General features: G+C 43.0%; 1 protein-coding gene across 2 annotated transcripts; it reads right to left on the bottom strand.

The window, feature by feature from the left end:
* Positions 1-7,279: 7,279 nt before the first annotated feature.
* Positions 7,280-45,833, bottom strand: SYNGR1 (synaptogyrin 1). Of its 2 annotated transcripts, none has more exons than XM_075286882.1 (4): positions 45,382-45,833; positions 18,321-18,558; positions 14,906-15,051; positions 7,280-10,851 (listed from the first exon to the last, which is right to left on the bottom strand). In XM_075286882.1, exons 1-4 carry the CDS (start codon positions 45,478-45,480, stop codon positions 10,639-10,641), a joined length of 696 nt encoding a protein of 231 aa, XP_075142983.1. In that variant the 5' UTR covers positions 45,481-45,833; the 3' UTR covers positions 7,280-10,638. The 2 variants fall into 2 exon arrangements, with proteins under 2 accessions (XP_075142983.1, XP_075142984.1); XM_075286883.1 differs by lacking the exon at positions 7,280-10,851 and adding an exon at positions 12,990-13,512.
* Positions 45,834-72,089: the final 26,256 nt, after the last annotated feature.

Below are 72,089 nucleotides of genomic sequence, written 5' to 3' on the forward strand. Positions count from 1 at the left end.
GGGGCCACTATTGGGCATAATACTGTGTGCAGGGGCCACTATGGGGCATAATACTGTGTGCAGGGGCCACTATGGGGCATAATACTGTGTGCAGGAGCCACTATGGGGTATAATACTGTGTGCAGGGGCCACTATGGGTTATAATACTGTGTGCTCAGGAATGTGTGTGTGTGTGTGTGTGTGTGTGTGTGGGGGGGGTCAGTTGGAGCCTTCGGTGGGCATCGGTCGGGAGGGGGGGGGCATATCAAAAGTTCGCCATTGGGCCCCGCCAGTTACACCACTGTCAAGAATGGCTACAAAAGGAATGGGAAATTTATATAAAGCTCTTATACTTCTAGTTTACACTCACTCCATTCCTGGCTTTGGCTCAAAAAACCACAACAAAATCTGCAACAAAAAAAGCTGCATGTCTGCATTGTGGGGCCTCAGCCTGATTGTGTTTTCTTGAGACATAAATAAATAAAGCTGCTATTTTTATGCAGTTTTTTGGGACAAAGCCAATAGTGAATCCAGCATATCCCTCCTTTACATTTCCATCTCCTGGCTCTTAAATTAAAAAAAAAAGAAAAACTGCATTTTTTTTTTTGTAAAAAAACACCTTAAGGGTGCATGCACACTGAGTAACGCCGGGCGTGTATGAGAGCCGTACACGCCGGCATTACAGCAGACTGCTGAACACTTCCCATTCACTTCAATGGGAGCGCTCGTAACAGCGGCGTTTACGAGCGCTCCCATTGAAGTGAATGAGAAGTGTTCGGCAGCCCTGCTGTAACGCCGGCGTGTACGGCTCTCATACACGCCCGGCGTTACTCAGTGTGCATGCACCCTAAGGCCAGGGCCCTATGGACCTCTATTTGCCTGCAGCGGAAATGGGCAGGCAAAAATTGCGGCGTTTTACAGTTTGTGGTTTTGGAGATCTCAGCATGTCAATTATACCTACAGAAATGCTGGAGGGTTCCCCATAGGTATAATTGTAACAGAAGGTCTGCAGAGGAAAACTGATGAACTTTCTGTCTAAAGTGCTGTGGAAAGACCCATCATGCGTTGCCGCCGCAGTTTTTCCCGCTGTGCTTTTTTGCTGCGGGATGTCCCGTGGGGCCTTGGCCTAAGAATATGTCCAGATGAAAAATACATGCAGCAAATTAACCGCTACAAACTTGCTGATTTTTTTACAGTAGTCACCTATAACAAAAAACCTGCAGCACAAATTTACCTTCGATGCACTTTTCAAGTTGCTTGAACTTTCAGGCTTTGCAGTGCTAAGCAGTGGCGTAACTACCGGGGTAGCAGGGGTAGCGGCTGCCACAGGGCCTGGGACATTAGGGGGCCCGGCGACAGCCGCTACCCCTGCACAGGGTCGGATTGTCCTCATTTTGCCAGGGGGCAAAATTGTCGGGGGCCTGATCGTACACCTAACCAATGCATTTGCCTCCACACACACGGGCCCCCATTAGCTGATGCTGAACATGGTGTCCTCCCGATATATAGGGAAAGTACATACCGGAGTACACCATGTGCAGCTTCAGCATCAGCTAATGGCTGCTTGTAATCCATTCACTTATCTGCAGCAGCTATGGCTGTTTTCCTATGAAGTCTCATCCCTGCTGCCTGGACTTCCTCCCTCCCCTCACAGTGAGTCGTCTCTCACATCGTAGTGTGTGGGGAAGACAGGAGCCGTCTGCTACGATGTTTCACTGCTGGAATATGTGAGTATATACTTTTGGTAAAATATCTCTGTTTAATATGTATATACACTCACCGGCCACTTTATTAGGTACACCTGTCCAACTGCTCGTTAACACTTAATTTCTAATCAGCCAATCACATGGCGGCAACTCAGTGCATTTAGGCATGTAGACATGGTCAAGACAATCTCCTGCAGTTCAAACCGAGCATCAGTATGGGGAAGAAAGGTGATTTGAGTGCCTTTGAACATGGCATGGTTGTTGGTGCCAGAAGGGCTGGTCTGAGTATTTCAGAAACTGCTGATCTACTGGGATTTTCACGCACAACCATCTCTAGGGTTTACAGAGAATGGTCCAAAAAAGAAAAAACATCCAGTGAGCGGCAGTTCTGTGGGCGGAAATGCGTTGTTGATGCCAGAGGTCAGAGGAGAATGGCCAGACTGGTTCGAGCTGATAGAAAGGCAACAGTGACTCAAATAGCCACCCGTTACAACCAAGGTAGCCAGAAGAGCATCTCTGAACGCACAGTACGTCGAACTTTGAGGCAGATGGGCTACAGCAGCAGAAGACCACACCGGGTGCCACTCCTTTCAGCTAAGAACAGGAAACTGAGGCTACAATTTGCACAAGCTCATCGAAATTGGACAATTGAAGATTGGAAAAACGTTGCCTGGTCTGATGAGTCTCGATTTCTGCTGCGACATTCGGATGGTAGGGTCAGAATTTGGCGTCAACAACATGAAAGCATGGATCCATCCTGCCTTGTATCAACAGTTCAGGCTGGTGGTGGTGGTGTCATGGTGTGGGGAATATTTTCTTGGCACTCTTTGGGCCCCTTGGTACCAATTGAGCATCGTTGCAACGCCAAAGCCTACCTGAGTATTGTTGCTGACCATGTCCATCCCTTTATGACCACAATGTACCCAACATCTGATGGCTACTTTCAGCAGGATAATGCGCCATGTCATAAAGCTGGAATCATCTCAGACTGGTTTCTTGAACATGACAATGAGTTCACTGTACTCCAATGGCCTCCACAGTCACCAGATCTCAATCCAATAGAGCATCTTTGGGATGTGGTGGAACGGGAGATTCGCATCATGGATGTGCAGCCGACAAATCTGCGGCAACTGTGTGATGCCATCATGTCAATATGGACCAAAATCTCTGAGGAATGCTTCCAGCACCTTGTTGAATCTATGCCACGAAGAATTGAGGCAGTTCTGAAGGCAAAAGGGGGTCCAACCCGTTACTAGCATGGTGTACCTAATAAAGTGGCCGGTGAGTGTATGTGTACATTTGTGTCTTGTATATTGTGTGAGTACTGTATGTTTGTATACAGGTATGTGTGAGAGTATATACAGTATGCTATAATAATGTGTATGTGTGAGTGTATTTATACACTCATATAGTGGCGTAACTACCAGGGTAGCAGGGGTAGCGGCTGCCACAGGGCCCGGGAAATTAGGGGGCCGGTGACAGCTGCTACCCCTGCATTTTTTATTTTTTCTTAACAGGCCATTACCGGCTGGTAACGGGTCCTATTTACTTACTGATCCTGGCAGGGGCCAGGATCAGTAAGTGATGCCGCGGACCCCACAAGAACTATTATACTTGGGGGTCTTTTCAGACCCCCAGGTATAATGATCGGAGGCTGGGCAGAGGTAAGAGAACAAAATAAACACTGTTACTTACCTCTCCACACTCTGTACAGGCATCGGGCCTAGTTGTCTGACGTCATGTGACCGGGACCTGCGTAAGTACCCTTTGAATTTCTTAATAGAAAATCATCAGAGGATAAAGCTAATTAAAAATAAATATTTCCCACCTCTAAAGATGAATTTCAAGTGGTGAAGGTTACTTTCTTAAGATTTTGACCTGATCACCTATGTTCATCTATGACTTTCTTACTGTCCATCAGTTGACTTTTATATCATATGTATAACTCTTAAAGGATCTCTGTATTCCTATTATCAGGGAAGGTGATCAGTATAATAGTGTTCTATTGTTTTGCTACAGTTACGTTAGGAAAATATTGAGGGTGCAAAAGTAAGATGAATTTCTATATTGCTCAAATGAATTTATTACATTTTCCCATGTTTCCTATATGATCTCTGTATTTGCAGTCATTCAGTTATCCACAGATTTACATAAAAAGTTCTTTTATGAGCTTTTGGTGGCCGAGACCCCGGAAACTCTTCAAAGTGGTCACTTTCTTCAACCCATAAAATTGTCTTCTTATTGCGTATTGTGTTGTCATGCTTTAGTAGAACAAATTGATAATAGCCACAGTGACTCCAAAACTGACATTTCCAGACATGAAGCAGTTGCATTGTGCGGCCATGATAATTGTGTGCTGCTCTGATAGAAATGAATAGTATTACCATCTCATATTATTTATTTTTATTCAGTGCCCTATCTGAATATAATGTTTCTTATATATATCCATATTCTGAATCTATGATGTATATTTTGTAGTACATAGCCTATATCCTGTAATAAACTCAGATTGTACCTCCATGCGCTTCCAGTCTTATAAAGAAGAGGAAAAAAAACCCTTTATTTAAAGCTAAAATTACAACTGTGCAACATGTCTACAGAAGTACACTCCTTTGTTCCTCAGGCTGGCGTTTATTTTTTTTATCAAAGATTTAGGACACAGGTCCCCAAACATTTTTCAGTATGAGAGCAACTTAAGCCAGTTGCACATGACCATGTGCTAACCACCTGCCATAAATGAAATGCAGGGGCGGTGCACGGGGATCACACGGATGTCTCCTGTGTGCCAGATGTATTTCTGTGGCCCCTTTCATTCAATGAATAGGAGCCACAGAAGCAGGGCTGCAAAATCGGACAAGAATAGGGCCTGTTCCATATTTCGCGACCTGAACTGTCGGCTCACACACGTGACCGTGTAAGTCACGGTTATGTGTATGCACCCATAGAAATTATTTGGGTCACTGAGCATTCATACAGTCATGTGCAAGGGGACTATCACTGAGTATTCAGAGCATATTGACTGCCATTACTCAGGTAATAGCTGCCATTAATACGGTCTTGAAGGAGGTGGCATAGAAGCCTCATAAGGATTATAGGATAATAGTTGGGGAACAAAGTTTAAGGGTCAGATATAGAATCTTACCAAAACAACTTTTGTTGGAACACAAGACTGCATACAGGCCTGTAATATGTCATTGCCATGTTCATGAGTCCACGTACATTTTAGGCTGAGGCCCCACGTCACGGATATGCAGCTCTTTTTGTTGCAAATTTTGCTGCATTTTTTTTTTAAGCCAAAATCAGGAGTGGATTAAGCAGAATGGAGAAGTACACTGCTCAAAAAATAAAGGGAACACTCAAATAACACATCCTAGACCTGAATGAATGAAATATTCTCATTAAATACTTTGTTCTGTACTAAGTTGAATGTAATGACAACAAAATCACATAAAAATCATCAATGGAATTAACCAATTAATCAATGGAAAATGTATTAACCAATGGAGACCTGGATTTGGAGTCACCCCAAAAATGAAAGTGGAAAAACACACTACAGGCTGATCCAACTTTGATGTAATATCCTTAAAACATGTCAAAATGAGACTGTAGTGTGTGTGGCCTCCACGTGCCTGTATGACCTCCCTACAATGCCTGGGCATGCTCCTGATGAGGTTGTGGATGGTCTCCAGAGAGATCTCCTCCCAGACCTGGACTAAAGCATATGCAAACTCCTGGACAGTCTGTGGTGTAATGTGACAATGGTGGATGGAGCGAGAAATGATGTCCCAGATGTGCGCAATCAGATTCAGGTCTGGGTAATGGGTGGGCCAGTCTATGGCTTCAATGCCTTCATCTTGCAGGAACTGCTGACACACTCCAGCCAGTCTGGAATTGTCCTACATTAGGAGGAACCCAGGGCCAACTGCACCAGCATATGGTCTCACAAGGGGTCTGAGGATCTCATCTCGGTACCTAATGGCAGTGAGGCTACCTCTGGCAAGCACATGGAGGGCTGTGCGGCCCTCCAAAGAAATGCCCTGTGGGGGCTGAACTGGAGAAGGAGGAGGATTAGAGGATATTGGAGCACAAGCAATATCTAGCCAAATGGGTGGAGAGGTTACATCGTCATCCACTAATGTCTGCAGGTGACTGATGTCCTCCTCAACGGTCTCGGAGGCAGGAGCCTGACTGCTTGCAGCACCAGATGCCACTCCACTCTCCTCATCGCTACTTGTCTGCCTACTGTAGAAAGTGGTGGATGTTTCCTACAGATCTTGGCAATACACTAGCTGCTGACTGTCCTATAGTATATCTTCCTCACTGAATAGTGGCTCTGTGCCCAAAGCATGGAGTATTTCCCTAGCGGAGGGAACAGAAAAGGACAGATGCAGGTTGAGGACACATGAAGGTACAGGGCCTGCTCCGGGGCAGTGCCAACTAAGGGTTGCGTCTGACGAACCCACTAACTCCTGGCTGGGGGTGCCTCATGTGACTTGGGATGAAGTAGATGACAGAGTCAACCAGTCTACAACCATTGGGTTGCTGGTCAAGAAACAACCACTACTTTTCACTGGGAGCTCAGGCTGCAATGTATATTACGTTTCATTCTGTTAACAACGCTGCAACCAATTCAAATCCTTCAAATTCCTCCCTATACTTTCCCTGAACTTCTAGTTTTCTATCACTGTCCCTAGCTCCTGCTGATGTCTGTCCCTGCAGCAAGAGCCATGTGAAATGACTGTAGCTAAAATGACTGCTGGTTTTTATAGGGCTGCCCCTGACATCACAGGGGCAGCTGGCTGCTGATTAGCTGCACACTTGGCATTCTGGGTGATCCCGTGTTCCCTGTCCCTTGTCCTAACACAGCAGCAGCCTTTTTATTAAAAATTGCAATTCGAAGCATTGAAGCTTGAAGAAATACGGATTCTGGGCGAATCGAAGATTTCCTGAAATTCGGATCAAATTTCACTTCTGCAGAATCAATTCGCTCATCTCTAAACAAGATGTCACAAGGACAGAACCCTAAAGCACAGGCATCATTTACTGTATATTGGATGCAATGGTGGATATAATGTTTTGTATAAAGTTAACATAGTCACTCAGGAAAAATGTACCAGTTCTGAGTAGGTGTGGAAATCAAAATTCCAGCAGATGTGGAATGTATGTGAATATAAGCATCCCTGGGATAAACACAAGCCTGTCCCAAAATAAAATGGAAATAGAAGGGTAAATTAGATGGACTATGTAGTCTTTTTCTGTTGTCAATCTTCTATGTTTCTGACTAGATAATTGACTGACTATTGATCATTGCTGGGCTTCGTCTGAGACGCTAACAATTGTGGTCATAGAGGTTTTTCATTATGGATGCTGTAGGTTTTCCAGGTATACCATATTTAACTTTCAGGCTCACTTTGTATACAGTGTAGTACCACTTGTGAAAAAATTCATATTACTTTTAATACCCTACCAAAACATCATCAACAAGACATGTCAGGAGCAGCGGGTAGCAGCTTTATATGGTTTGGCAAACCCAGGAGAGACCATTTCCCACCTAATTCTATCCAGTTGTATTATCATCAAAACAGAGACTAGAATAAGATAGTGTAGTGACTTTAATAAGATGATTGTTTCTCTTTCACACCACTATTCAACTCAGCCTTCCCAATAAGATGGTTTATTCACAAACAAGGATGTAGAGGTCTTTTCTCAGCAGAAGCAAACAGATTTGGCAAAAGACATATCCAAGATGGCTCTGCAAATGTTGAAACAGTTAATCTTCTATCATATCCTGGGATTGCTCTTCACGTGATAATTTGGCTTCAGGTTCCTGTTCTTTTATAGACTGGCTTTTGCAACATTTTTGCCAGATGAAATTCACGTCATCCCAAGTTTCCTCTTCCAGTAATATAGAGCGCCTATCAAGTATGAAATGTAACATGTGGCAAGCAAAGAGCAACTCGGAAAGTTACTTCGGCATTTACATGTAATGATCCATTAATGATCTCGAGGTTAGTAACAACATTAGGATAACACTTTCCTTTACATATACTGATGTATCAGAATTATTCCAGCATTAACTGAACCAGTAACTGAACCCATTTATATTATAATATACACACAGATATATTACTAAAACTAGAAACAATATTCTTAGCATTTTATACAATTTACAAGGACCAAGAGTCATTCCAAATGCTTAATCATCAAAATGGATCCCTCAACACTACTGTAATGGTCTCAAAGCCTACTGTGTTATTTGCTTACTGGTCCAGTTCTACCACCTAGACTTCATATATAGGTGTGCAGGACTGACATTACATCGACAAAGGAGACTGCTGCAGCCAATGACTGGTCTCTGCGGGGCAGCGGTCAAGAGTTGTCAACCTGACATCGCTGCAACCAGGTACACGAAGCCAGTCAGGAAAAACCAAACCAGGAAAGCTGGAACTACATGAAAGTAATGCTACTTTTAGTATTTTAGGCCATTTTCCATCATTGCCTTCCAGAAACAGTGCCTGTCTATAGGTTGAGTCTAGCTTAGCTTCATTGAAGTGAATGGGGTTGCAATACCACATGCAACCTAAAGACAGTTGTACATTTTCTCATACTGGATAATCTCTATTAAAAGTGATGACATATGGTTAGGACACTTATCACCTGCTGACTGGCTTACAACCAACTATTGGGCTATCAACTACCCATCCACCCACTGTGTAAGGAACTATGACACAACCCCATCAACTTAAAAGGGTTATATTTATCCTCTATCCATAGGATAGAGGACAAACTGTTGATCGGTGGGGGTTTGATGCTGGCAACAGTGTTGTTTTTTTTCCCCCGCTTTAAATTTAGGCAGAGTGGATAGAAGAGCACCACCATCGCCATTTATTTCAATTGGAGCACCAGAGATGGCAGAGTGCTGCAGTTTCATTGCACAGCAGTTGCTCAACTCTACTCTGTAGGGAAAACACTGAAGTTTCCTTGATCCTTTAACTCTTGGGATCAGCATGGTCATAGAGGTCAGACTCCCACCAAACATACTGATATGTCATATCCTATAATGTCAAAAAATTGTACGCTTAGAATACTCCTTTAAATAAGAGTTAGTTTGCTTTGTCCAATTTGATATAGGACATTTCTGCAATTTTCTTGGCTAACGGCAGACTCCGTGATTTTAATAATTTGGCTTACCTCCAAGTGCATGTATTCAGAAGAAGTGTTTAGACCTCCTTCACTGCAAGTAAATGGTACCCTCAACATTACTTAGGTGAGGCAATGATGATCACAGTAGTCAAACACAATGAGGAAATACTTGTGTGTGTAGAAAGCCACATGTCCAACTTCAATACTTTCCAACAAATTAAACTTGTAAATTGGAAAAGGTAGTAGTAACTTATAAATTGCATAAAGTATTTAAAGGAACACTAAACCTATAAATGAATCCTAGAAGTAAACAAGAATGTAGTTGCCTTCACTGTGTGTTACCCCTACATCATTTTCTAAATGGTCGTGACTCAAACAGTCTCGTAGAATTCCTGCAGAGAACACAGGGGTTACTCTTCTGCTGATCTGTGTCACCTTTGGTTGGCGGCCAGATGAGGGGACTTTTCTTGTCTTACAGTACAAAGGGCACAGCACGGAGGCGCCTGCTTAGACAGTGGTCTTGAAATCTGTCAAAATGACTGTGGGGAGGAGAAGGGGGCACAACGCTGAACTCCTGAGACACACAGAGGATATTTATTATACATCTATATTTTATATATATTTTTAGATATAAGTTTTAAATGTAATATGGAGCAAAACAGGACCACGGGAAAAAAATAAGATGTGACGGGAGGAAGTGCTACTATATTATTTTATTCCTATATTTTATTTCTTTAAAAGGGATTGTTTAGAATTAGGATATTTTGCTAAATGCTTATTCCAAATATTATCAATGAAAATCTTCCAAACTTAATACTCACCACCAGGAACCATTATGGCTACTCAATGCACTGTTTAGATATTGGTACTTAAAGGGGTTTGTAGCTCCTTAAAGCATATTTCATACTGATGACCTTTCCACGGAATAGATCATCAGTATCTGATTTGAGGGGTCTGACACCCCAACCCTGTGCAGATCAGCTGTTCTGGCATCCTTCATATACTGCTGTAGTGCACTAGGAGCATGTGCAGTCTATTTCTATTCAAGTAATAAGAGCAGTTGTAGCTCCCTGGAATAACCGCCATACAGTGGACAGGGCTCTGTTTATCAGTGCAGGGTCTGGGTGTTGCGTACCCAGAGATCAGATACTGATAGCCTATCTGTGCATTTGGGGGTTGAAGTTTTATTAGGCAGCAGTCCTGCCAAATTACTTGCCCTCTTTACTCTTCCTTTCCACTTAATCCCTGCCCATGTTTATCGATGCACAGCAGTCTATGTCTATAGGCATACATACAGACGACCTGTACTTTCCTGAACAATAAATTAGAAGAACAGGGTTGTAATATAACAGGCTCCATTCTTAACTTACAGAATTTTTCATTTCTCAGTGAATTTCATTTTATCTGGAAATCTCCCTTTAACATTTCCTATCTAATAAACCTGGGAATATGTAAAACTTACAACTATGGCTGGTGGACATCTCTCATGCTCTCTCCTGTAACCGCAGGTCAAACTCAATAAGGTTTGGAAATAATTGTTCTCCGTTTCAGATATACAGACTCAAAAGGACTCAAGGAATGATATGGAATAAACCTGGCAAAACTGCAAATATCTAAACAATAAGAAAAAAAAGGCTAAAACTGTATTTATAAACCAACATAAAAATAAGAATAGATCCTTCCCTGGATCAGGTCATAAAAAATAAGGACATACTCTTTTACATCTTTCACTAACAGAGAGGCAGCAACAAATTGCAAACTGAGGAGTTGCTAGCCTGTCAGGCAATGAAAGTTCCTTGAAGGAGGTGCTTTAGTAATCCTGGGCCTGGTAGCCCTGTGTGCCCGCCTCATAGGCATCTGTGGGAGGCTGCTGGTAGCCAGCAGAAGGATCTAAGTCGTCATTGCTGGCATAGGGGGGATAAGGAGGCCCTTGATCTTGGCTTGGGTCCATGTAGTCCTGAGAGAACAATGCGGAGTCAGAGCCCAGACGATAGCGTTGGTAGCCCAGCACAGCTTGTCCCGCCTTGAATCAATGATGAAGGGAAATGGATGGGTCAAGGTGTGGTGAGGAAGCATAAGGTTTGGGGGCAAAGAGTGGAGAAGATGGAAAGGACAAAGAGAAACAGACACCCATCACCATAGTTAGTAATTGTTAAATCAGCATTACATAACATAAAGGATTCCTCCCTCATACTACAGACAGAACTGATACTCAGGTTCCTCATTATGTTATTTTAGGTTCAATGAGTAATATACTAAAGCTGGCAATACACTTTAGATAGTGGTCAGCCAGGGGGTGCAAAAAGGAGAGGGCATTGAGTCACTGCCAAACAACTCTGATGACGAAGCATCTTCATTGAGAACAAAGCTGATCCTTATCTCCCCTGATATCTGCCATTGGGGGATGGTTGTGAGACCTCTATACACATCAGATGGTCGATTGGTCCATCAAAATCAGCAGGTTCATCTGACATCCATCTAATGTGTATAGTCACCAGAAGGAATGGCATAGTGACCAATTGTTAGCGGTTCTCCAGAGTTTAAAATAAAAATAAAACAAAAACACAACTACACATATAATCTAATTCTACAAATAAAAAGAAAGAAAAAAAATTAAGACAAAAGAATATACTATACCTATGTGTAAAAAATCAATACTATGATATAAAAAAAGTAGACATTTAACAGCAACATTTTATTAACTTCTGCCAGTGTTTAGACTAATATAATATATATTAATACATTTAACATATCACAACAAGGTATACAATATCAAGTTATTAGGACAACATACCGATCCAGGCGATCCTGGTGGTTTCATCATATACACAGCAAGTAAATACTTATAATGGCAGTAAACATTCTTTAAGGCAATTTGGCACTTTTCAAGTCTTATAAATGGCTAATGTTTTATCTGTGCACCTCCCAGTATAGGCAGATACAACTACTTGACATTGTAAAGCTTTGTCACAAACTTAAAAAAAAAAAAAAAAAAAAAAGCACTTTTATTGTTGAGGTTTATTCTTCTTATTCTTATCAGTTTAAAGGGGTAGTCCGCACACAAAAAAATAGCTGTAAAAGTTTTAGAAGAGTCTATTTCACATGCATTATTTCCCAGTCACAAGGCATGTAATAGCATGATCTTCTGATCAGCTTGGTTGCTTTTCTGAAATTCTTGCCCCATTCTCAGATGGCCAAGAAAATGTGGGACGTGGGGAAAGGCCATGTGACTGTGAAATGGTGGAGCTTCTTGCTACTCTTCTACTAGCTTCCCCCTTCATAGGCCATCAAATGGGAGAGGCTTGCAGGAAAGTAATCGATGTAATCTGCAGATCACAAGACAGGCAAACAAAGCAGAACTTTGTGCCATAATGCGAAACAGATACCCATGGGTGAAGTATGTCTATCTTACCTTTAGGAATGTTTACAGTTTTTTAGTGAGCGGACAACCTCTTTAAATTGTCCTGGTATTGGCACATATATTCAGGTACCCTTGTGGTGCTGCAGTTTGGCAAATCCCCACTAGTGTGCTATCATTATACCATTAAGATGGATTACGCCACAGACACAGGTCTCTAAAGACTTGATGGTCACTGCATTGTAATTTGCTTGGTGCCACCAAAGTAGTCAAGCAGGCTTGAAGCCAAGCTGTTCTTCAAAATAGGCATATGGACTATGCTACATGCAATGCTACTGCACACCCCACATATTTCAAATGTTACTTAAAGGGGTTGGCCACTTTTAGACCAATATTGATAAACAAATGTACAATATAAAGATATACAATTTTCCAATATACTTTCTGTATCAGTTCCTCATGGTTTTCTAGATCTCTGCTTGCTGTCATTCATTCTGTTACTTCTAGAGGATAAAAGTCTGACCATGGTCATGTGATTTACGGTCCATGGTCATGTGATTTACCGTCCATGGTCATGTGATGAGTACACAGGTGCCGCTCGTTATAGTCACAGCACAGTAATCAGACATCTGCCTGGTAATCAGCTGTGCACCTGTGGGCTCATCACATGACCATGGACCGTAAGTCACATGACCATGGTCAGACTTTTATCCTCTAGAAGTAACAGAATGAATGACAGCAAGCAGAGATCTAGAAAACCGTGAGGAATTGATACAGAAAGTATATTGGAAAATTGTATATCTTTTTATTGTACATTTGTTTGTCAATATTGGGCTGAAAGTGGCCAACCCCTTTAAGGAAGACCTTTTTTTTTTTTCTTCAATATTTTTTAAGTTAAGTTAATTCCAATATCTTACGGGATTGTCTTTAAACGTTTGATTCACAAGGAGATCTATAGTCCGAGTACATCATGTAGTAACACACTCTGGTGACCCGCTTTTATAGATGTGCAATAGTATAAGGCAAAAGAAGATCAAACTGATGCACCCAGAAAAAATACTTTAAAATATATCTAAGTTGGCCTGCAGCATGTATTCAGAACCTGATATGTATTAACAAGTGCTCACATAGAGACATATACAACAAAAAAAGTAAACAATTCTTATAAAACGGTAACACATAGGATGGAGTGGTTAAGGCAGTGCTATTGCTTTGTTAATAGATAGGTTAAGGGAAGGGCTGGGGGTTAGGAGGGAAAAGTCTGCTGTATTCCTCTTGGAAAGTAATCTCCTTCAGATGCTGTAGTCTGAGCACTGCTAGGATAGCCTGTGGAATGGATAAAGTTACAAGACAGTGAGATCCCTCTATCACATCCGTACAGCAGGATCCCAAGTTGCTCAGTGGTGACAATAATACAAAACACTTATTCCATAGAATTTGGCTAAAAACTGGATAAACATTGGTAAGCCGGTTAACGTATCTTACTAAGGAGTGTTTAACCATGAAGCTCTGCATCCACTACAGTGCTCCCTTATAAATTGTGATTTTATTCATCATGGTTTTGCTATAATGTGGGCTGACATATCTGTCCCTGCAAAAGGTCCCAAATAGCAAAAAACTAAATCTGCCCCACAGGAATCCAGAACTGCTGCTTCCTTTTTTTCTGTACTTGCATATGGCATGTGACGATCAGCGGTTGCAGCAGTCACATGCCCATATTACTGACTACGTGAAGGGAGCCATAATGTTAGTAATACGAATTTGGATTGATGCGGCCACTGATTTCCTGCAGCGGTCATAAGCCATATGTAAGTAAATAGCCATCAGGAGAGGCAGCCATAGTTCTGAATACCTATTGGACAAGTGAGAAGAAACTGGCCATGTAGTGAAAAGAAGCCGGCTGCAGAATATAAACAGAGCAAGATCTTTAATAAAGACTACAGATGAGCGAGTAGTACTCGATCGAGTAGGTATTCGAAATACTCGTACTCGATCGAGTACCACTCGCTGTTGGAATGTAAAAGTTCGATGCAGAACCAGCATTGATTGGCCGAATGCTATACAGTCGGCCAATCAATGCTGGTTCTTCTCCTACCTTTAGAAGACTTCTCCGTGCAGCTTCCCCGCGGCGTCTTCTGGCTCTTCATTCACTCTGCCAGGCATCGGGCCTGGGCAGAGCCGACTGCGCATGCCCGCTTGTAGTGTCTGCCAGGCCCGATGCCTGGCAGAGTGAATGAAGAGCTGGAAGACGCCTCGGGGACGCTGCAAGGAGAAGACTGCACGGAGGATCCAGCCCGACCCTCACTCGTGGACTCGGTAAGTATAATTTGATCAAGCGTTGCCTACCCCTGAAACGAGCATTTTCCCCTCATAGACTATAATAGGGTTCGATATTCGATTCGAGTAGTCGAATATTGAGGGGCTACTCGAAACGAATATCGAACATTTTACTGTTCGCTCATCTCTAATAAAGACCTATTGGAAAAGTGTTTCTAGATGAAAAAGAATACAAAGCAATAAGGAAAGGTGTCCATAGTCTTTAAGCCATGCTGTTTTTACATGTGCAACCTCATCTTATCCATCCATCCATCCAAGCTCTACAAGTGTCTTCATCTATCTCTCGGTGCTTCTGCCTCCAAAACACACAAGTTATAGATCACAGTTTCATCTCAATCTTCTACTATTGCTGATGAAATGTATTTTTAATAACCCAACTCACCCAAGTAAAGATGGAGAAGAATGAGAATGCTATGGCGGCACGGGCAGCATCTGCTCCTTCGTTCATGGGATTGTCCTTCGGATTAGACACTTGCCATTGGTTGGCCAAAAAGCAGAACCCAACAAACCAAAAGAATGACCAAAAACCTATAGGAAAGATGTGAATGGAAATGCAGGAGATTAGCATGACAGCTGGCAGAGGTCTGTCAACAAATGTAGAAAATATAGCGGCGGTACTAGCAGAAGTTCAGATGTACGACTAATGCTACGTTCACACTTGTACTGTGCTATCTGTTCTTTTGGTCTGCCACATAACCAGAAAATCCATCAGCAATGAATCCCAAAAATGACATAAGCCTGAGGGATCCCATTGACTATAATGGGGACCACCAAGTGTCCATTTCTTTTACTAAGTTCACTGGACCAAATAGTTGGGCTTGCAGGACTCTTTTATCTGGCAATTTCTGACAGACACTGCGACAGACTCCACACAGATGTGAACATAATATAAGAAAATATTTCTGCCCAGGCTTGTGATCCCCCTGAGCTCCTATCACAGCCACAATATAGGATTAATGGCACAAAGCCGCCTCCACTGGTCTATGGGGGGGTTATGAAGATCATTATCTGATCGATCGAAATTGTTAGAATTGGGGAACAGGGTAATGAGGCTGAAGAATTGACTAGTATTTATGCTAACCATAACAGAGCTTAATTGTAAGTCTTTACGGACAGAGGCCGCGCTCCTGTTTGCTTTTCATTTGTTCATTTATGGTAAGGTTAATTGTCTTTTTACTTGTTTATAACTTTATATCCTAAATAAGTGATATTATCATCAAGTATTCAGCAAAGTACAAGAACTTCATAATATCACTGGAACCAGATGTAATATCGCATTATTCAGTCCTGGCATCAGGGACAAAATCTTATCACTGGGAGGTGGCACCAGACTATGAACAAATGCAATGATTCATTGGTGCTTGTTTTCTGCATCAGTCTCACAGACAGAGTTAGGTAGCAATGACACAGGTCCACCAAGTCCGGCTATTTGCATTCTTTAATAGGTGCTGCACCATTAATTCCAGCACATTAGTGTTCTCTTCTCTAGATGCTACCGTGCCCAGAAAATTAGTGCACCCACTAGGCTCTCTATTGTCAAGTGGGTGGTTTTGCAACAAAAGAAATAAGGTGTGATAATAAGTTTTGACAATGGCTGCCTCAGTGAGTGCTCAGGCATGGTGGAGGCCAAAGGAAAAAAAATAAAATAAAATCTTACTGGGCCAAAATTAGTGGAGCAGCAACTATAAAAGAATGCAAATAACTGGAACTAGTAGAGGTGGTGAACAGTCCCCTTTAAGGCTGCGAATTTCAACACGTGTTAGAGTGCACTCATATAATAGGGATAATATCCAAATTAATAAAAAAAATAATCCATTTTTACAGATTGACACAGCGATTTGAGACAATAAAAAAATAATAATATGTTACAAATGCTATGAATGACCCCTGCACAACAATATCAGCACTTGTGCGGTGGTTTTGCTATGGGTAGACGCTCTTTAATGCAATTGGGATATTTCTCATCCAAATATTATATCTTTTTCTTTTGCTCATGGGGATAGTGTAATTTATAAATGTAACTTATTGATGACTTAGATCATTTCAATTATATATTATAACACACTGAGTGGAATTCACAAAGTCTCATACAACAGAATTCTGACTGTTACAGCCAAAAACCCCTTTCATTATGTGTTAAGGCGGTTTTTGGAGTGTCTGTGGTTTAGATGGACCAACATTTCGGTACAAAATTTGGCATAAAGTAAGTCACTCAATAGATGGCATAACAAAGTGTAGAATATTTGGCAAGATGTGCTAAATATATTTATTTAAAGGGAACCTGTCACAATGAACATGCATTGTAACTGCAGGTGCCATATTATAAGGCAGGGGCTGAAGAGATTGATATATAGCTTTGTGGGAATAAATTCATTGTAAATTTTATTCATTTATATCTCTATATACTGAGAAGTCAAGGAGGCGGTCCTATCAGTGACTGTATCTGTATGTACAGGGGGAATCACTGATAAGATCACCTCCTTGACTTTTCAGCATAGATAAGGATATAAATGAATAAAATAAAAAAGTTACAATGAATCTATTCCCACAAAACTATCTACCGTATACACTCGAGTATAAGCCGACCCGAATATAAGCCGAGGCCCCTAATTTTACCACAAAAAACTGGGAAAACTTATTGACTCGAGTATAAGCCTATAAGACAAAAACTGTGCTGAAAAATTCGGCTTATACTGGAGTATATACGGTATCTGCTCGGTTACTCCTGCTGCACTACATGCTACCCATGGATCAGATGGCATTGTGACAGGTTCACTTTGAGAAATATATTTGACAGCCTGGTCTAAGTTTACAATATCTAAACTTTAGGCAGTATCAGTATGTCTGCCCCCCCGTAAGTGTCTACTAGAGCAGGGGTCCCCAATCTATTCCAATCTATTTACACCAAGGACTACTTTCAGTCAATTTTTCCTTGGCCCACTGAGGGTTGAGTGTGATGCGAACTTATGGTTGTAGGACAACCCCACAAGTAATAGTGCTCTAATAGCATCCCCCACACATAGGTAAAAGTTCCCTTCCCCACATAATGTTGTTTCCTATAGGGGGCACTATTACAGTAATAGTGGTCTAAGTGCCCCCACATGTAATTGCCCCCTCCATAGGTACAAATTCCCCACACAAAAGTAATAGTGTTACCTATGGTGGTACTATTACAGCAATAGTGGCCTAATAATGCCCCCTCCCCATATACCTTTCATGCTCTATCATGCTATATAATTAGATTATACTTACAGAGCAGTGATGGGGTGGGTAGGATCTCTTCTGGTACACAGCCTATGGGCATCTTCTATTTTCCTCCCAGAACCTTGACCCCTATTCTATGGTACCGCTGGTAAGAAAACAGACTGTACCCTCCATCTCTGCTCTGTAAGTACAATAAATTGTACTTTTCAGAGCACGGGGGAGGCAAGGGGAGGGGGTGTCTGAGGGAACCTGCGGCCCAGTGCCTGGTGCTGGTGATCCACGGGTACTAAGCTGGGGCCGGGGGACCTTTGAACTAGAAGACATACAGTAGGTCGATAGAAGATTTCATGATCATGTGGTATCGACATCTCCACTGAGTAAATTTGCCATTACATAAACTAATTGTCTTCGATGGATGCAATGTAATGCATAGACATGCTGGTTCCTCCAGAGAGTGACACCCTATATGCCTGTAAATTTTTAATGCAGTTATGGAAACAAAATGAGAACTAACATTGTGATGACTTGTCGGACAATTAAAAAAAAAAAAAAAAAAAATCTGGACCAATATAACAAACAAGGTTCCAGCTTACCAGACACAGCAATGTCAGATATTACAGTCTTTTTGCGGTCTTTGACACTGCTAATCTGTGGAAAGTGGACATCTACTGCCAGGTACAGAAGGCAGGTGAGGAAGGCCAGCACCCCTACCGTCACACCATAGGTGCAGGCACTTCGGTTTTGGTTAAAAATGCAATGCTCCTCCTCTTCGCTTGCCTTATTAATGTATCCTTCATTAATTATACTCCCAAAGACCACAATGGAAAACACCTGCAAAGATCAGAAAGAAGAAATTAAAGAAAATATCAATTAATACGCATGACGCTAGGTTCACACCTGGGTTCAGCTGTCCGTTCTGTGGTTTCCGTCTTCTGCGTGCCAGAAGACGGAAACCACAGAACGGGTCCGGCCGTGAGCGGCGGTGAGCGTTTTATGCTCTCCGCCATGAAACCGTTTTTTTTAAATCCGGACACAGAGTACTGCATACAAAAAAAGTTAAGTTTTTTCAGCTCACCCCTCTCAATGTCCTTAAGTCCTGTGTCGGTGTGCACGGAAGCTGGTGGACTCATCCGGCTGTGAGATATCCAAATATAGAAAGAAGATCCAGCACTTCCCGACGTCTTAAAAACTTCCAATCTTTATTTTCAATACATTAAAATTGAAACATGGCAACCATCATAGGGTGAAAAAATTATGGCTACGCGTTTCGGGACACATCTGGTCCCTTCCTCATGGCATACTACAATGATCTTCAAACTTCCCTTATAAAGACACCCAACCTTAGAAACTCCTCCCATAAGAACAATTAACCCTTAAATATATATACACATTCCTCTTGTAAACATAACATATAATATATATATTCCATTACAATATCATCCACCGTACAAGTATATTATAATGATCAGCCGTATTTCAACCATACTAGTGACTGACCATATGTTTTATATCCTTCCACTAAAGTCCTATACACATTATGCGATTCCTATCTCTCCTAGACATACCGTCATAGAATTCATCACTCAGTGTTACATGAACTTAAATATCGCAAGTACTTCTCACATAATCACAATCAATCCGAAAATTCCATAAGCTGTAAGACCCATTAGAATTTTTAATAAATGTTATTACCTTCATTATCCACATTGATATTCCCTCCGATCATGTGACCTCCCATAATACCTCATTCCGGGATCACCTGACTTCCCAAGTTCCATTGCTTCCACTCACATATACAGCCCAACACCGCTAGGTATGTATACCAGAAGTTCTTTAATCACCTGTTATATGGTCACATGACCGGACCAATACATCACACATTCCAATTCATCCCATTAGCATATCAAAGACTTCCATTCAGTAATATTTCCATTCAGTAATATTTCGTTTGTATAATATTGTTAATGTAAACGCTTTATATTTTTAAGATCGGAGGGAATATCAATGTGGATAATGAAGGTAATAACATTTATTAAAAATTCTAATGGGTCTTACAGCTTATGGAATTTTCGGATTGATTGTGATTATGTGAGAAGTACTTGCGATATTTAAGTTCATGTAACACTGAGTGATGAATTCTATGACGGTATGTCTAGGAGAGATAGGAATCGCATAATGTGTATAGGACTTTAGTGGAAGGATATAAAACATATGGTCAATCACTAGTATGGTTGAAATACGGCTGATCATTATAATATACTTGTACGGTGGATGATATTGTAATGGAATATATATATTATATGTTATGTTTACAAGAGGAATGTGTATATATATTTAAGGGTTAATTGTTCTTATGGGAGGAGTTTCTAAGGTTGGGTGTCTTTATAAGGGAAGTTTGAAGATCATTGTAGTATGCCATGAGGAAGGGACCAGATGTGTCCCGAAACGCGTAGCCATAATTTTTTCACCCTATGATGGTTGCCATGTTTCAATTTTAATGTATTGAAAATAAAGATTGGAAGTTTTTAAGACAGAGTACTGCATGTCCGACTCTGTGTCCGGATTATAAAACCTGGTTTCGCAGCGGAGAGCATAAAACGCTCACCGCCGCACATCTCTCTCACCCATTCAAATGAATGGGTGAGAAAGCCTCCTGCAGGTTTCCATCTCCTGATCTGTTTTATGCAGGAAACGGAAACCTCAAGTATGGAGTGCTGGGCGCAGATGTGAACGAGCCCATATATATACATATATATATATATATATTTATTTATATACACATACATACACACACATATAAAAATATGGCTGAACAAACTGTTTATTACTTCATTTTTTACTGTGTAGAAAGGAAATATCAAGATTCCATATTAAAGATTTCAGTACCCAGGCATTTTGAGAATTATAATAAAAATTCAGAGACTTAAAATAGAGAATAGAGAGACACCGAGCACACTTATAGTGTAGATGGTCTATTATAAATATATAGATGAATTATCTGGTGTTTATGAAAAGAACTCAGGACCTGGTGGCCTCTCACCTGATCGGGTTGCAACTCCGTTCACAACTCCGTTTTCAGCAATATTAGGCTTCGTCAGAGTGAGAGTGGCAGCGCGTCTCTATAACACTGGTCAAAAACCAGGAGGATGCACCAATGAAAGAACAAAAGGACGGCGCTCTCAGGTCCAAAGGAATTTATTCAAAAAGAAGATTGCACAACGCAAAAACAGTTGCCGCGTTTCGGGTCGGAACCCTTTATCAAGTGCGTAACTTCACTAATCGAGCTTCACTCAAGCTAGGAAGAAATAAACTCTATCCAGAGCGCTACTCGGCCTATTTAACTGTACCGCTCCATGTGTCACTTCCGGGTTAAATTCCTATTTAACCCGGAAGTGGCACATGGAGCGGTACGGTTAAATAGGCCGAGTAGCGCTCCGGATAGAGTTTATTTCTTCCTAGCTTGAGTGAAGCTCGATTAGTGAAGTTACGCACTTGATAAAGGGTTCCGACCCGAAACGCGGCAACTGTTTTTGCGTTGTGCAATCTTCTTTTTGAATAAATTCCTTTGGACCTGAGAGCGCCGTCCTTTTGTTCTTTCAAAGACTTAAAATATACATTTATGGTACAGAATAGGATTCCTCTTTGTCATCGGTGCTAAATCCATAAGATCATACAACTTTAGGCAATGTGCTGTCTGCATGTTCATGTTGGAAACCTTCACCTATATTTAGTTTATGTGTAAATTCAGACAGCTGCGTGGAGGTCAAGTAATACAGTCCGTGTGATGGTTGTATTTCCCAGATTGACCACAGCCTTATAGATCATTATAATGTACACAGGCATGTTCAAGCAAGCCATAGTCCAGAAAATGTGGCATCCTATGGACTGTATTATCTAGACCACACATGGCTGTCTCAATCTGCCCTATATCTGGTAACATTACAGACAGCATGGAATTTCTCATTACTTTTCAGAAAGGTCTCTGAACTAAAGCAAGACAGAAAAAGAATGGGTGAAATATGTATCACAAAAATGTCTGATGCAAGGGGAAGAACTCTAACCTTACCCTTGGTTCACATCCGTGTTTGGTAATCCATTTGGGGCGTCTGCATGGGGACCCCTCGACCCCTCCGGAGATCTTGTGGCAAACACACGGACCCCATTACAGTCTATGGGGATCTCTGTGCTTTCACTGCACACTGCTTGCAAATGTGTTTGGTAGTCTGTTCGGGGGTCCCCATGCGGACTCCCCTGAACGGATTACCGACGCAGATGTGAACGAGGCCTGAGATGGCTGCGCAGTACAAGTCTCCTTTCCAAACGAGCATTGCTAGATCGGTGTACAGATTTAAAAAAAAAAAAAAAAAACAACTGTGTGGTTTAGGGCTGGCTTGCCAAAAAAAAAAAAAAAAAAAGAAGATCAAGGATGCTGATCATGTCTTGATTTTTATTGTACTGTAAAAGTGGCAATATGTGATCCCAATGGAAGGCTACAGTCTTTAGCTACTTTTCCACTACATGGTTCCAGATCGCCTAGAAAGTGCCTGGTAGATTTTTTGGACCTGATTTAGGCTAGGTACTGAGTGAGTCAAAACTGAAACCACTGATATGATTTAACTGGCTAAATGAAGTAGATACTTTCTGTAGGGAAAAAATAAACTACACGGTACCTACTTGGTAGAACGGAGTCAAGTCAAGCTGAACCAAACCAAGCCGATCCCTTATTATGCAATGAAATAGTGGCTTTTGTGCCCTAGGTCTTGCCAAGCCATCACATTCATTGAAATAGTTTGAGACAAATTGTGCTATATGACTGGGCCATCTAGAAGTAGGGCTTAAGAGTGTGGACAGACATGAACATGACAAGGACATTCTAGTAGATCAAGTCATGTACCCTTTATGAAGCAGGTCATACGAGAAAAGCTTTTTTTCCCCCTGAAATGGTGCCATATGTCTAAATGCTCTCTCTTAGTATTGCAGTTTACCCCCTTCCAACTGAACAGGGCTCCTACAGGTCCGCTGACAATGGGTTATCTTTCATTGACATTTCAATGTATTTGTCTAGTAACAGATGAATGCTATATACCTAGTATATCTCATGCTGTAAATTGCTCACATGAACACACCTGATATCCTTCCTCGCCTTTCTAGCCGCCCTCTGAGATTCTATTTTCTGCATTCAGTGTAACATGAACTGCATAGTACGACTTGTACATGCACTGCTGGATATCCTGCACATTACACTATTCCTATGAGGTCTCTCCTCGGCTTCCTCTTCTCTTCCCTATGCATAAACATATCGCTATAATCTGATAGATCACCGCTTTATTAGCTGACGTATTGTCAGCCAAGAAATATTCGAAGACTAAGTTGACATGACGGATTTTTCAGCAGGACCACTCATGCAAAATCCACTGTGTAAATCATCCTGACCTCATTCACTTCAACAGGGGGTTCAGGTAAAATCTACACAAAGATCAGACAAGAAGATTCTTTTTTTCTGTAAGCTGATATTTTATTAACAGATAGGCCACATAGTATCCAGACAAATTGTATTAAGAGCACAGGGAAGGTTATGGTCAACATCCCTGCTGATCTAGAAAAATTCATTGGTTTATTGTCTGTATCCATGATTTTGAGCGGTAAAGGGCCAATAACAGTATCTTTAGTGGCTTACAGTAGTGACAGGGTTCATGTCAGAATCACTGGCGGGGTTGGGCACTCATTGGGTTAAAGAGGTATTACGATTTATATTTTTATCATCTAATAGTGCTGCTGAGTGGTCCATAAACATAAAAACCCATTACTCACCTTTGCCTGGGCATCTGTCTCCAGCGGCACCAGCTCCGGTCTTCTGTATACAGGTCCCCTAGATGACATTATCAGGACTGCTGTAACCATTTGCATGCCTCAGCAGTAACCTCTTCACAAGCGACAAATGACTGCTGCGACATGAAATTTATGAAGAGGTGACTGCTGAGGCCTGTGAATGTTTATGCGCCCACTAGCAACCCAATTAAATAAAAAGGTTCCTGGTGGGCTACAGCAGTGGCAGGGGGTTAATATCAGAATCACTGGTGGTCTATGGACTGTAAAGAGGTTAATGTCTGTGCCCCTTATAGTTTAGGGCAAACTGCTGTTTAATTACAGTATCCTCTGTGGTCTACTGTATTAAAGGGGTTAATGTAAAAATCCCCGGTGTTCTTGGACAGTGATGGGGTTAATAAAAGTATTCCCACTTGCCTAGAACAGTGAATGGGTTAACGTCCGTAACTCTTCATAGTTTAGGTCAGTGAAGGCGTTTATATCTGTATGCCTGGTGCTCTATGGCAGTGAGTGAGTTAATTATAGTATCCCGGTGGTATAGGACAGTGATGGTATTAAAAGTAGTACTCCCTGGTGGTCTATCACTGTAAAAAAAAAAAAAAAGGTTGAACGGAAACTACCTGGTGGAAGGCAATGAAAAGGTTAATTCTGCATAGGGGTCCAATGGTTTATTTACCTCTCTTGGTTATTGAACAGTCCTGGTTATAAAAGGAGGGTAAACACTCAATTACAGAAATGAGTGTAGGGAGGAGACAGAGAGCACTGTGCATCTACCCTACAGTTCTCTCTACGATTAGGCAGTGATTTGGGAGCGCTCTTCCTAATTAAAGGAGGAGCTCAATGTAGCTTCTGAGCTGCACAGCTTAGAGGGATCAGTGCTATGGTGAAAAAATTGCTAACAACCACCAATAACTAGTAGCGGAAAAAAGAAGTGAGATGTCCTATCTTGCTACGGAAGCTCGAGACACGCTCCTGTTTAGGGTCATTCATTCGCGCCTTATCAGGAGCGGGATGTCGCAACGGAATGCTGGTGCTGCATCCCATTGTGGCTAGCCGCACTGAATGTTCACAAGGCGGAAAAGGTTTCCGCGACCTTTTCCGACGTGTGAACATACCCTTAGATTTCCTTGCAGTAAAGAGTACTGGTCACCATTCCTGAAAATCAGTATTAGTACATCCTTGTATTCTCCATAATGTAACAACTCTTACAACTCTACATTGTGAGGTTCCTCTGTTAATTCTCCTGAATATGAAAATTGACAAGTGGGTGTTATCATTCTAGTTATCAAAGTAGTATATCTCTACATAGTGTGACATCAGTCCAGACTGGACAGTGCATTGTGTAGAGACAACCCCCCCCCCCCCCCCCCCGTGCTCCCAGGTTTCAATTTATTCATACATTTCTATGCAGAATTACAGGAACTGCACAAAACAGAGTGCTCAGACAAATGCTCTAGAATTTTACATTAGGAATACTAAAACAGACATGCCAAGAAAGTGGACAGATCCTTAAAGAGGTTGTATTAAGTTTAGAAGTTATGCCCTATCAATAGGAGTTAACCATGTTATAGTGGGGGGAGGGGGATTTGACTCCTAGGACCTCTACTAATCCTGAGAATCCAGGTTTGGTTCCCCTACTACAGGCTGAGCATTCACCCTGCTCCTCCATTCATTCTCTGTGGGAGCGCCGGAAATATCTGAATGCTGTACTCTTTGGTGCTATACCTTTGGCTCTGGCGCTCCCATAAGGAAAAAAAATGGAGCAGCAGGCCACATGCTTAGACAGCTATTCCATCAGGACAAGGGAATTTGACCCCCATTCTCAGGATCAGAGGGGGTCCCAGTGAATGGACCCCCACCAATCATGAAGTTATGCACTACCCTGTCGATAGGGGATAACTTTTGAACTTGGTACAACCCCTTTAAAGGTGAATACGCCTTTCTCTCTTTCTACACAAGCCCTTCACAGACGTGATTCAGGGAGGCTGAACCGCCATGGTTTACTATGGGAGCGAGTATATTTTCTGACATTTGCCAGTGTCGGACATTTCCTCTCCAGAGCTCGCATGGATCATGAGAATGCAAACATCAGTGGGTGAATAGTAAGACGTGTAATTGTTTCCATTCGACAATTGCTATTGAATGAAGATTAATTCTTACATTTGTTTGTTACACGTACAACGCCCCCTGACGTCCCCCTAATGTTTTCAGGGCCAGTGAGTAGAGACCTCCAATAGGGCACAGATTCTTATTTTGTAGCCTGGAGAAATCACTCTATTGCAATAAGTACAATAAGATTTGGGAGATGAGACTGCCAGAAATGTGTGTCCCCTGTCACTGGACATATTATGTGGAGCCTGAAAACAAATCAACATCAGGGGGTGCTATAACAAGTAGAATACTTCAATATCAAGGCATGGGAATATTTTTTTAAACTTATTGCAATTGACAAAATATTCTTGTTGTTGTGATGGAACAGAGAAAATGATGCTTAATCTATGGACAATCCCTTTAAACATAGGACATCACTGGCTGCCTTGACTTTGTCACGTTACTGACAACCAAGCCGCCCGCTAGTATCAGATGTTGTGCAAAAAAAAAAAAAAAAAATCCTGGCATAGAATGTCTTTATACAAGAGTGTAAAATATTCATTCACTAGCCTCTACCTTAAATACAGAATAGAAGATGCACGCTGCAGCTCAGTTTCCTGTCCCGGTAGCCATTTTCTAACATTTATTCAGATACAGTGATGTCATTCATGAATGAAGTGCTATTCATGTGTTTAACACCAGCCAGGGTACAGGCTGCAGTCTGGCTAGGCTCCAAACATCAAAGGCCCCTGCATAAGAACTCCTGAGTATCACAAGGCAGCGGTCACATTGGCCATTTTAATTGAATCAGAGAAAACTGCATTAGTTTGGCATGTGACCTGCAGGAAATGATGGTAGAGCAGGCCTCATAATATGGCTCTTGTGCTCAGCTTAGGAAACTATGTCAGCGCACAGCTCTCTATTGTTTCCCCATAGATATACTGCAATGAAGGAGGAAAAGATGGAGCGGCTGGAAAAAGAGATAGCATCCATTACTACAGCGGAGTCTAGTCCATGGAACAGCGCTGTAAGGAGATTATACGTTCCTGCAGTAAAACGTTAATGTGCAGTCGGCCTCTAAAGTGTACCTCAAGTTATAAACAGCTTTTCATAAAAGAATAGTACAGATCACTGTAAGAAACTTTATAATATATCTTATTAATGAAATCGGTTTTCTTCACCACTATTCAGACCGTTGCTTTCTCCATATTAGTCTATGAAGAGAAGAGAGGGGATAGAAAAGACACAAAATTTCTGCTGTCCCTTTCTTTTTATAACACAGCTATGTTGTGGATAAGAAGCTGATAATACACAGAATGAAGCAATATATATCAATTAAACAGACATAAATATGAATTGCCTTTCCTTTCAGACAATTACTAAATAAATAACTAAATACTAAAAACCATGGTATCTCTTGTAAAAGCCTAGGGCATGTCATGTTAATCCGTGGCACATGTGCCGTAAAACATGAGAATTTTTTTTTCTACTTTTTACACACAAGGGTAATGCGAATTCAGAAGGGTGATGAGGAGAATACAGTAGGACTTGACAGCCAGAGAGTGACTGCATTGACCGCAGTCACACAGAGACGGCACCCCTTCAAGGCACTCTTTAATTTCCACTATTATGGGGGTCCTGTTGCTGGCACTGGATTTGGTAGTCCCCAGATGGCTTTATCGCTTATGGGGGTCCTGTGGTAGATACTTTGTGTTATCAATTTGGCATTACATTTTGGTTAGAAAATTGTTTTTTTTTAAAAAAAAAACAAACAAAAACAAATTTTTTTTGTAATTGACCATTTGGCAATTAACTCAAATTACTATTGTTGCGTAGTGTCAGCCTTATGCTAGGTTCACAACTGTGTTTGGGCTTCCATTTGTGGGGACCCCACGAACAGAAAACCTAATCTGCTTAAAAAAGTGCTTCCCTCAGAAGCCCGCGGACCCCAGAGACTATAATGCAGTCCTCCGAATTTCCGCCCAAAAGAGGTAGAAAATTGTGGCATTTTTTTTGAAAAGTATTCAGGAAGGAAACCAGGAACGGAGTTCAGGCGCAAGTGTGAACCTACCCTTAAAGAGGTTACATCACAAGAAAGACTTATACAGCAGGAGTCTGACCTCTGGGACTTCCATCTGAGTCACCCCATTTGAATTGAACAGCAGCCATCAATGTCTACTGCTGCTCCTTTCATAGCTAGGGGTCTGCCATAGATTGCTGAATCTTCGTAGTGTTGGCCAAAAGCATTGCCCCCCCCCCCCCCCCCCCGCAATTCTGTTAGATAATACTCGTTTTCTTCCAGAAAATGATTGCAAGCACAAACTCTTTGGTATTAATATCTTCATTTATTTTGCTTGCAATGAAAAAACACAAAAGAGAATGAAAAAAAAAAAAAAAAGTCAAATCATTGATCATTTTACACAAAACTCCAAAAATCCAAAAATGGGCCGGACAAAAGTATTGGCCCCCTCAGCCTAATACTTGGTAGCACAACCTTTAGACAAAATAACTGCGAACAACCGCTTCCGATAACCATCATTTTCTTACAATGCTCTGCTGGAATTTTAGACCATTCTTCTTTGGCAAACTGCTCCAGGTCCCTGAGATGTGAAGGGGGCCTTCTCCAAACTGCCATCAGGAGATCTCTCCACAGGTGTTCTATGGGATTCAGGTCTGGACTCATTGCTGGCCACTTTACAAGTCTCCAGTGCTTTCTCTCAAACCATTTTCTAGTGCTTTTTGAAGTGTGTTTTGGGTCATTGTCCTGCTGGAAGACCCATGACCTCTGAGGGAGACCCAGCTTTCTCACACTGGGCCCTACATTATGCTGCAAAATTTGTTGGTAGTCTTCAGACTTCATAATGCCATGCACACGGTCAAGCAGTCCAGTGCCAGAGGCAGCAAAGCAACCCCAAAACATCAGGGAACCTCCGCCATGTTTGACTGTAGGGACCGTGTTCTTTTCTTTGAAGGCCTCTTTTTTTTTTTTTTCCTGTAAACTCTATGTTGATGCCTTTTCCAAAAAAAGCTCTACTTTTGTCTCATCTGACCAGAGAACATTCTTCCAAAACGTTTTTGGCTTTCTCAGGTAACTCCAGCCTGGCTTTTTTATGTCTCTGGGTAAGAAGTGGGGTCTTCCTGGGTATCCTACCATACAGTCCCTTTTCATTCAGACGCCGACGGATCGTGCGGGTTGACACTGTTGTACACTCGGACTGCAGGGCAGCTTGAACTTGTTTGGATGTTAGTCAAGGTTCTTTATCCACCCATCCGCACAATCTTGCGTTGAAATCTCTCGTCAATTTTTCTTTTCCGTCCACATCTAGGGAGGTTAGCCACAGTGCCATGGGCTTTAAACTTCTTGATGAAACTGCGCACAGTAGACACAGGAACATTCAGGTCTTTGGAGATGGACTTGTAGCCTTGAGATTGCTCATGCTTCCTCACAATTTTGCTTCTCAAGTCCTCAGACAATTCTTTGGTCTTCTTTCTTTTCTCCATGCTCAATGTGGTACACACAAGGACACAGGACAGAGGTTGAGTCAACTTTAATCCATTTCAACTGGCTGCAAGTGTAATTTAGTTATTGCCACCACCTCTTAGGTGCCTCAGGTAAGTAACAGGTGCTGTTAATTACACAAATTAGACAAGCATCACATGATTTTTCAAACAGTTCCAATACTTTTGTCCACCCCCTTTTTTATGTTTGGTGTGGAATTATATCCAATTTGGCTTTTTGACAATTCTTTTTGTGGTTTTCCATTGAAGACAAATTAAATGAAGATAATAATACCAAAGAATTTGTGATTGCAATCATTTTCTGGAAGAAAATGAATATTATCTGACAGAATTGCAGGAAATGCCAATACTTTTGGCCAACACTGTAAGTCCAGCAGAAATGAATGGAGCACAGAGTACGTGCCTAACTATAATTCTAGTCAAAAAAAGGGGTTATCTGTTGTCAGGATAACTGGGGCTCCCAGCAGCTTCCAGACAGTTATTCCCTAAGTGGGGGACTGAGTGAGCACCACAGCTAGCAGGTTTCTGCTGTTTTACACAACAGTGATTGGCGGACAGTGTTTGTGATCATAAACAAATGTGATCACAGAATTAACCTTTCAATTGCAGTGGTCAAATGTGTCCTCGGGATCTGAAAGGTTATTTTGGAGTAATCGGCTGTTTCCAGCAACCAAATGCTCCCCCTTGGTGAAATTGCGGCGATGTTCAGTTGCTATGGCAATCAAGAGTTTTACAAAGGCTCCTAGACCTGCCAATGCTACATTACTATTAAAGGGATTGTGTTAGCCCCGGGCATAATGTATAGTTATGCCCTATCCAGATGATCAGATCAAGTGGGGTGAGATGCCCAGACTCGATCAGCTGTTTTGGCTGCTGAGAGCTATATACAAGGTATATAGCCAGGACCATCTCTCGCTGCTATACAAGTGCATGGGAGCAGAATTGAAGCTCTCTCGCGCCATATTGTATGCAATATTGTATGGAGCAACTATAGTGTACATTGTAGAAGGCGCCAGGGAATGACCACCCTGCTCACATTCTCAAGCAGAGGCACAGAGCTGTTTCTGGCTGAACTCATCGTATAAGGCTCTCATCAGACAAGTCCTGCAGATAGGTATCAATAGCCATTATATTTAGGCCTCGGACAACCCCTTTAACCTCTGCCAGTGCTAGGCCTTAGTAGTAAAATAGAAATTTTATCATGACAGGCTGCAGCACTATGGCATAAGCAATCTAATGATTGCATGTTCAAACACTCTGGGGAATAGGGGGGTGATAGAAATTGAGTTTAAAATATTTAGTAAAAGATATATATATATATAGTAAAAATTATAACTCAATTTTGCAAATAAAAAATATGACTAGGCATCACCATGTCCCAAAATGCCCAAACTATCAAAATGTAAAAGTATTTAAATATTTAGAAAAAAAAATAAAAAAAATATTGAAATGCCCAAATTACCTTTTTGGTTGCTTAATGTTGTAAAAAAAAAAGTGAAAACCATCATATATTGTATTGTCTTACTTCAATATAAATACTACACCTTGAACTCCCCCCCCCCCCCCCCCATCATCAAAAAGACAAACAAACCAATAACCCATACACAGTTCAGCAGGAGGAAATCTAGTTAGAAAATTTCCATACATTGAAGTTGTGAGATATTTTGTGAGAAGTTGACAGGCAGAGTGCTGGAGTTCCACTATATCAGCCACAGATTTCTGACCTCTGTGTGGTCCAAGGCACGTCTGGAGTAGGCTTCAGCCTAGGTCTGGGTCATAGGCTCATTACTGGCCCATAAAAGGCTGAAGAGCCTGCACTTCAGGGAAGATCTAGGGAGAGAGAGGAGGTGTCTGGGTCTGTCCTGTTACTTGCTGGCTGTTAATAAGCTACACATATAGTTAGTTTATTATTACTGTTTAGCTAGTTGTTCAGATGAGCAGGGTTTTGTTTCTTATTGTTTTGCCTGAAGTTAAGGCTGCATTTTATTTTGCTTATTTTGTGCTTGAAGTCAAGGTTTATTTATTTTCCGGTTTTGTTTCTTTTCTAAATAAACTTGTTTCCTGCATATTTTGTGTCCCTGTCTTTGACGGATTGGGTCCGCACTACTGCTGCTAATGACCTACCTTCCCCACAATATATATATTTTATGGGGAAGGTAGCTCGGTAGAAGCAGTGGTGCGGACCCAATCAGTCAGAGACAGGGACAAAAATCTTGCAGCAATGCGGTTTACTTAAGAAAAACAGCAAAATAAATAAATCTTTATAATCGGGCACAAAAATGAGCAAAACAAAATACAGCCTTAATTTCAGGCAAAATAACATTAAACAAAATCCTGCTCGTCCGAGTGCTAAACTGAAAAAATACTAACTGTACGTGTGGCTTAATACCAGACACATGAATCAACCAAAAAAAAACACCGTACCATACACAAGGTTCTCACTGGCAGGACAGACCCAGCCACTTCCTCTCCTCCCAGGCTCTGCCCTGAAGTCCAGGCTCAGCAGGCTTTTATGGCCCAGTAACGAGCCTATGACTCACACCTGGGCTAAAACGTATTCCAGACCCGCACTGGACCACACTCAAGTCAGGAATCTGCGGCTGATATAGCAGGACGCCAACACTTTGCCTGTCACTTTCTCACAATATAGATGTTATATAAACAAACACATAACCAAAACCAATATAAATTTGGTGTCTCAGTAATCGCACGGATCCTCAGAATAAGGGTAACCTGTGGTTTTTACTCCACAGTGAACACTGTAAAAACAAAACCCCTAAGAAATTGTTGCAACTGTGCTTTTTTTTCCCCCAACGCTAACTCATTCATATATTTTTGCCAGCCTCCTAGTACATTGTATGAAATATTGCCCTGGTCTCTACAAAACAAAGCTATGCAGAGATAAAGGGATATTGTGAAAATAAAAGTGATGAAGAAGAGTCCTGTGATGGGTGTGTGAATATACCGTACCTGCCTGAATAACAGATCAAACTCCGCCCTTAATGCCATGCGAATTTATGTGATCAAGTCAGAAAAATGCTTGTAGTCTGGAGGGGGAGGGTAAATATAATAACTGCACATCTTATGTCCTGTAAAGCAAATATACACTAGACTCCATGTCTGGCAAAAGTAGGATTTTCCGTTGCTATAATCTGAATTATATTGTTCCTAACAGAATATACGTAAATAATCGTATAGCGGGTTATTGAGTCATCTGTATGACTAATGTATAAACCCAAGGAAGACTGAGAAAGACACGGCATCCATAATATCCCACCCCAGCACAGCAGACTGGCGAGAGGGACAGATGGACTCGGCTATCCTCTGCTATGCTAATCCATCCTTCTCATTACCCTTTTTTCTTAATCTCCATCCTGTTCTTCATCTGACATCTCTTACGTTCTCACTGCCAGCTCTGGTGATCTTTCTGCATTATCAGATCAGCAGTAAAACACAAGTCTGCAAGTACATAGAAGAGGCGACTATTAGCTAGGTAGCTATGAAGACGACAGCCATAAAATAGAAAAGGATTTCCATTAAGCGGCTAGTTTATGTGACTGCTCTCTATATTCCGTTTATAAAGTTGGGTCGCTTTATATTTGTTCCAATCATTTAGGCCGAAAATATCTGGAGATTGCACTTTAAGAGTTTCTAAACCCAGAACAGTATATTGCTAACTGCACACAAAGGAAAGGTGACCACTAACCTGGTTCAATGAAATGGTGGGTAGGTGGTCACAAGGTGTGAAAGCCTCTCTAGAACTAGCTTTTAGGCCTTATGTTCCTCTGAACACCCCTTACCACAGCCCATTAATTATGACCATCATACTCGCTTTTCCTTCACAGGAGTCGTGAATTCTGCAGATCATGATTTCAGGGCGGTCGTGCAAATTTCATATCTCAGTAACTACTGTTCAATATTTTCTTTAATTTTTATTACCAAAGATGTAAGCAAGTTTAGCACTAGGAAATTAATCCAAAAATAACCAAAACAGACATTCAATCCAGATAACCAACCGGACTTTGGTTATTACATTATTTGCAAACCTTTGCCTGCAATTTAGTTTGGACTAAGGGCTAGTTCACACGTGAGTATAAGGGGAGGTTTTTGACAGCGGATTTCGCGTCCAAAACCTCCCCTTATAATGGTGGTCTATGGAGACCGCCGGGCTTCTGTTCTCCGCTAGCGGCGAGCTGCTGCTAGCGGAGAAAAGAAAGGACATGTCCTTTCTTCAGGCGGCAGCCCCCGGCAGCTCCCTCCCATGTCGGCTCATTCATTTGAGCCGACAGCAGAGGGTTAAGCCGCGACAGCGATGGTCGCGGCGGGCGGGTTTTGACAAGAGAGAGACGCGGCTCGCCGCGTCTCTCTCTGTGTCAAAACCCGCGCGGGCAGTTCACGTGTGAACTAGCCCTAAAAATGTCCAAAACAAAACTGTATTATTATATTGAGGGGTCCCTTCAGACTCCAGAGTATAATTAGCAGAGGCGGTGAACAAACATATGAAACAGTGGTACTTTCCTCCCCTGGGCTCTGGTCTTTATCATCTCCTGGGCTTCTGAATAACGTCAGGGACTTTTGAGGTCTGTAATTGGGCTTCAGAGGTCAAATGGTAGTGTAATGCAAAGACACAAGGACATCTTTAGCAGAGGAGGAGCGCTGGAGCCCAGGAGAGGTGAGTAATAATCATGATACTCTAGGGTCTGAAGAGACTTCACAGCAGAACAGTTTTGGTTCAAACGTCTTTGAAACCATCGAGCGAATATCACATGGTCCACCCAATAAATACTAGAAAATGGGCACGTTTAATAGGCGTGGCCAAAATAATCGGTATTAAAGGGGTATTCCCATAACTCTTGTTCTGCAGCCTGAAGGCTCTTCACTTCCTAGATTTCTCGCACATTGGTGGGCGGGGTTCACTTGCTCTATCTGCTATGATCCACAGTATGACGCTGATGTGGAAACTGATGTAACAGAGCTGGATTTGAGTCAGCTTGCATTACATACAGAGGTAACGAACTCCTTATCTCAGCCCTTATCAGCCAAATGATAGGGTTGATGATGGGCGTGGTAGTTACATAGCAGCAGGAGTGCCGAAGGTTTCTGATCCAGGGCTTGTGATGCTCTGTGGAAGGATTCGCCAGTATGTAGTATGATTCAATAGAAAACCACAGCGCAGACATTGCGATGTTTCAAGAATTAAAGGGGTTCTAAAAATTAAAGAGACCTCACTTCTTCTCAGGAGGTGACGCTGCAGCATGGCCATGTTACTAACAGATGTGACCTCATTCCTGAAAAGAAGAAATCAGCCATGTTTTTTAATCCTGCCCTTAAAGAAGTCAGTCAAAGGCCCATTACATGTGGAGCTGCTAACTGTAGATTACAGTTTGCAGATTTTACTGCACATGCCTAAGGGGGTGTTCACACCAAGTTTCTTATATCCGTACAGCAGATCTGTTTAATCAGCACCAAATTCCTCAGTGTGAACATACTGTTAGACAGGCACTACACACAGACATTACGTAGTGAACGCTTACAGCACATAGTAATACATACTGTACTAGTAATCCTCATTGGATGCTGTGCTACCCATCTGTAAGGGGGAAAGAAAGTCAACAGCAAGTTGCCCAGAAATAATCCAGTTGTCTATGCAAGTTAAAATTGGCAATGCAAAAAGATAGAGTGCTGCGGCAACATCACATGTACTATTTACAGGGACTCTGTCTGTTCAGTTTTGACCACAAATAAGTCTATAAAGCATGTCCAGACGGTGTCTTGTGATGTTCTGGTAAGGTGGACATTATTGTGTTTTTACAATGGCACATCACCATGCAGCATGGTCATAATTAACTCTTGGTAGCTCTTTGGGTGCATTCACACTACGGAACGCCAGCGTGTATCAGAGCCGTACATGCCGGCGTTACAGCAGGGCTGCCGGACACTTCCCATTCATTTCTATGGGAGCCGGCATGCGAGCGCTCCCCATAGAAATGAATGGACTGCTTTTTTCCATTCATTTCTATGGGGAGCGCTCGCATGCCGGCTCCCATAGAAATGAATGGGAAGTGTCCGGCAGCCCTGCTGTAACGCCGGCGTGTACGGCTCTGATACAAACTGGCGTTCCATAGTGTGAATGCACCCTTAGGGTGCATTCACACTACGGATACGGTGACTGATTCTGAACATTAAAACACGTTCAGAATCAGCGGCGTATAAAGCAGATCCCATTCATTTCAATGGGAGCCGGCATACGAACGCTCCCCATTGAAATGAATGGGCTGCTTTTTCTCTACGAGCGCTCCCATTGAAGTGAATGGGAAGCGCTCACGTGTATGGCTCGGAATGAGCCGAGCGCCGGGCCAGTTCACACGGCGAGGCGTACACCCGAGCGCTTTCCATTCACTTCAATGGGAGTGCTCGTAGAGAAAAAACACGAAACAACCCTATCTCGGAAGGATTAAAAGGTATTTCAGTTGCAGAAGTTTCTGCCACAAATCTAAATATCTGTTAGAAAATTACAATCAGTATTTGTTGTGGGTCTTTTTTTTTTATTTTTATTTTTTTAGCCAAAAGCTGGACTAGCCAAAAATAGAGCATGCTGTGTTCATGGTCCATCTGTTTAGAAAGAGCACAGCAAGTCCCGCAAATGTGTTCCTCGTAGTAGTGAAAAAGATCCTTATTTTGTTTTTTTAGCTGTATTAACTATTTCTTAGTATAAAGAGATTGAAGTACCATAGAGGGGCTTTCTGTGATCAGTGTAGGTCATAAATATTAGACCTGTGGGGAGATATTGACTCTCGGCATCCCCACCGATCAACAGTTTGAAGCATCACTGGTACTTGTATGAGCAGTGCAACATCTTCAATGTCTTTTCATCTGTTAGTCTGCGCATCAACTGCTTAGTATCATACAAGGCATTACAGCTTTGTCCCATTTACCCAAACTGGACATAAATGCTGTACCCTGCACCGCATATATTGTGTTCAGGTATACATAAAAGAGGTGGCAGTGCTCACACACTGACCTTGGGACACCCCTTTAAGTATCTTAATCTCAAAGAAAAAAAAATAAGAGGGCAGCTCCATCATGTATACGGCAAAGTAAAACTTCACGATATCACCTGATAAATCTGGCACATTTTCAGACTGCCTGCCTAAATTTACACAGCCTACCTACTAGCAAATCTGGGCCATTGTACACAGATCTGAATACCTATTGCAGGCGAGTTATCTTAATCCAGTGGGCAGCACACGGTCCGCTCTCTGGGTGAATTCCTTTTACCACATTCATATACACTGCTTTGTCAGTATGTGTATGTAAAAAGTTCATCAGGGCAGCCAGTACAAGAACATTGCCATGCACTACCTTTATGGTAAAATACATGATCTCATATGCTATATCCATCTGGCACCGCAGTCATCTGAAACAGAGTAACACTACATGGAGCAAAATTTGCAGCCCCCGCAGCTTCCCCTGGTCACGGCAGATGATCGCTTATAGCAGGCCTAGGATATCTGCTGAATGCTGGAAGGCTGCATTTATAGCATAGCTAAACTTTTACTTTTGTCATAAATTCATAATTTGAGTCAAGTTAAACTAAGGCCTGGTTCACATCTGCGTTCAGTATACAGTTCGGGAATACCAAACACATTAAAAACCGGTGAGCAATGAAATCACACGGACCCTATACACTATAATGGGGTCTGGGTGTTTTCCGTATGAATCATGCGGAGAAAAGTAGTGCTTGAAGTACTTTTCTCTCCGCATGACTCAAGTGGACACCGCGCGCAAAACACACGGGCTCCATTATAGTCTATGGGTTCGTGTGCTTTCATTGCTCACCGCTTTTTAATGTGTTTGGTATTCCATTTGGGGGGTCCCCAAGCGGACTCCCCGAATGCAGATGTGGACTAGGCCTTAAACTTTGTAATAGACTTTATATAAGAAAAGTGCCCATTTCGTCTCCTATTTATCTCCTTTTGTCACTGATCAAATCTATACAATGGAACTCTGGAGAGGAGAGGGGAGGAAAAGGAGAGCTCATCAAAGCAAACAGATATCTGCACTATAAAGAGACAGTTCTTTTTCACAACCTCGCTGAGTATTCAGAAATTACTATTCAGATTTCTTCTGATAGAACTGACTCATGTTATGCTGTAGACGGACAGCCTCATCTCTCTTTCTATCTCCTTCACTTCCCCCTCCCCTCTCCATAGACTTCAATGTAAATTGACACTATTTGTATACTGTGTTTGGACCAAAATCAGTAGCTACACTTTATAAAATAGTTTATTCAATGAAAAGCGCACAACCACACCAAAACGCAAAGTGTGAACATGGTATAGTTGAACACTTACATGCAGCTTTGACGGAACGGTGGTGTTATAAAAATGTTACACATTATAAAGATCTATACACATGATATACAAAGAGGCAATGAATGTTACTGAAAAAATTTGTAATGCTGAAAAGATGATTTGTTGGGCTGAGCACATGTCAGGCAGCCATTGTAATGCCTCTCGTGTTGGAGGTGACCTTGACTTCCAACCATATGTTATTATAATAAGGCCCTTTACTGATCTTCTCACTATACATGCAAGAAGCAGAAATCTACACAAGTCACTTCCATTAAACATTTCCTTTGCTGCCAGTAGAATCACATTAGCATATTGTTATTAATGTGAATTTTAATGTGAATGTAGAATTCAGAGACCACGTTTTTGCATAGAATCCAGATAACTGCAGCTCATACTATTACACGCCTTCCAGTATCTTAATTTACATATACTTATTGTTATGAATCCTCTGCAGAAACCTTATGAATTTCTATTGTACCAATAGAATAAAATGTAACTTAAAATGAATTTTCTTATCTCGACTATTTTTTATTAGACACAAAATGGCCTGACAATAAACAGATGCTGCAGCAGCTGCACAAATCCTGTGGATGGCCATACATTTCCCCTGCAGCAGGTGAGGAGGGGGTCCACCACCTACCCACTACAAGGGTTATCAGGAACTCACTATAAAGTAAAGTTGCACCTTGAAGATCTGGGAAAACAGAAAATATAACATTTTTTAAAAGGAAACTTACTATGAGAAAAGCTTTTTTCAGCAATGAACATTGAAGAGGTTTTCTGGGCAAAAAATGTTTTTTGTTTTTTTTAAAAAAGATCTTTTAGTGCTATTGATGGGTTAAAAATGCACCCAAATACCTTTTGCAGTGTTTTGAGTGATTTCAGGGTGTCTCTGGGAGCTCCCTCCCATAGGCCCCCTCCCTGTCTCCCTAGCTATCCCGCCTACTACTAGCTCTTCCCAACCATCTCAGCCCCCCCATCATCATACTTGTCTATTTTCCTTCCAGTCTTCCTCCTGCAGGATGGCCCATTCCTCTTTTCTGATTGCCGGCACATACTATAGAGCAGGGGTAGGTAATTTTTTGCTCAGAGTGTCGATTTAAATTTTAAGAGAAAAAAAAAAAAAAATCAAAAGATGAGGTCCTCAGAGTTCCGGTCAATAATTGTAAGGCTAACAAGTCCCTATACTAAAGTCATATAGCACAAATTGGGGTTCCATTAGTGGTAAATGTATGTGACTGGTAGCACAGTGAGGCAACACCTGTAGGGTGAGGTCACACTATGTACTTGGACGCTGTATCCAATCCCCACATGTGCCAGGGGTTGCCAACCACTGCTATAGACCCAGTTCTGCTTTGTAGCTGACGATCCACCTCTACTGATCAGGTCTCTGATGCTGCTCCCACGCCTGTGCAGTAGAGGTGGATTATCAGCTGCAGAAATCAGAGAAGCGCTGGGACTATAGTACGCGGCAGCAGTCAGAAAACAAGAAGGAGCCGTCTCGTAGGAAGAAGCCTGGAAGAAAGAGATGCAAGTATGATATACTATATATATATATATATATATATAATATATATATATATATATATATATATATATATATATATATATATATATATATATATACACTTATATATAAATTATTTAATTTAGAAAGTAGGTGGGGGGAGGGTGTTCGGATTAGTATAGGGATTTTAATTTTAGCCCAGACACCTCACAACCCCTTTAAGGCGGAGGCCCCACGTTGCAGAAGTGCAGCTTTTTTTGTTGCAGATTTTGCTGCGGTTTGAAATGACTACAAGAGGAATGGGAAGCATATAGAAGCACTTCTACGTTCTGCTCAATCCACTCCTGGCTTTGTCTTAAAAAAGCAGTGCAAAATCTGCAACAAAAAAAAAAATTCCACAACGTGGGGCAGAGATGGAGAGGACATGAATCTTGGGGCAGAGATGGAGAGGACATGAATCTGGGGGCAGAGATGGAGAGGACATGAATCTGGGGGCAGACATGGAGAGGACATGAATCTGGGGGCAGACATGGAGAGGACATGAATCTGGGGGCAGACATGGAGAGGACATGAATCTGGGGGCAGACATGGAGAGGACATGAATCTGGGGGCAGACATGGAGAGGACATGAATCTGGGGGCAGAGATGGAGAGGACATGAATCTGGGGGCAGAGATGGAGAGGACATGAATCTGGGGGCAGAGATGGAGAGGACATGAATCTGGGGGCAGAGATGGAGAGGACATGAATCTGGGGGCAGAGATGGAGAGGACATGAATCTGGGGGCAGAGATGGAGAGGACATGAATCTGGGGGCAGAGATGGAGAGGACATGAATCTGGGGGCAGAGATGGAGAGGACATGAATCTGGGGGCAGACATGGAGAGGACATGAATCTGGGGGCAGACATGGAGAGGACATGAATCTGGGGGCAGACATGGAGAGGACATGAATCTGGGGGCAGAGATGGAGAGGACATGAATCTGGGGGCAGAGATGGAGAGGACATGAATCTGGGGGCAGAGATGGAGAGGACATGAATCTGGGGGCAGAGATGGAGAGGACATGAATCTGGGGGCAGAGATGGAGAGGACATGAATCTGGGGGCAGAGATGGAGAGGACATGAATCTGGGGGCAGAGATGGAGAGGACATGAATCTGGGGGCAGAGATGGAGAGGACATGAATCTGGGGGCAGAGATGGAGAGGACATGAATGGAGTCAGTCAGGAGACAGTCCTGAATTTAGCACACTGTCTGCTTTCCCGGTATGTGCCCTGGGGCTGGAGATATCAGTGCTGTTAGTTTCCGTACTGATATCTCCCCACTGTCAGGAGGGTGTTCCCCATAGCGCGGTATATAAAACCGCACTTCCATGAGGTCCTCTTTAAATGTAACTAGTTCCATGATGGCACATCACAATGTGCCAAGGCCAGGTCAACTGGTAGACACGTACGCTTTTATATTTTATTTGGATATTTATTCATGGCCAGCGATTTCTCAGTTTTTTTGTGAAATACAGAGAGAGAGCACAGATAACAGGCATACTAAATGGCCCAAACATAACACAACTTTTAGAGGTAGGACATATATTACACAGAACAAAATAATAGGTCCCTTTTTATGTTTGGCCAGAGCAAGGAGCGCACCTACCTGATCACTATTTGGATAAAATGGTCTTCCTCTAGTTGCTGCCCATCAGGTTTACCAGGGTCACATGAAGTACCCATGACACCAGTTTGACACCATTGTTCTAGATCACTGATAATGGCAGCTACTGTCTACTGAGGTGTCTGCAGATGTCACAAAAGACGACAACACAGAGGCTCATGTTTACAGCAGGGTTGGTTATTCTGAGTGTCTCCATCTAAGGCTAGTGTCTGGGAGCCCAAGAGCAGAAAACGCAGATTGGACTGTGTGGGGGTCACTGTGAAGCATATTGGACTGTGTGGGGGTCACTATGGAGCAGATTGTACTTTGTGGGGGTCACTGTGAAGCACATTGGACTGTGTGGGGGTCACTGTGGAGCAGATTGTACTTTGTGGGGGTCACTGTGAAGCAGATTGGACTGGGGGGGTCACAGTGGAGCAGAAAGCACAATTCGTATGACCATATTTTGCAAGTCTGTAATTGTGTGCAATTTTGGAATTGCACATTATTGGTTAAATTGCCATGTTGGCACTTTGTGATAAATTAGTGGGTTTTGGGTTGCAGTTTGGGTACTCGGTCTCTAAAAGGTTCGCCATCACTGCTCTAGATCAACCTGGTAGGTTCATAGGTTGGACTTAAAGGGGTTATCCAGGATAAAAGCTAATTCCAACACTAATCTAAAACACACTCCCCCCCCCGCTTACTTTCTAAATTACATAATCAAAAATTTACATTTACATCTCTGGGGAGGTCACGTGACCGCCCCAGGGAAATTTGCTGGTTATCAGGTGACGATCTGTTTCTCCATTTCTGAAAACGGAATGTCACTACTACTGCCCGCCCATCCACCCCCATTATACTCCCCTCTCATCCTTCCTCCTACAGGACGACTTCTCCCACTTTTCTGACTGCCGGCGCATGCAATAGCCCCGGCGCTACTCTGTGCTCTGCAGACGATAATCTACCCCTACTGCGCAGGTCCCACACATGCGCATTAGAGGTGTGTTGTCGGCTGCAGAGCACAGAGTAGCACCTGGACTATTGCGTTCATCAGCTGTCAGAAAAGTGGGAAGAGTCGTCCTGCAGGAGGCAGACTGGAAGTAAGGGAGGTAAGTATAATGGGGTCAGGCTGAGTAAGTTGGGAAGGGCTAGTAGTGGGTGGGATAGCTAGGGAAACAGGGAGGGAGGGAGAGAGGAATGTGGGGGAGTGGAATGAGAAGGAGCTTGTTTGGAAGTTACATAGCAGGAAGCTGAACCAAATAAACAAATGCAGAAGATGCCAGGAGCTCCCAGGGAAACCCAGAAATCACTCAGACACTACCAAAGGTATATTAGTGCGTTTATTAACCCATTAATAGCACTAACAGGATTTTTTTTTTTCTTTTTTAGAGAAAAAGAAAACATTTTTTGTCCACAAAACCCCTTTTATGGAATTGTGGCTTTATCCAATCTACTATGTCTGACACAAGGCTGTTATATAATACTGTGTCTAAACATAGCCTTTTGGAGCATGAACGTTTCTAATTTCACTTGTCACATGTCAGCTTCATTACTAGCGGTCACGTGATTTGCCTTCACTCCGTGTCTTATTGCTATATCTCTAACAGTCACATGAAAACCTCATGGACATTCCATTCAGCATATTCTTATGGACTGTAAGAGCTTATGTCAGAGCCACTGCACAACATCTACAGAGACATTATAGGGGTATCCTACAGTATGGGCCCAAAGGCACTCTGAAGCTCTATATGGTGGATTCATAGATGCACTGCTTAGAGACAACGGCTGTATAACACGGACAGAGAATGCCACTACTAATTCTTTTTTCAATTCATAGGCAATCTAACACAAAACTCCTCTGTATGCTTTGGTGTGTAACTAAGGTTAGGACGACCGAAATCTTGGACAAAACTCCTGTTATATGACCAATCATGTTCACATTTGCACCTGTGTGTCCATTGTTTTGGACCAGAACAACAGACACATACAGAGCACTATGACAATCAGTGCCCAAACTGACCCCACTGATTATAAACTGAAACTTGGACAAAAAAAGTTGAACTTTAGCGATTCTTGATGGTCAGTGTGATATACAGAGACCCCGGCACAGATGTAAACCCAGTCTGACACCTTCAACTTCTAGTTGCAAAAATCCACTGAAGGCAGCACAGTTAGAATTTTTTCTCTAGACCCCACCATTCCTGAGCAATAAGTGCAGTTAGTTTTGGTGCCTGATATACTATTTAGATTCTCTGCTGTCAGGAGGGTAGTGTCAGGCAGGAGCAGACAAGGGGTGTGATTCTGAATTGTGATTCTGATTCGAGCTCCGAATTACACCCCATACCTGACACTGCCCTTCTAACATTATAAAACTTAAATAGCATGTCAGATACCAAAACTAACTGCACTTGTTGCTTGAGAATGGTGGGGGCTAGAGAGAAAATTCCAACTGTGCTGGATTCTGTGAAGCTCCAAGTTTTTAGCAGATACTAAAAACTTGAATTGGTAGAGATGGTGAAAGGTCTTCTTTAAAATAAACCAATAATTTTTAGATAAGTGGAGTTCAACTGTTTAGACAACCACAAAACAGGGTTTCTAACCTGATCATGACTTCTGCCATTGTTGATGTGGCATGAGCTGCAGTGCTCACCCGCTGTCTCTTTCATACAGGAGATTACGTGTACTGAAGTGCTGCCCCACTCAAGTATATAAGACAGCACTGCAGTAACTCATATCCTCCGCTATGTACGAGACAGCTCCATGACAGTTTAAAACTAAAGCGTTCCCTCAGGCACTATTTATGTCCACTATGAAATGCATCAGGTACCTCTGGACTAATGCAGTGCATGTGAACAGGGCCTTACCCCACTATTTAGTCATAGGAACTTGTAGCATCATAGACTATAATCTATTATGCCCACACACCATAGATAGCGTTACATCTATGAACATTCACATAGGAATTATTATTAGCACACTAACCTCACTATAGACTATAGACCATAAGACACTAAGCTGGCCATACCCTAGATATTCTGGATGGCCAAAAAGGCAGATATGGCCCATCCATCAGTGCCTTTATGTGACATGACTGAGTCTGACAGATGCCGACTGATGACTGACATCTGCTGAAGAGTTAATCTGCTACGTTGTGTTTTTTTTTTTGTTTTTTTTTTGGTGCTGTGGTGGAAATATGGTTTATGATGAATGACAGATCCGCATCCCATCAATGGAGGCTCTGAACAGGCCAAGACGACGACCTTCACAGAGCCTATTTATTGGATTGCATATTTCCGTAATAAAGCTCACATTTTTTTTGCACAACTAAAGAATTCTGGTTGATTTTGAGTGCCTGATATATTTTTCTACAAAGTCTGGGGTGAAACCCTGTCAAGTGCACCAAGTTATTAGATGTGCCATGGTTTTTTCAAAGACCTTCAAAGAGCAACCAAGAATGACAAGCAATGAATGACCTCATATGACAGATGTCAATAGCAGCTAGTATGTTGGGTTTACAATAAGAGATATGTCATTTTACCGGAAAAAAACAAAACATCAGTGTATTCTATTTTGTTCATTATTTTTAAGAAACTCTGTACAGGAGGCGCCATTACACCTAAGGCTACATTCACACCAGCTTCTTTTAAGCCTGTTGTTCTGATCTGACATTGGATCAGAACAGACGACTAAAAAGCTGACAGAAACTTACAGGCAGAATGTGCTCTGTCTTCCTCCACATTCTATTAGATTTCAGTCCGTTCTTCTGCTCTCATGACGGATCAGAACAACAGACTTTTAAAAAAATCCAGTGTGCCAGTGTTTAGCCCAATTCACACGCTGCAAATTTTTAGTATTTTGGATCGGTATTAGAAAGTCCTAGTATAGTCCTAGTCCTAGCATACCTAGTATTTCTCTGCATCTCTCAGTCCACGATGAACAAGGATTGTGTGAATGGCTTCATTCACGGTCCATGATATTTTCATGGATAGCACATCGATAGAAAAGTAGCGTGAAAGGGCCCCAAGCCTTTAGTATCACAAGTATAGGGGTCGTGAAAAAACATACCAAATATACAAGTATAATTTGTCTTCTATGGTACGAGCGCTGTCGTAATCATTCACACTTTTTTTTTTTATTGAAACAGCAGCGAGTAAAAGTTGGAAAAAAGTAACAGACATGCTTTGTATGCATACTATAAGCAAAATCTGCTGCTAGAACTATCCGTCAGCCACATTTGTACCCAACCCAGATAAGCTATTTAGTTTTATGCTATTATAGGGTTATTGTACCCCAAAAGGCTAAAGGCAACATGGGGCGTCAGATGCATTACAGGGTGACTGCACTACAATGACATGGGTACACAGTCGCACATGGGAAGCCTCCTCCATATTTGGTTACTTTGTGTTATGATTTGTATACAGATTTTCCAGGCGAGTTTCTGCAAGTTTGTGACAGATGACACAGATTTTTATCGGTCGGGGATCCCCACGGGGTTCCTACAGATGTCAGGTATGACTGCACCGACAACCAAGAACTTCTGGGCTGAAAACATAATGTCACCACGACCTTCCTACATGCAGCAAGATCACAGCTGGAATCCTAAAGGCGGCCAAGGATTATAGATAGATCATGACAAAAAAAGCAGGTAGGGATAGAGGGGCGCCATAAATTAAAGAGACACTGTTCTAAAAATAGACAAAGGTATGACTTACCCAAGACACCATCCTCAAGACAGTGTGAGGCTGCCTGATGAAAGTCTGGGGGTCAAAGGCTCCTCCAGCCTTGCCAGCTCCATAAGCACCACCCTCCATGATGGGCACCTCCAAAATGTATGTGCAGGGGCTAGCACTCAGCTGTGTACAGATGCCCTTGCAGTGGCGGGGAGTGAGAGGCTGATCAGATAATGGCTACACTGCTCAAGGGCATGGGCAGGCTCTCTGCAGGTGAGAAGCAAACCATCCAAGAGATGCTCCTACTGAAGACAGGGATGTACAAGGAGACTGCCCGGGGCTCACGATCTGGATACGGGCACGGTGCTCCGGCAGCTCCCGGGGACAGATCGCACACGGGGTGGGATGGAAGCAGCTGATGTGATAAGAAAATGCAGCCAAACCCTTGATCAGAGCCAGTGCGACAGCTACAGGCTACTGCTGTGTCTGTAGCAGCGTCCCGCGCCTGCGCACTAGCCTCTCCTCTATAGGCGAGACATGTGATCTCTCAAGCTGCCATCTTGGATTCAGACGGCTACTTATCTCCATGACAACGGCAAGCGGGGGGGGGGGGGGGGGCGGCGGTGTTGACGGTCTGGCAAATGGTGACCGGCACAATAAACAGAACAGGAAAGTTATCCTGAAATAAAGGAATTCGCTCCATTAAAAGATATAGAAGAAAAAACTTACAAAAATAATGAACTTGTAGTGTGCAGCACAGGTGAGCAGAGTACAGTAAGGCGACCAAGGAGCGCCATGTCACCTGCTATTCCTTCACAGCGAGGGCGCCATAACCATGACCTAGACACACACAAAAAATAAAAGAGCAAAAAAGATAATAGAAGAATTTTTTTTTTTTTTTGCTTATCTAAGGATTGTGGTAATATAAGGGGCGCCCTCTCTTCTAGGGAAACCAAAGGACTGCAAGGAAGGTCTCCAGGACTGTCCTGCGAAGCGCAGGTTGCATCAGAAAAAACCGCTGCGTCAAAGTGAATAAGATTCTGGTTAATCTCAACCATACACTGCGGGAAAAAGGAGCGGCACAAAAGCTGCGTTATTGTAAATCACAAGCGCTAGCCCTGTATATAGAATAGGAGAGGGGAAAAAGCAGAGAGAAACACACACAAAAGATTATTTTTGCTGCCTTTTTTTCCCCACAGCGTTTTATGGCTGTATTGCTACATGGGGCTGCAGCATTCACACTTGTGTTGGACTCCGCTGCAGAATCCGCCTAAAATCAGCAGGTAGATAAGTCCTTCAAGGGAGGCTTTCTTTCCACCAGTTTCATTATAAACCCGGAGGAAACCTGGCTGACCCCATTATTGTCTATTGGCTCAAGGCTTTCCATTTGTAAGGGGGCGTTCACACTACCGTCGGTGTCCGACAGCTAGTGTCTGCTGCTAGTGTCCGTTCCAAATCTTGTGCGGACATTAGCATTGGACACTAGCTGTGTCCGTGACATTTTGCATTGATTTAAATGGAGATCGGGTGCGTTCTTTTACTGTCCATGGGTGTCCTTAACTGTCCGTTCCCAAAGATGTCCGACTTTTCAAGCGGACAGCAAAAACCTACATGTCGGGTTTGCTGTCCACTTGAAAAGTCGGACATCTTTGGGAACGGACAGTTAAGGACACCCACGAACAGTAAAAGAACACACCCGATGTCCATTTAAATATATGCAAAATGTCACAGACACAGCTAGTGTCCGCTGCTAATGTCCGCACAAGATTTGGAACGGACACTAGCAGCGGACACTAGCTGACAGACACCGACGGTAGTGTGAACGCCCACTAACCTCTTTTTAAGTAGACAGGGCCTCCATGTTTAGTATCCGCATGGAAGCACTGAAACCCGAATGCTAGTGTGAACATAGCGTCAGTATGGAATGTTTACACCTCTATGAGGTTTTCTTTTTTTTTTTTTTTACCTTATATAGTTTTCTTAAGTCTAAGGTCCCATGATGTAGAATGCAGCTAAATATTGCAGAATAAAATACAGCAGAAATGCAGCGTTTTTCATTGCGTTTTTGCTGCCTTTTTCTTCTGAGAATTTTTTCTCCCGCAATGTGTGGATGGGATTAGCCAAAATGTCAATCACTTTGATGGTACTATAAAACGCAGTGTTTTTTTTCCGCAGCAGAAAAAAACGCTGCCTTTCCACAATGTGGGGCCTTAAACAAAAAGAGAAAAATCAGGCCGGCCAGTTTCTTTTATAGTCCTCTGCTGAAAAGGTCTTATTTGGGAAATGAAGATTTATTATTTTATTAGTGATGGAAAGGAGAATATACATTGTTTAATAGTAGAAACTACTGTATATTTCATGAGGTAAACATAACAGATACCTTCTGAGGTTGGATGTGTGCCTGACCCACAGTCAGCCTCGGACTGTGGTGCCATGGTCCCCCTCCCCTAGTGGAATTTATTCTGGGGGCTCGCTACACAAATAAATACTAATATTACCTGCCTTCCATTTGCAAATTACTAGAATTCCACAGACACACATTTATTAGCTAGCTACTTAACCCTCACCCTGGACCATACCTTACTTTGGAGTATGCTCACTCTTCCCTTAGACTAGGGCCCCCTTAGCCCTGTGAACAAGATGATTCACAATGACATTCAGGAGACAGGGCCCATGAGGAAGAGTGGTGGTTGACCATCCTCTATGCCTAGGTATCATCTCAGCCACCCAATGCACCTATGTATAATAAACTGGGTAGTTCTGGGTTTTCTAGCCGGTTTATCATATGTAGCATAGACTGTGAGATACTGTACTGAAAGGTCCACTTTAATTATATGTACCAAATGACCTACTGGTGGTCTATACGTAGGAGAAACAGGTAGAAGCTTAGGATGACTTTGACCTGGTCACATTGCCATGCAATCAAAGAGAAGAAGAGAGATGTTCCTTTGCCAAAACTTTTCTGTAACTCTAATCACACTATAGATGACATGAAAATTTTGGCATTGAAAGGAAACTTCTAGTCTCAGAAAGACAGGGGGTCTGAGAGTAAAAACTCATGACAATCTGACACACCCAGGACAGGGATGAATCTGTCTCATTGATTTACATCATTCTACATCACTTATAGGGCTAGTTCACACGGGGCAAAATGGTCAGGATTTTGACGCGGAATCTGCGTCAAAATCCTGCTTCCTCCCATTGAAATCAATGGGAGCTGGTCATTTCTTTTTTCTGCGAGTGTTTTGTTCCTGCTTGTGGAAAAAAAGAAGCGAGCTGCCCTTTCTTCAGGCGGATTCCGCAGCTGATTCAGCCATGTCACCCGCCTCGCGACACCACCCTCCGGACTAGGCCCATTCATTTGGGCCTAATCAGGAGCGGAAAGCCGTGACAGGATGCCGGTGCACTGCATCAGCATCCCGTCGTGGCAGCCACGACAAAATGTGAGCTAGCCAAAGGCTTTGTATAGGAATTTGACAAATCATAGAGGTGTAATGTAATAAATATAACGGAGATATGTAAGGGCTCTTTATTTGCGGAGCAAGTTGTACTTTTTATTGGAACCAATGTTTGGTATGTATGACTTTTTGATCACTTTTTATTGCTATTTTTTGGGGGAAATTAAGGTGACCAAAATATGTTATTTTGTGCATTGTGGTATATTTTTATAGCATGGAAGAATCCGGCGTCGACCAGGAGGTATAATAAAATATAACTTTTATTCTTCTTTTAAAAAGGAGTTACATGGTAGCAATGAAAGATAAATCAAGGATGTACTGACATATCGTGGCCAGAAGAATAAAAGTTTTATTTTATTATACCTCCTGGTAGAGGCCGGATTCTTCCATTCTATATTGATATCAGCTGGCTGGAGTCTCCATTTCATCCGACTTTCCCAGGAGGAGTGTCAGGATAACAGGGTGAGCTGGACGTATACTAAACTTTGTGGATATTTTTATAGCATTCGCCATATGGGATAAATAATATTTTTTGATAGTGGACTTATACACACATGGGGATACCTAACAGGTTTGCTTATTTATTTATTGTTTACTGTGTTTGTTTTTTTAAAAACACTTGTTATTCTTAATTTTTTTTTTTCTTGTTAACTGTCCTACATGCGAACTTGAACATGGAATCTCTGATCACACATATGTGTGATGTGCATAGGCAGTCAGGAGGCCATGGATTGCAGGTCTTGGTTGGGGGAGGAATCACAGCATCCAGAAGGTTAATCCTCTGGAGTCTGGCTGTCTTCTGACTCCGGTGGCTAGTCCAGGGCCTTGGCTGTGTAACATAGCCGAGTGCTGGAGGTAATGCCACGGGTACAGCTCCTATTAACTTCACGCAACGTAAGGGCCCGTGCACCCAGAGTTCCAGTCCCATTTCCATTCAAGTCAATGGGACTGCTATTTTTACATGTGTATTCTATACACGTGTATTATGCTAAAATGCGCGCACGTAAACTCCGTGTGCACGGGCCCTAATAGTACGTGGCTGAGTGGGAAGGGGTTAATCAGAGGACAATAAAACTTTTACAATCCTTTTTAGGAACTGCTCCAATATTTACTGCTAAAAAAAATATGATAAGGACGCTCTGGATCTGTTTTCAGATATGCCCAAAATGTTCCAAATTTTGCCTTGACTTTTTTCATTCCTCCTCACCTTCAGTCACTGATGTTGGCACTCCGGGCTCTGTTTCCATAGCAGCTAATCAGAACTCCATTTGTGGGTCAGTGCAACCGCGCACGCTTAGAGGCATCACTATGCAGACAGCAAGCAGCACAGCAGCGAGAGATTGAGGGGATAAATCATTCCTCATTATGTCTTGTAAATGCACCAAACCCTCATGGGTCACTGAACAGATCCACGTTCAAGGAGCACAACCAATGTCTGTATTGCACTTAAACTGTACAATAATAGAAAAGGCAATCTGTATAGCAAAAGCAGCAAAATGTCATTCAGTCATGTACTCCTCCACCCACGGGTAGAATATAAATATATCTAGTCAAAGTGGACACGGGAGAATAGTTATATAAATATGACTAACTCAGGCAGCTCTCATCTCTTTACTCTCCTTTCTATGTGTGTCATCATATAGAGTGTAATGCTGAGTCTTTGGGTGGGTAAACTGCTTGTACACCCTTGTAAGGAGGGAACTTCCCTCTGACATATTGTAAACCTTGTGCTGTGATTGCTGATAACTTTTTGTTTTCTTCACCACAGTGGTATGAAATTTTGATCATTGACCCTTGACCGGTACCAGGCATCATGCAGTCCTCCAAGATCAACTTGATCCTGAACTAACTAGAGTAGAGGTCCCCAAAGACTGGGACACAGACCAGTACTGGGCCGTTGATGACTTGTTCCTGGGCCACCTCGCCATTGGGGACCTCTATATGCTACTAGGTGTTGGTTGATGTTCTTATTCTGTGCGTAATTTGCAGCATAGGACATCGTCCGACACCTAGTAAGTGTCCATGGCACCCATTTTTGAGAGTGATCTGTAGCAGATCTCTTCTAACCCACAGGATGTGTGAATCTTCTATAGGGGGACTGTTATTACTTGTGTGTGGGGGACACTATTACTGTAATAGTGCCCTAATAGTGCCCTCGCACATGTAATGAGGCAGAACTAAAATAGATTGTCATGTTAAATTTGAGAAAAAAATCCGCCTCAAAATCAGCGCTAAATTCTGCTATCCCCTAAGAGTAATGGTGAAATTGGATTAATTGTATAAGTCACTGACGCCTTTTTGCTACATGATGGAATTTTCTGTCATGAACCAGCATCAGCGCTCTATGATTTCACACAGATTGTGTGGGCACTGTCACTGTACTTAGCTGGTACATATAGCCAGTTTCCTGCCGCAACTGCCAGGGGATGGATAACTCTGATTCCCATTAGTTTAACCCTTTACATACTGAATCTATTAGTGATCACTGCATCTAAGCAGTATTAATTCATATGTGTAGAATGACTGCAGTGTTACTTCAAAGCACAAGAGCACAGAGTGCTGAGACACAAGAAATTGTGAATTACACTGAGTTTTATTTTAGAAGACATCACAATGACATTGTGCGTCAATAACAATCAAGCTCCAACCCTTGTTGACGCACATGCAGAAAAAACATTATTTATTTATTTTATATATTCTGCAGCCCTATCTAGTGTCAGTCACAACAATTCCTGTCCCTATTAGGGCTCACCTTCTAAACTCCTAAATACAGTTCGCCCATGACATGCCAGGGGTAGGGAACCTTCGGCTCTCCAGCTGCTGTGAAACTACAACTCCCATCATGCTCCATTCACTTCCATGGGAGTTCCCAGAACAGCAGAGCAAGTATGCATGCTGGGAGTTGTAGTTTTGCAACAGCTGGAGAGCCGTACGTTCCCTACCCCTGTGCTAGACCATCCAGTCGTGGCAGAATCTAAACTGCATCAGCACCGCAGGGGGGGCCATTCTGATGAAGACAATGTCCTCCATTAGTTTCCAAAACATTGAGGAGCCTCTCAAAGAAAGGGGCAGTTGAACCGAATTTCAGACGGTTATCATCATTTTGGATTTTTAAAAAATATTTTATAATTTTTAAGATATTCTGAAGAAAAAAAAATGTTAAAGGGGCTCTATCAGCAAAATTATGCTAATAGAGCCCCACATATGCGTGAATAGCCTTTAAAAAGGCTATTCAGGCACCGTAAATGTTATATTAATCCCCGGTCCCGTTTTTAAATAAAAGCTTAAAAACATATATGCAAAACTTACCGAACGTGCACCATGGGCGGGGATGCACGATGTGACGTCAGCTTTGGGCACGCCTGCCTCTTCTTGTAGTGACGCCCTCTGGTTCCGTGTCTTCTTCCGACTTCTTCTCTTCAAATCCCACGCCTGCGTAGTAGCGCTTCCCTCCGAAGCGCTACTGCGCAGGCTCACTCGCGAACTGCCATTAAATAAAATGGCGATTGAGCCTGCGCAGTAGCGCTTCGGAGGGAAGCGCTACTACGCAGGCGCGGGATTTGAAGAGAAGAAGCCGGAACACACAGAACCAGAGGGCGTTACTCCAAGAAGACAGAAGAGGCAGGCGTGCCCGAAGCTGACGTCGCATCGTTTATCCCCACCCATGGTGCACGTTCAGGTAAGGTTTGCATATATGTTTTCATCCTTTTATTTAAAAACGGGACGGGGGGTTAATATAACATTTATGGTGCCTGAATAGCCTTTTTAAAGACTATTCACGCATATGTGGGGCTCTATTAGCATAATTTTGCTGAAAGAGCCCCTTTAAATCCTAAAACTAGCAAACATGAATGCACATAAATTGTTGTCTCTGACATGGTTTCAATATCACATCCTACTAATATTATAAATGGGAAAGTTTGTGTGTTTGGATTTTTTTTTATTTTTATAAATTCTTTATTTATAATTGAAACGTCAGAAAACAGGTAGAACCAAATAAAACATCACAAAACAGCAAACAGCACAAAGCAATAATACAGGCGGGGCCAATAAACCAAGAAGGGACCGTCTGCGGAGCAGAACAGGGCGAGCAATATAAAGGCATGACAGTTCAAATACAATTGAGTAAGAGAACACCCCGAAACTGTCCCACGAACAGGAGAAGGGGAAGGGGGGTTGGGGGAGAAGAGAGGGGAGGAGGTTAGAGGGATAAAGTAGAAACGGGGGAAACCCCGACCCCCGGCCACGGGGAAACTGGCTTGCCACATAGTCTCAAGACATTATATCCCTGTACAATTGCGACCCCTGGGAAAAAAACCAGGGTGTTGGTGCTACTATAAGCACCTCCGAGCTTCTCTGGGGGACGCCGTGAGACACGCCCAGGTGGCGTTAATTATGTGCCGCAGAGCCAACCTACAATAGGAACGGAGGGGGGTGACCGAAAGGTGGAGCAGGAGCAAAATCAGCTAAAGTATCCAAGATAATCTCCAGAGCGTTGGCTTGATTAGAAATGGGGAGGTAGAGATAAGCTAAGGTAAATATGGAGTCAGTCAACTCCCCATTAACAAACAAGAACCAGGCTCCAGAGCAAGCGGAGTAGGGAAGAGCGCTCCTCCTGGGTGTTAGGCTCGATGGCGCTTGCACCAGAGTGCCCGTAACCGGAAGTCGGGGAGAGGGAAGACGAGAAGAGAGAGGAAGAGAAAAAAAAAAAGAGAAAAACAAACAAAATCACAAAAAAAACAAGCAACACAAACAACCCTGGTCTCAGCTAATCCCAGAGCGGGAAACACCAAACAGTGGGGTAGCACCCACTAAAGCAGGTCTCAGGAGCACGCCACAGCACACACCCAGAGAGCTGCCAAAGCCCTAACTAACGGGGAAGGCGGAACTATGACCCTTTGCTATCCTGTCCCCGAGCAGCATCAATGAATAGCCACACACAAGGGCTAATAAACCATAGGGAGGGTGAGGAGAAGAAAAACCTAAACCCCTGTAACAGGGAGCGGCCTGGGTAGGCCATAACAAACCTGGGAGTCCATGCCGTGACCTGCCCCCAACAGAGGGAAGGTGAGAACTCTCAGAACAGCATGTGTGTTTGGATTTTGTGTGTTTGGATGTTTGTGTGTTTGTTCCTCAATCACGCAAAAACAGCTGAACGGATTTGAATAAAATTTGGCACATAGATAGATTGTAACCTCGATTAAAACATAGGCTACTTTTTATCCCGGTAAATGACATGGCTTCATGACTGTTATGAATTTATGTTTACATAGTATATTACACTGCTCTTATCTCAGCTTCTGAGAAAGCCAGGTCTGTTATCTCTCTGTGTAAACACACACTAACCCTCAGTGTACATGCAATTGCATATTATCTGATCTGCTCCAGGCACTGCTAACAAACTGACATGGGCAAACACCTTGAGTCCAAATTGGCAGTTTGCGAATTTTCAACATACCTGGAAAAAGAAAATCTAATTTGTCACAAACAACGAGAGCTATGAAGGTTGCCAGAAGTCACAGAGTTCTCCTCAAGCGGAGCTGAGGGGGATCATCAACACCAACAACACACTCATTATATGGCATCCCAGCGAGCTGCTGAGATACCGGAACAATCACGGGTACAGCTCAAGGAATAAGTTCAGCGGCAGGCCAGCTTCACAGCTGCCAAAATACCAGAGCAAGCGGATCATCAACGCCAACAACACACTCATTATATGACGTTCCAGCGAGGTACTGAGATCCTGGAACAGTCACAAGCACAGTGCAAGAAACAAGTTCAGCGGCAGGCCAGCTTGACAGCTGCCAAAATGCCAGAGCATGTTGATCATCAACGCCATCAACACACTAATTACATGGCGTCCGAGATACTCGTTCCTCGCGCTTTGCCCGTGATTGCGGAGAACAATCACAGGCACAGCGCGAGGAACAAGTTCAGCAGCAGGCCAACTTGACAGCTGTCGAAACTCTGGAGCAGGCGGATCATCAACACCAACAACACGCTCATTATATGTCGAGCTGCTAAAATGCTGGAACAATCCCGAGCACGGTGTGAGGAACAAGGTCAGCAGCAGGACAGCTTGAGAGCTGCCGAAATGCCGGTGCAGGCAAACCATCGATGGCAGCAATTTGCTAAATAGAGGCAGATCATCGACACCAACAAAAGGCAGACGAAGTCGCGGGCAAAGGCTAGTTATATATACTGTCCTAATTAATATATACACTGTCCTGATTATTATATAATGTTCTAATCATTACATACATACAAAGTCCTGAAAAATGTTCAGGATACTTATACATACGGTGTATTGGGTATTATATACAGTGTCCTAAGTGTCATGATCCCTGTACCTTTACAAAACCGTATGCATGATCCCTATACCGTGACATCATTGTGTGCATGATCCTTGTACCGTGACATCACTGTGTGCATAATCCCAGTACGCTAACATCACTGTGTGCATGATCACTGTATGATGACATCACTGTGTGCATGATCCCTGTATGATGACATCACTGTGTGCATGATCCTTGTATCGTGACATCACTGTGTGCTTGATCCCTGTACCTTTACAAAACTGTATGCATGATCCCTATACCGTGACATCATTGTGTGCATGATTCCTGTCCTGAGTCATCACTGTGTGCATGATCCTTGTACCGTGACATCACTGTGTGCATGATCCCAGTACGCTAACATCACTGTGTGCATGATCACTGTATCATGACATCACTGTGCGCATTATCCCTGTATGATGACATCACTGTGTGCATGATCCTTGTATCGTGACATCACTGTGTGCTAGATCCCTGTACTGTGACATCACTGTGTGCATGATCCCTGTACCGTGATGTCACTATGTGCATAACCCCTGTATGTTAACATCACTGTGTGCATGATCCCTGTACCGTAACATCACTGTGTGCATGATCCCTGTACCGTAACATCACTGTGTGCATGATCCCTCTACCATGAAATCACTGTGTGCATGATCTCAATACCATGAGATACCTATGTGCTTCCTCCATGTACCCTCACATCACTGTGTGCAAGTGATCCTCGTACTTTGAAATCACTGTATGCATGATCCCTGTACCGTGACATTACTGTATGCATGATTCCAGAACAATTATATCACTGTGTGCATGATCCCTGTACCGTGATATCACTGTGTGCATGATCCCTGTACCGTGACATAACTGAATGCATGATCCCTTTCCCCTGACATCACTGTTCTCATGGTCCCTGTACTTTGACATCACTGTGTACATGATCCCTGTACCGTGATCTATCTGTGTGCATGATCCCTGTACCGTGACGTCACTGTGTGCATAATCCCTGTACGTTAACATCACTGTGTGCATGATGCCTGTACCATGACATCACTGTGTGCATGATCCAAGTACCATGATATCACTGTGTGCATGATCCCTGTACCGTAATATCACTGTGGTCATGATCCCTGTACCGTGATATCACTGAATGCATGATCCCTTTCCCCTGACATCACTGTTCTCATGGTCCCTGTACTTTGACATCACTGTGTGCATGATCCCTTTACTGTGACATCCCTGCGTGCATTATCCCTGTATCGGGACATCACTGTGTGCATGATCCCTGTACCGTGACATCCCTGTGTGCATGATTCCTGTACTGACATCCCTGTGTGCATGATTCCTGTACTGTGACATCACTGTGTGCATGATCCCTGTACCGTGACATCCCTGTGTGCATGATTCCTGTACTGTGACATCACTGTGTGCATGATCCCTGTACCGTGAAATCCCTGTGTTCATGATTCCTGTACTGTGACATCCCTGTGTGCATGATTCCTGTACTGTGACATTCCTGTGTGCATGATCCCTGCTCCGTGAAATTACTGTGTGCATGATCCCTGTACTGTGACATTACTGTGTGCATGATCCCAGAATTTTGACATCACTGTGTGCATGATCTCAATACCATGAGATACATATGTGCTTAATCCATGTACCCTGAAATCACTGTGTGCAAGTGATCCTTGAACTTTGACATCACTGTGTGCATGATCCCTTTACTCAGATCTGTGTACATGATTCCTGTACCCGGACATTACTGTGTGCATGATCCTTGTACCGTGAACTTACTCTGTGCATGATCCTTGTACCTTGACTTCACTGTGTGCATCATCCTTGTACCGTGACATCACTGTATACATGATTCCTGTACTGTGACACCACTGTGCATGATCCCTGTACCATGACATTACTGTGCGCATGATCCCTGAATTTGGTACTACTGTGTGCATGATCCCTGTACTGTGACATCATTGTGTGCTTGATCCCTGTACTGTGACATGACTGTGTGCATGATTCCTGTACTGTGACGTCACTGTGTGCATAATCCCTGTATGTTAACATCCCTGTGTTCATAATCCCTGTAACATGACATCACTGTGTGCATGATCCCTGTACTGTGACATCACTGTGTGCATGATTCCTGTACTGTGACGTCACTGTGTGCATAATCCCTGTATGTTAACATCCCTGTGTTCATAATCCCTGTAACATGACATCACTGTGTTCATGATCCCTGTATCATGACATTACTGTGTGCATGATCACTGTACTGTAACATCACTGTGTGCATGATCCCTCTACTGTGAAATCACTGTGTGCATGATCCCTGTACCGTGACATTACTGTGGGCATGATCCCAGAATCTTAATATCACTGTGTGCATGATCCCTATACCATGACATTGCTGTGTGCATGATCCCTGTACCCTGACATCACTGTGCTGGTGATCCATGTATGCTGACATCACTGCGTGCATCATCCCTGTACCGTGACATCACTGACATTACTGTGTGCATTATTCCAGAATTTTGACATCACTATGTGCACATGATTCTTGTACTTTGACATCACTGTGTGCATGATCCCTGTGCTGTGACATCACTGTGTGCTTGATCTCTGTACTGTGACATCACTGTGTGTATGATTCCAGTACAGTGACATCACTGTGTGCATGATTCCAGTACAGTGACATTACTGTGTGCATGATTCCAGTAGTGACATCACTGTGTGCATGATTCCAGTACAGTGACATCACTGTGTGCATGATTCCAGTACGGTGACATTACTGTGTGCATGATCCCAGAATATAGACATCACTGTGTGCATGATCTCTACCCCATGACATCACTGTGTGCATGATTCCAGTACAGTGACATCACTGTGTGCATGATTCCTGTTCCGTGAAATCACTGTATCATGACATTACTTTGTGCATGATTCCAGAATTTTGACATCACTGTGTGCATGTTTCCTGTACTGTGACATAATAATGTGCATGATCCCTGTACCAAGACATTACTGTGGGCATGATCCCAGAATCTTAATATCACTGTGTGCATGATCCCTGAACCCTGACATCACTCTGCTCGTGATCTCTGTATCACTGTGTATCTGAGCATCACTGCGTGCATCATCCCTGTACCGTGACATCACTGTGTGCATGATCTCTGTACCGTGACATCACTGTGTGCATGATTCCAGTACAGTGACATCACTGTGTGCATGATTCCTGTTCCGTGAAATCACTGTGTGCATGATCCCTGTATCATGACATTACTGTGTGCGTGATTCCAGAATTTTGACATCACTGTGTGCACATGATTCTTGTACTTTGACATCACTGTGTGCATGATCTCTGTGCTGTGACATCACTGTGTGCTTGATCTCTGTACTGTGATGTCACTGTGTGCATAATCCCTGTACGTTAAAATCCCTGTGTTCATAATCCCTGTAACATGACATCACTGTGTTCTTGATCCCTGTACCATGACATTACTGTGTGCATGATCACTGTACTGTAACATCACTGTGTGCATGATCCCTTTACTATGACATTACTGTGTGCATAATCTCAGAATATTGACATCACTGTGTGCATGATTCCTAAACCATGACATAACTGTGTGCATGAGTCCATTCCCTTGACATCACTGTGCTCGTGGTCCCTGTACTTTGACATCACTGTGTGCATGTTTCCTGTACTGTGACATTATAATGTGCATGATCCCTGTACCGTGACATTACTATGGGCATGATCCCAGAATCTTAATATCACTGTGTGCATGATCCCTATACGATTATATAAAGGATCCCACTTGAGTGGGATCCTTTATATAATTGAGTACGGATTGGGACCCTATCCCACACACGAATTTACCCAGTTTCATCACACCCCCTGATTCAAGTATGATCCCTATACGATGACATTGCTGTGTGCATGATCCCTGTACCCTGACATCACTGTGTTTGTGATCCGTGTATGCTGACATCACTGCGTGCATCATCCCTGTACCGTGACATCACAGTGTGCTTGATCCCTGTATCGTGACATCCCTGTGTATGATTCCTGTACTGTGACATAACTATGTGCATGATTCCTGTACCATGACATCACTGTGTGCATGATTCCGGTATCATGACATTACTGTGTGCATGATTCCAGAATTTTGACATCACTTTGTGCACATGATTCTTGTGCTGTGACATCACTGTGTGTATGATTCCAGTACAGTGACATTACTGTGTGCATGATCCCAGAATTTTGACATCACTGTGTGCATGATCCCTGTTCCATGACGTCTCAGTGTGCATTATTCCTGTACTGTGACATCTCTGTGTGCATAATCCCAGTACCATGACATAACGGTGTTCATGATCCCTGCACCCTGAAATCACTGTGCTTGTGATCCCTGTATTTTGACATCTATGTGTGCATAATCCCTGTACTGTGACGTCACTGTGTGCCTGATCCCTGTACTGTGACATCACTGAGTGCATGATCCCTGTATGCTGACATCACTGTGTGCATGATCCCTGTACCGTGACATTACTGTGTGCATGATCCCTGAATTTGGTACTACTGTGTGCATGATCCCTGTATGGTGACACCATGGTGTGCATGATCCCTTTCCCCTGACTCACTATGCTCGTGATCCCTGTACTTTGACACCACTGTGTGCATGTTTCCTGTACTGTAACATTACTGTGTGCATGATACATGTACCGTGACATTACTGTGTGCATGAAACCTGTACCTTGACATCACTGTGCGCATCATCTTTGTACCGTGACATCACTGCATGCATGATTCCTGTTCCATGACATTACTGTGTGCATTATCCCAGAATTTCCCATTACTGTGTGTATGATCCCTGTACCATGACCTCACTGTGTGCATGATCCCTGTTCCATGACATCTCTGTGTGCATGATTCCTGTACCGTGAAATCACTGTGTGCATGATCCCTGTACGGAAACATCACTGTGTACATGATCCCTGTACGGTAACATCATTGTGTATATGATCTCGTTTCCGTGACATCAGTGTTTGCAAGATTCCTGTACCGTGACATCACTATGTCCATGATCTCTGTATCGTGACATTACTGATTGCATCCCTGTAAGCTGAAATCACCATGTGCATGATTCCCATACTGTGACGTCACTTTGTGCAGATCACTGTGTGCATGATCCGTGGACCGTCACATCAGTATGTGCATGATCCCTGTACTGTGACATCACTGTGTGCATGATCCTTGTTCCGTGACATCTCTGTGTGCATAATTCCTGTACCGTGACATCACTTGTGGTGCATAATCCCTGTACTGTGACATCACTTTGTGCATGATTCCTGTTCTGTGACATCTCTGTGTGCATGATCCCTGTATGGTGCCATCACAGTGTACATGATCCCTGTACCCTGACATCAGTAATTGCGTGATCCTTGTACTGCGACATCACTGTGTGCTTGATCCCTGTACTGTGAAATCATTGTGTGCGTGATCTCATTTCGTGACATCCCTGTGTCCATGATTTCTATACCAAGACATCACTGGGTGCATGATCCCTGTTCCGTGATATTACTGTGCGAAAGATCCCAGAATATTGACTTAAGTGTGTGCATGATCCATGTACCATCAAACAACTGTGTGCCTGATCCCTTTCCTCTGACATCACTTTGCACGTGATCCCAGTACTTTGACATCACTGTGTGCATGATCCCTGTACTTTGACATCACTTTGTGCATGATCCCTTTACCGTGACATCACTTTGTGCATGATCCCTTTACCGTGACATCACTGTGTGCATGATACCTGTACCGTGACATCACTGTGCATGATCTCTGTACCATGATATTATTGTGTGAATTATCCCAGAATTTGGCATTACTGTTTGCATGATTCCTGTATGCTGACATTACGGTGTTCATCATCTCTGTACAGTGACATCACTGTATGCATGATCCATGGACTCTGTAATCACTGTCTGCATGATCTCTGCATGCTGACATCCCTGTGTGCATCATCCTTGTACCGTGACATCAGTGTGTGCATGATCCCTGTTCCATGACATCTCTGTGTGCATTATTCCTGTACTGTGACATCACTGTGTGCATGATCCGTGTACTGTGACATCAGTGTGTGCATGATCCCAGTATGCTGAAATCACTGTTTACCATCTCTGTACTGTGACATCATTGTGTGCATGATCTCTGCCCAGTGATATTCCTTGACATCACTTTGTGCATGTTTCCTGTACCATGACATCAATGTGTGCATGATCCTAGTACCATGACATAACGGTGTGCATGATCCCTTCTCCTGACATCACTTTGCTCATGATCGTTATATTTTGACATCACTGTGTGCCTGATCCCTGTTCCGTGACATCTCTGTGTGCATTATTCCTGTATGCTGACATCACTGTATGCATGTTTCCTCTACAATGTCATCACTGTGTGCATGGTCCCCGTACCATGCTTAAAAAGAAAGAGGCGTTTTGGATTCATAGACTCCAAACATTGGAGCCCAGAGGTCTTAACCGCGAGTACGAAATTCAGTCGTTTACTTGAAGGTATTCCATCTGCTTTATGATGTTATAATGTTATATAGTTGCACTTTATTCATTTTGTGTTCCTCTATTTACAGACACGTTAAGGATCACCTCCGGATGACCCCTCCTGGCCCGCTCCATATATCCTTTTTGTTCTCGTGACCGGTTTTTATTTATTTTTATTATTTTTTTCATTTTTTTCATTTTTTAATTTTTTTCAATTTTTCACTTTTTTCTTATTTTTAACTTTTTATTCCACTTTCTTATTCCTTCTTCTTTTCACTTACCCTGACTTTTCCATTTTTCTTCACCTCTGCTATCTGGTGTCTCCCTCTAGTCCAGCCTTGCTCATACAGTTAGGTTATTTGCTTACTGCACTATGTCTTGTTTTCCTTCAGTATTCTCTAGTCAATGCTTACAGCATGATCTCTATCATCACGTGTATCGGCTTCTCGTGCTCTGCTACATACACGGCATTAGCCTGCTACATACTTGTCAGTCGCGGAGGAAGTGCGCATGCGCACTTGTCTCCGTTCTCTCGTCTTCCTTCGGCTGTTCTTCGGGCTTCACCCGACTGGTGGTCAGGTCTATGCGCATGCGCATTAGACACGGCACGTCTTCCTTCAGGCGATACTACGCATGCGTGCGGTGGACGAATCATTGCGATCCACCCTCTATTTATACCCGGTCGGAAGACCGTGTACTTCGCGCCACTCCACTGCCACAGGCTATTCTTCTGCGCAAGTACACGGCTTCCATTTGTTTGTTTAACAGTTGCATACTGCGGGCTTGGTCTGGTCTCCAGGAGGTAAGTCTTCTACACTACCCATCTCGGTTCTTATTATGGGCATGACACATATTTATTACCAGCATCTGACTATGGTGTTATACTTATTTTAGGCTGGACTGAAGCCATCTTATTTGTTATATTGGCCCATTAAGGAATACCTTTGCCCTTCAGAGAAATCAGGTGAAACTTTGTTGCTAATTTTTGTATCTTCTACTGTGTTGATACCCTTATTTTCTTTAACTAGTACATACAATATTGTCAGCTCTTCATGGTCGTTGCTGTTTACCCTGCATATCCTTACAGCATGGTGCTCCTTATATATATATATATGTATATATGTGTCTATTCCTTATTCAATTTTGGTATTGTATTATTACCTGTACACCAATGTCACTTTATGTTTATTTGTTGATTTTATTTTTTATGTAGAGTCTGATGAAGGTCTAAGAGACCGAAAACGTTTACTGGCTTTATCAATAAAAATTTTCTTTGACACTGCAAAAAACGTGAAGTTCCTCTCTACATTACTGATACGGGTTGGGACCCTAACTTCACCATTTAAGTCTACTGTATCCCTAGACGAATTACTGTGTGCATGATCCCTGTAGCGTGACATAACTGTGTGCATGAAACCTGTACCTTGACATCACTGTGCGCATCATTATTGCACAGTGACAACACTGTGTGCATGATTCCTGTACCATGACATTACTGTGTGCATTATCCCGGAATTTGGCATTACTGTGTGCATGATTCCTGTATTATGACATCACTGTGTGCATAATCCCTGTTCCGTGACATCTCTGTGAAATATTCCTGTTTGGTGACGTGTGTGTGTGTGTATGATTCCTGTACCGTGACATCACTGTGTGCATGATCACTGTACGGAAACATCACTGTGTGCATGATCACTGTACCGTGACATCACTGTGTGCATGATCTAATTTCGGTGACATCACTGTGTGCATGATCCCTGTCCTGTGACTTCACTGTGTGCATGATCCCATTACAGTAACATCACTGTGTGTATGATCACTGTACCGTGACATCATTGAGTGCATGATCCCTGTATCGTGACATCACTGTGCGCATGATCCCATTATGGTAACATCACTGTGTGTATGATCACTGTACCGTGACATCACTAGGTGCATTATCCCTGTACCGTGAAATTACTGTGTACATGTTCCCAGAATTTGGCATTACTGTGTGCATGATCCCTGCATGCTGACATCACTGTGTGCATCATCCTTGTACCGTGAGATGACTGTGTGCATGATCCCTGTACTGTAACATCACTGTGTGCATGATTCCTTTTCCGTGACATCTCTGTGTGCATGATCCCTACACCCTGACATCACTGTGCTCGTGATCCCTGTACTTTGACATCTCTGTGTGAATAATCCCTGTACCGTGACATCACTGTGTGCATGATCCCAGAATATTGACATCACTGTGTGCATGATTCCTGTACCATGACATTACTGTTTGCATTATCCCAGAATTTGGCATTACTGAGTGCACGATCCCTGAACTGTGACATCACTGTGTGCATGATTCCTGTACCATATCATCACTGTGTGCATGATCCCTGTACTGTGACATCACTGTGAAATATTCCTGTTTGGTGACGTGTGTGTGTGTGTATGATTCATGTACCGTGACATCACTGTGTGCATGATCACTGTACGGAAACATCACTGTGTGCATGATCACTGTACCGTGACATCACTGTGTGCATGATCTAATTTCGGTGACATCACTGTGTGCATGATCCCTGTCCTGTGACTTCACTGTGTGCATGATCCCATTACAGTAACATCACTGTGTGTATGATCACTGTACCGTGACATCATTGAGTGCATGATCCCTGTACCGTGACATCACTGTGCGCATGATCCCATTATGGTAACATCACTGTGTGTATGATCACTGTACCGTGACATCACTAGGTGCATTATCCCTGTACCGTGAAATTACTGTGTACATGTTCCCAGAATTTGGCATTACTGTGTGCATGATCCCTGCATGCTGACATCACTGTGTGCATCATCCTTGTACCGTGAGATGACTGTGTGCATGATCCCTGTACTGTAACATCACTGTGTGCATGATTCCTTTTCCGTGACATCTCTGTGTGCATGATCCCTACACCCTGACATCACTGTGCTCGTGATCCCTGTACTTTGACATCTCTGTGTGAATAATCCCTGTACCGTGACATCACTGTGTGCATGATCCCAGAATATTGACATCACTGTGTGCATGATTCCTGTACCATGACATTACTGTTTGCATTATCCCAGAATTTGGCATTACTGAGTGCACGATCCCTGAACTGTGACATCACTGTGTGCATGATTCCTGTACCATATCATCACTGTGTGCATGATCCCTGTACTGTGACATCACTGTGGGCTTGATTTCTGTTTGATGACCTCACGCTGTGAATGATCCCTGTATCCTGACATCACTGTTAGCATGATCCCTGTACTGTGACATCATTGTGTGGATGATCCCTGTACCGTGACGTCACTGTGTGCATGATCACTGTTCCGAGACATCTCTGTTTGCATTCTGTACCGTGACATCACTGTGTACATGATCCCTGTACTGTATCATCAATTTGTGCATAATCCCTCTACCGTGACATCACTGTGTGCATGATCCCTGTACCGTCACATCACTATGTGCATATCCCTGTGCCATGTGCATGATTTCAGTACCGAGCCGTTACGGTGTGCATATTCCCAGAATATTGACATCACTGTGTGCATGATCCCATTCTCCTGACATCACTGTGTGCATGATCCCTGTACCGTGAAATTACTGTGTGCATGATCCCTATATGATGACATCACTGTGCTTATCATCCCTGTACCGTGACATCACTGTGTCCATGATCTCTGTCCAGTGACATCACTGTGTGCAAGATCCCTGCATGCTGACATCACTGTGTGCATCATCCTTTTACCGTGAAGTCACATCATCCCTGGTCTGTGACATCTCTGTGAGCATTATTCCAGTACCTTGACATCACTGTGTGCATGACCCCAGAATATTGACATCAATGAGTGCATGATCCCAGTACCATGACATAACTGTGTGCATGATCCCATTCCCCTGACATCACTGTGTTCATGATCCCTGTACTGCGACATCACTGTGTGCATGATCCCTGTACTGCGACATCACTGTGTGCATGATCCCTGTACTGTGACATCACTGTGTGCATGATCCCTGTACTGTGACATCACTGTGTGCATGATCCCTGTTCCGTGACATCTATGTGTGCATTATTCCTCTATTGTGACATCATTGTGTGCCTGATCCCTGAACTGTGACATCACTGTGTGCATGATCCCTTTACCGTGACATTACTGTGTGCATGATCCCTTTACCGTGACATTACTGTGTGCATGATCCCAGAATATTGACATCACTGTGTGCATGATTCCAGTACCATGACATTACTGTTTGCATTATCCCAGAATTTGGCATTACTGAGTGCACGATCCCTGAACTGTGACATCACTGTGTGCATGATCACTGTACGAAGACATCACTGTGTGCATGCTCTAATTTCTGTGACATCACTGTGTGCATGATTCCTGTACCGTATTATCACTGTGTGCATGATCCCTGTACCCTGACATCACTGTTTGCGTGATCCTTGTACCTTGACATTACTGTGCTCATGATCCCAGAATACTGACATCACTGTGTGCATGATCCCTGTACCGTGAAATCACTGTGTGCATGATTTCTGTCCTGTGAAATCACTGTGTGCATGATCCCTGTACCGTGCCATTACTGTGTGCATGATCCCAGAATATTGACATCACTGTGTGCATGATCCCTGTACCATGGCATTACTGTGTGCATGATCCCAGAATATTGTCATCACTGTGTGCATGATCCCTATATGGTGACATCACTGTGTGCATAATCCCTGTTCCGTGACATCTCTGTGAAATATTCCTGTTTGGTGACGTGTGTGTGTGTGTGTATGATTCCTGTACCGTGACATCACTGTGTGCATGATCACTGTACGGAAACATCACTGTGTGCATGATCACTGTACCGTGACATCACTGTGTGCATGATCTAATTTCGGTGACATCACTGTGTGCATGATCCCTGTCCTGTGACTTCACTGTGTGCATGATCCCATTACAGTAACATCACTGTGTGTATGATCACTGTACCGTGACATCATTGAGTGCATGATCCCTGTACCGTGACATCACTGTGCGCATGATCCCATTATGGTAACATCACTGTGTGTATGATCACTGTACCGTGACATCACTAGGTGCATTATCCCTGTACCGTGAAATTACTGTGTACATGTTCCCAGAATTTGGCATTACTGTGTGCATGATCCCTGCATGCTGACATCACTGTGTGCATCATCCTTGTACCGTGAGATGACTGTGTGTATGATCCCTGTACTGTAACATCACTGTGTGCATGATTCCTTTTCCGTGACATCTCTGTGTGCATGATCCCTACACCCTGACATCACTGTGCTCGTGATCCCTGTACTTTGACATCTCTGTGTGAATAATCCCTGTACCGTGACATCACTGTGTGCATGATCCCAGAATATTGACATCACTGTGTGCATGATTCCTGTACCATGACATTACTGTTTGCATTATCCCAGAATTTGGCATTACTGAGTGCACGATCCCTGAACTGTGACATCACTGTGTGCATGATTCCTGTACCATATCATCACTGTGTGCATGATCCCTGTACTGTGACATCACTGTGGGCATGATTTCTGTTTGATGACCTCACGCTGTGAATGATCCCTGTATCCTGACATCACTGTTAGCATGATCCCTGTACTGTGACATCATTGTGTGGATGATCCCTGTACCGTGACGTCACTGTGTGCATGATCACTGTTCCGAGACATCTCTGTTTGCATTCTGTACCGTGACATCACTGTGTACATGATCTCATTCCCCTGACATCACTGTGTTCATGATCCCTGTACTGCGACATCACTGTGTGCATGATCCCTGTACTGCGACATCACTGTGTGCATGATCCCTGTACTGTGACATCACTGTGTGCATGATCCCTGTACTGTGACATCACTGTGTGCATGATCCCTGTTCCGTGACATCTATGTGTGCATTATTCCTCTATTGTGACATCATTGTGTGCCTGATCCCTGAACTGTGACATCACTGTGTGCATGATCCCTTTACCGTGACATCACTGTGTGCATGATCCCAGAATATTGACATCACTGTGTGCATGATTCCAGTACCATGACATTACTGTTTGCATTATCCCAGAATTTGGCATTACTGAGTTCACGATCCCTGAACTGTGACATCACTGTGTGCATGATCACTGTACGAAGACATCACTGTGTGCATGCTCTCATTTCTGTGACATCACTGTGTGCATGATTCCTGTACCGTATTATCACTGTGTGCATGATCCCTGTACCCTGAAATCACTGTTTGCGTGATCCTTGTACCTTGACATTACTGTGCTCATGATCCCAGAATACTGACATCACTGTGTGCATGATCCCTGTACCGTGAAATCACTGTGTGCATGATTTCTGTCCTGTGAAATCACTGTGTGTATGATCCCTGTACCGTGCCATTACTGTGTGCATGATCCCAGAATATTGACATCACTGTGTGCATGATCCCTGTACCATGGCATTACTGTGTGCATGATCCCAGAATATTGTCATCACTGTGTGCATGATCCCTGTATGGTGACATAACTGTGTGCATGATCCCTGTACCGTGACATCACGGTGTGCATGATTTCTGTCCTGTGAAATCACTGTGTGCATGATTCCGGTACCGTGGCATTGCTGTGTGCATGATCCCAGAATATTGGCATCACTGTGTGCATGATCCCTGTATGGTAACATCACTGTGTGCTTGATCCCTGTATGCTGACATCACTCTGTGCATGATCCCTATACTGTGACATTACTGTGTGCTTGATCCCTGTATGCTGACATCACTGTGTGCATTATTCCTGTACTATGACATCATTGTGTGCATGATCCCTGATCTGTAACATCACTGTGTGCATGATCCCAGAATACTGATATCACTGTGTGCATGATTCCTGTACTGACATCACTGTGTGCATGATCCCTGTATGGTGACATCACTGTGTGCTTGATCCCTGTACGCTATCATCACTGTGTGCATGATCCCTGTATTGTGACTTCACTGTGTGCTTGATCCCCGTATGCTGACATCACTGTGTGCATTATTCCTGTACTATGACATCATTGTGTGCATGATCCCTGTACCGTGACCTCACAGTGTGCATGATCCCTGTTCTGTGACATCTCTGTGTGCATTATTCCTGTACCGTGACATCACTGTGTGCATGATCCCTTTACCGTGATATCATTGTGTGCATGATCCCTTTACCGTGACATCACTGTGTGCATGATTTTTGTTCCGTGACATCTCTGTGTGCATGATACCTGTACCGTGACATCACTGAGTACATGATCCCAGAATTTTTACATCACAGTGTGCATGATCCCTGCACTCTATCATCACTGTGCTCATGATCCCTGTACGTTGACATCTCTTTGTGCATAATCCCTGTACCGTTGCATTACTGTGTGCCTATTCACTGTGACATCACTGTGTGCATGATTCCTGTATGCTGACATCACTATGTGCATGATTTCTGTCCTGTGAAATCACTTTGTGCAAAGATACAAGTACTTTGCACATTTGGAAGCCCAGATTATGGATCTAAATGAGCAAATTGTAACACTGAGATTCATTTTTTAACTTGGAAAGGAGTCTGTTTCTCTCAGATCAGCAACTTGCTGGGGCAAGTGCAGAGGGGGATGGTAGCATGGAGGTGCAGGAACTTGAGGCAGCTAGCTGGGTGACAGTTAGAAAGCAGCCGGGTAAAGGGAAGAGTGCCAGGGAGGTTAGTCCCTAACTGGCACACCCCAACAAGTTTGCTAAATTGACAGATGAGGGGGACGTTAGTGCAGGGGTAACACTGCTGCAGCATGACACTTCCTCTGAAAGCCAGGGGAATTTCTGCTCCAGTAAGAAGGGGGATAGGAGCGCAGAGAACACTAGATAGGTGCTGGTAATGGGAGATTCAATTATTAGGGGAACAGATAGGACAATCTGTCATAAAGACGGGGAACGTCGTAAGGTGTGTTGCCTTCCTGGCGCTCAAGTTTGACATATTGTGGATCGGGTTGACAGATTACTGGGTGGGGCTGGTGTGGATCCAGCGGTCATGGTGCACGTTGGCACAAATGACAAAGTTAGCGGTAGGTGGAAGGTTATTATTATTTCAGTGATTTAGAGAGCAAGCTGAAGGCAAGAACCTCCAGGGTAGTGTTCTCAGAAATACTGCCTGTTCCACAAGCTACACAGGAAAGGCAGCGGGAGATTAGAGAGGTAAACAAGTGGCACTAGAGTTGGTGTAGGAAGGAGGGGTTTGGGTTCCTGGAGAACTGGGCCGACTTTGCTGTGGGCTACAGGTTCTATGCTAGGGATGGGCTGCAGCTCAAACTGGAGGGTGCAGCTGTGCTGGGGGAGAAGATGGCTAGACGGTTGGAGGAGTGTTTAAACTAGGTACTGGGGGGAGGGTAACAGATGTAGGGGGCAAGATAGTGTAGAAATGGAAAGAGGGGTAAATACTGTAGCTGGGGGTGGGGTTAGAACAGTCAATAGGCAGTGGAAAAGTAGGGAAGATAAATCCGTGAACTGTATGTATACGAATGCCCGAAGCCTCACTAACAAGATGGAGGAACTAGAACTGATGATGTTGGAAGAAAATTATGACCTGGTGGGGGTAAGTGAGACAGGGGTACAGTATGTTTAGAAAGGAGTGTACAAATAAGAAAGGGGGAGGGGTTTGCTTATATGTAAAATCCTGCCTTAAGCGTGAGGATATCTGGGAGGAAAATGAATATAAAAAAACATTGCCTGCGTGTGGGGATGGGGCTATTGGCTGTGGGGCTAGGGGGCATTCACACTACTGTTGGTGACCGTCAGCAGTGCCTGTAGCCATTGTCCGTTACAAGATTTTAGCAATGGACACTAGCTGAACCGTCAGAAATCCGTTAAAATTTCCATTCATTCCTTTCATTTCCATGGGATTTTATCTTGTGTCTGTTTACACCCAAGTCTGTTGTTTTCCAGCAGGCAAAAAAAACCCTTCATGCAGGACTTTTGTCAGTTAGAAAAAAAACGGCAAGTGTCCATTATTTTTTTTAACGTTAAAGTCTATGGGCAATGGATTTATAATGGACAGTAACTGATAGCCATAACAGGTATGAGAACAAACATTTTCCTTTTTTTTAAACGGACACCTTCTGAACAGAATCCAACGGTAGTGTGAACCCTGCCGTAATGGATATTACCTGTGCTCAGGTAGGATCCCATTTATTGCAAATATATATGAAAAAAGAATCCATCACTCTGAAGGTAAGTAGTAAATGTGCAGAATTATTAATAGCAATCTAGATCAATCCGTGACATTTTGATCCATAACAAGGCTTTTCTCAAACACTCCAGTAACCATATGGTAACAATATGTATAAAATAAATAATATATAGTACTAAATATAAATGCATAATAAGTTTAATCGAAAATCAGGTAAAAACACCTACGCTAGGTTCACACTAGCGTTCGGGTCTCCGTTCTGTGGTTTCCGTCTTCTGCATGCAGAAGACGGAAACCTGTCAGACCGAGCGCGGCGGTGAGCATTTTATGCTCTCCACCGCGAAACCGGTTTTTTAAAACCGGACACAGAGTACTGCATGTCCGACTCTGTGTCCGATTTAAAAAAAAAAAACGGTTTTGTGGCGGAGAGCATAAAACGCTCACAGCAAGACATCTTTCAAACCCATTCAAATGAATGGGTGAGAGAGTCCTGCAGGTTTCCATCTCCTGCCTCTGTTTTGTGCAGGAAACGGAAACCTGCAGAACGGAGACCAGGCGCAGATGTGAACGAGCCCTTAGAAATATAAAGTACAAAGACCTGCTTTCTTCGTTAGACCTCTAGCAGAAAAGATTCTACCTATGAATTATGCATAATCCGTACTGCACAGTGATACTAAAATTAATACAGGCACTCTAATCAGTGAATGTCTGTGTTATGATGGACTATATACACATTATGTAGAGCTAGAGCAGGCTCTAGTGATGGAAAATAATCATCTACCACATAAGAGAAAATGTATATATTTGTAGGGAGAACAAAACCCATGTATAGTGGTCCTCTTGGGAGAACATTGTTTCCCATTGGCGACACTATAAAGGGGTTTATCAATCATTTCTACTTTAGGTCAGGGCCCCACGTAGCTTAAACACTGCAATTTGGCTGTGGCGCAAGCGCACCAGCAAGAAACAAGGAGTTTTATAGTACCTGCAAAGTGGATGAGATTCTGCCATTCCAAACACACTCGCGTTTTGAGGGCCATTCAACAAGTATGGAGAAGATCTGCCTGAAGCGGATTTTTTCCTCTCCAAAATCCTTGCCAAAAATCTCTGTGTGAACTCAGCCTAAATATTCTTTGAATGGAGCATCTGAACAGAGATCAGGCTGCACTTGCCCTGCACACT

The sequence above is a fragment of the Leptodactylus fuscus genome, chromosome 9 (assembly GCF_031893055.1).
Source record: "Leptodactylus fuscus isolate aLepFus1 chromosome 9, aLepFus1.hap2, whole genome shotgun sequence".
In the NCBI taxonomy this organism is placed as follows: Eukaryota; Metazoa; Chordata; class Amphibia; order Anura; family Leptodactylidae; genus Leptodactylus; species Leptodactylus fuscus.

Coding starts and splice junctions, on each gene's coding strand:
- SYNGR1 (XM_075286882.1), bottom strand. CDS start 45,480: ATGGAGGGTGGTGCTTATGGAGCTGGCAAGGCTGGAGGAGCCTTTGAC. Junction 18,559..45,381: donor TCTTGAGGATGGTGTCTTGG/GTAAGTCATACC, acceptor TGATCTTTGCAG/GTGTTTTCCATTGTGGTCTT. Junction 10,852..14,905: donor TCTTCTCCATCTTTACTTGG/GTGAGTTGGGTT, acceptor CATTGATTCAAG/GCGGGACAAGCTGTGCTGGG.